Source organism: Hordeum vulgare, chromosome 5H, assembly GCF_904849725.1.
Source record: "Hordeum vulgare subsp. vulgare chromosome 5H, MorexV3_pseudomolecules_assembly, whole genome shotgun sequence".
NCBI lineage: Eukaryota > Viridiplantae > Streptophyta > Magnoliopsida > Poales > Poaceae > Hordeum > Hordeum vulgare.
The window spans coordinates 548317750-548389838 of NC_058522.1; the positions used below are offsets into that span (position 1 = coordinate 548317750).

At 43.7% G+C, this 72089-nt stretch overlaps 4 protein-coding genes across 5 annotated transcripts; 1 reads left to right on the forward strand and 3 right to left on the reverse strand.

Annotated features, from left to right (window-relative positions):
• Nucleotides 1-25964: 25964 nt before the first annotated feature.
• Nucleotides 25965-27821, forward strand: LOC123452722 (BTB/POZ and MATH domain-containing protein 2-like). The gene is made up of 3 exons (XM_045129434.1): nt 25965-26182; nt 26260-26936; nt 27005-27821. The coding sequence occupies exons 2-3, from the start codon at nt 26285-26287 to the stop codon at nt 27553-27555; spliced, it is 1203 nt and encodes a 400-aa protein (XP_044985369.1). The 5' UTR covers nt 25965-26182; nt 26260-26284; the 3' UTR covers nt 27556-27821.
• Nucleotides 27822-28834: 1013 nt separating this feature from the next.
• On the reverse strand, nt 28835-34010 carry LOC123452719 (putative disease resistance protein RGA4). 2 transcript variants are annotated; one of them, XM_045129431.1, is made up of 4 exons: nt 33196-34010; nt 29595-33094; nt 29299-29367; nt 28835-29117 (listed from the first exon to the last, which is right to left on the reverse strand). In XM_045129431.1, the coding sequence occupies exons 2-3, from the start codon at nt 33072-33074 to the stop codon at nt 29320-29322; spliced, it is 3528 nt and encodes a 1175-aa protein (XP_044985366.1). In that variant the 5' UTR covers nt 33075-33094; nt 33196-34010; the 3' UTR covers nt 28835-29117; nt 29299-29319. The 2 variants fall into 2 exon arrangements, with proteins under 2 accessions (XP_044985366.1, XP_044985365.1); XM_045129430.1 differs by having other exon boundaries at nt 28835-29202.
• Nucleotides 34011-34096: 86 nt separating this feature from the next.
• LOC123452721 (tryptophan synthase alpha chain-like) lies at nt 34097-37139 on the reverse strand. Its single transcript, XM_045129433.1, has 8 exons — nt 37000-37139; nt 36379-36525; nt 36110-36284; nt 35906-35982; nt 35177-35254; nt 34770-34847; nt 34581-34640; nt 34097-34493 (listed from the first exon to the last, which is right to left on the reverse strand). Exons 1-8 carry the CDS (start codon nt 37057-37059, stop codon nt 34359-34361), a joined length of 810 nt encoding a protein of 269 aa, XP_044985368.1. The 5' UTR covers nt 37060-37139; the 3' UTR covers nt 34097-34358.
• Nucleotides 37140-37768: 629 nt separating this feature from the next.
• LOC123452720 (tryptophan synthase alpha chain-like) lies at nt 37769-42106 on the reverse strand. The gene is made up of 7 exons (XM_045129432.1): nt 41595-42106; nt 41151-41472; nt 40516-40592; nt 39078-39155; nt 38889-38966; nt 38582-38641; nt 37769-38250 (listed from the first exon to the last, which is right to left on the reverse strand). Exons 1-7 carry the CDS (start codon nt 41856-41858, stop codon nt 38098-38100), a joined length of 1032 nt encoding a protein of 343 aa, XP_044985367.1. The 5' UTR covers nt 41859-42106; the 3' UTR covers nt 37769-38097.
• Between the last annotated feature and the right edge of the window lie 29983 nt (nt 42107-72089).

Genomic DNA, 72089 nt, shown 5'->3' on the forward strand with positions numbered 1-72089 from the left:
TGAGGCCACTCGGCAGGCTGTATGGCTAAAGAATTTTCTTCCCAGACTTAAGGTGGTTGACAACATTTCCAAACCACTCACATTGTACTGCGATAATGAACCCGCAGTTTTCTATGCCAATAACAACAAGTCAAGTGTTGCTGCCAGGCACATTGACCTAAAGTATCGTGTTGTTCAACATAGAATCCAGGATCAAACCATTAATGTTAAGCATATCAGTACGACACGTATGCTTGCGGATCCGCTCACTAAAGGCTTACCACCCAATATATTTCGTGAGCATGTAGCCGACATGGGATTATTGGAAGCCTCTTGATTCTGGAATAATGGGACCACTAATATAACCACTCCCCATTAAGTAATATGTATTCCGTTTCGAGATAGGATGAGTGCTATGAGTATGGCGGTTCAATGGCATGACATTTTGTCGTTGTAACACCTTACTCTGGTACATCATTCCTATGGAGAATGGACAAATGTTAATGAGCCTAACGATCAAGGGGGAGAATGTTGGTATTTGATCTAAGGCCCAACGGGCTGTAGAGAAAAGAAAGAAAGAAAAAAAAAGGCCAAAGGATAAACATGAAAGAAACGAGAAAGAGAGGGCCATGATCCAACGAACGTGCCCTCGTCACAACAGAAGCGCCCTGATCGGGGGCACCCTAACCAACGTGGTTTTGGTCCCCTGTCGCCAGCGCACATAAAAGGGTTGGGGGCAGCCGACACCTGTGTGTGAGATCCTATTCGCGTACGGACTACTGCTGCCCCCTACATCCCTAAAACCCTAACCGATCTGAGGGAGCGCTGCACGACGGAAAGACCATCACCAAGCTCTGCCCCTGTTCCAGGGCAGTGCCGGTGGCGCCCGGAGGGACGCCGCTTCCCGCCACGATCCTCTACCCCGAGCCTGCATCACGCGTGCATCGAGCAGGCATGGGACAACGCATCGGCTACACCAATGGCCTCAACCATTGGTGGTAAGAACCAATCTCTCTCTCTCTTATATTGTTTAGGTGGTCTAATTACTAGGCATAAGATCCAGTCATATGAATCCTACGGGATTACATCTAACAATATTTACCACTTCTTCGTTATGAGGACAAGGATAAAAAAACAAAAATCATAATTAGACATTGTAAAAGATATCCAACTTTAATAATTGCTCCCATTAGTTCGACTATATCTTTTCTACTACCTCCTTCTCAGATTATAAGGCTTGAACGTATCCCTAGATTTATAATTTAATCAAGTTAAAATGAGTTGTATAGTCTAAAAATTATACCATTAGAAAGTAGACGGTTTGAAGCTTTTAATGACATATTTTTTGTGGTATATAACTTGTATTACGATGGCCTATTTGTCAACCTAGGGATACGCGCAAGCCTTATAAACCGGAAAGGAGGTAGTACGTCTTCGTTGTTGATCCGTGGAGAGTTGAGCTTGACACTTTCTTCTTTGATTCTAAAAAACTAGACGTCGCTTTACCTCTATGTCTTCTTTTAATCTCATCTCTAGCTTTCATTCTAGCGAGGAGTGCACGAACATCTAGAAAATTCCGTGCAGTCATAACATTGATGTATTCTTCTTCCATATACTAAAATTTGCATCCAGCCTACACACAAATTTGAGCAAATAAAGTTACCAAAATTGTCGAATCCCAGAGCAAAACCGAATCAAGAGAACAACATACCCCGTCATTTTTGCACATGATGAACATCCATTCGGCATGTTCGACGTCATAGAAACGCGGCGCACGATAGGACGCATGCAGTCATCACACTTTATGAGTGGCAATGGTGAGCCGACAACCCTCTGGGCCAACGACGAGCCAGGGCGACTGCTCGCTATGGCTTTGCTGGCGAACCGACGATGGAATAGATCCAAGCGGCTAGAGGCGCACTGAACACCTGCAGGCGGCACCGAGGCATTGTTGGGGCTGGGTGGACCGACACCCGACCAATCTGTGGCAATCGCTGACAGCCGGATTCAGCAAATTCGGCCAGCAAGATACGCCAAATCCCACCGTCGCAGATCTACCGCTTGGCCTCTTGCACCGGGCCGAGGGAGGCACCAAGACGGTGGCTGTGCTTGGAGGAGAGGAGGGGGTTGGAGACCGCTGTGGCCAGAAAAAAATGGGCGGCGGCGGACGGGGGAAGGGTATAGAGAAAGGGGGTTTTGTGTCCGTGACGTGCGGGCCAGGGGAAGGAGTAGGCAGGCGAGGCGTGTCTCCGCGTCGACGGATTTTAGGCCCAAATTTGCGCTACAAATGGAGAGCGCAACGAAGAAAAAGCGGACGTGTGCCCGTTTGTGTCGGCGCGTTGCTCTGAATTTTATGTCCACGTCGAGCCAAACAGACACATGCAAATGAAATGAGTTAGCCGGTTGGAGTTTCTCTAACAGTATGTAGAGTCGGGCTCCTCAAATGTTCCTTGTACATTCGGACTGAAGACCCAACTAATGACCGGTCACAAAATCGCAATCTAATCGGGGCTCCTCTAATCAGTGATATACGTCAAGGCTGGTCGGTGTCCCTCATATTCAGCCCATATCTAAAGCGGATATAGAGTGGTCCGGACGCTCCTGAGTGCGTCGACCATTACATTGGACAAGACCGACGAGACCCACCTCAAATTTCATAAAATTTACCAACTCCGCCAAATTCACCGTCCTCTTCACACGTTCTTCCTTCATTTTGCGAGACTGAGCCATCGCCGTCCTCCAGCCTTTTGCTCCCCATCCACGCGGCCGTCCTTCATCCTTTTGTCCCTTCCATCCGCACCGCCAGCCTAGATGTCATTGTCGGGTACCCCATCCCCCACCGCCGGCATGGATGATGCCTTGGTCTGTGGGGATCCCACGCGTCAAGGTGAGCTGCAAGGTGGAGAACGTCGCTCGGAGGGAGCAGCAAAGGAAACAACGCGAGTGGGAAGCGACAAGGAAGGAAGTTTCGGCCAAGGAGGCTGGGGACATCAAGTAGGATGTGTTCCCTTTGCTACGCCCGATCTCCACGATCCCGTTCCCCTACCGCCGATGAGGAAGCCGCTAGCCGCACAACCCATGCTCAAAGACAATCCGATGTCCGGACAAATTTATGAAGGCATATGTGGTCGGGACGGTGTGCGACTTGTCACAAATCCAACGGGCACGGACAAGAACGGGCAGCGCTGACGCCTGATCTGCACATGTCTTGTTCGATGGAATGTCGCAATAGGACATGATACATTTTTGCTCCATTTTATATCTCTTCGTTCGTTATTCGCTATGCTATTGGTTAAATTAGTTGCATATGTCACTGGATTGATTAGTTGCATATGTCTATGTCGTCAGTTCATTTGGAACCGTTATTTTAGGACAATATCATGTCATACATGATCATTGAGGGTTAGCAACCTATGAACCCTACGGAATATGACTTGTGGGATCCAAATTGTCCTACGTTAGATGTTGGGGGAACATCACGCACTAGCAAGAAGAGAGGGCCAAAGATACCCAAAGCGAGAGGTCCGACATTCACAACATCTAAGGATGTATTGGTGGTGCATTTTTGGTTTGACACAAGCATGGACCATATATGTGGCAGAGAGCAAAATAGCAACAATTATTGGAGAATATCTACAAGCACTATCATGAAAACGAGGAATATGTGGAGTCGCATGCTAACAATACCACCCGTAATGTTGCCTTTCTCCAACATAGATGGTACACCATGACCATCCAAGACAACATGAATAAGTTGTCGCCCACTATGCTTCCGTGCTAAGACGAAATCAAAGTGCGAATGGAGTCGCAAGTCAGGTAAGTTGAATTAATTCATTTTTTCGTAATTTGCATTGCTAGTTATTTCTATCGCATTCTCATGATTACTATATTGCTTGATAGATGGTGTTGGTGAACACTTTGTACCAACAAACCGAGAAGAAGCCATTCAATTTTAGACGTTGTTGGATGAAATTGAATGGCAACCCAAAGTGGATACTTCTTTTGGAAGAGCTCAAAACTGACAACAAGAGGTTGAAGGAATGATGGCTCAAGCTCCAACCAATCCATTACATTGGATGAGGAAGAGGAAGTATTTGTTGGGGAGAATGGCCAAGCCACCGTGCTAATGAATAAATGGCAACTAATAGAAAAAAGTGGGAGAAGAGGAGGGCCGCCCCTGACGTTTTGGCGACAAAAATTTCTGCCACATGGATGGGCGTTTTCTCCACATGGCAGGAGAAGAATGGGGAGAGATACAAGCTCATGTCGGATGCACACAAGGAGATGATGAATTGGGACCGCGAGAGGGCTAACCACAACTTACAAATTGGGAGGGGGGTATAGAGTTGGAGAAGAAATGGATGTGTATCGAATGGGAGCTCAAGAAGCCCTAGACTTTTGGATCAATAGTGATTGAGAAGGAGAGGTTGCAACTTGTTCGAGACACCGAGGATTCGAGGATCTTGTCGGATGAAAATTTCTTGGATGCAGAAGGCAAGAAGTGGTTTTAGGGGAAGAAGAAGGAGATTAACTTGCATAGGGACTATGAGGCGGCAAGAGCAGCGACCGAAGCAGCGGACGTGACACATATGGCAACCGAGGTAGAGCACGTGGCACATATAGTGTCTGATGAATGATTCATCATGTTGGCTAGCCGTGATCGAGTCGTCTAATTTCATTTTTTGGCATGTTTAGATTATTGAATTATGATTTATTTTGTTTTGTTGCATCATTGAATTGTGATGAATTTGAGATATATGGTCGATATGATCACGCGCATGGATTTGAGGGTTCAGATATGAGGAGCATGAATGCCCCGCAAAAAAATGAGGGGACGTCTGATGTTGTCCAGGGTCCTGCCCGGACGCATCTGCTGTTGTTTAGGGGGGCGGATTTGACAAGTCTGGTCGCAGATGCTCTAAGGAGGCAGTGATAGAGAAAACTTTATGGAATATTAAATGCGGACCCTCAAAATACTGCAACCGTCCGGACTGAGCAATCCAAATGCAATTTGTCATCCAATGGTACCCCGTTTGTTCGTGGAACAGTCTTGTTGTCTAAATTCCCGCGAACATGAGGCAAAGCGAGGGTGCTTCGTGGGAGTGTGGAACGCCGTCACGTAGGACCCCCGATACCTCCGGCCCACTCAAGTCACCCTCTCGGTCCACTTTTCTCCCACTCTATCTTTGCTTCCCCTTACTTTGCACCCGCACTCTCCTCGCCCTATGATGGCGCCGGACCTCTCCGGCCGTCGCCCAAGCATCCTCGGATGTCTGCAGCACCCACCCATGCGCATGGCTGCCTTGGACTACGCCCTTGCCCTTGTCCACCCTTGGACTACGCCCTTGTCCACCCAGGACTACGCCGAATCCGTCCATGAAGGGCACCGCGTCTGGCAGACGCTTCGTAGTGTGCAGGAATGTTTCCTCCCACCGAACAAACATCGCTGAAAAACCTCGAATAATTATAGAAAAATGTGTTATCAGTGTCAAGTCTAGGACTTGAACCCTAACGGGCTTGTTCCATCCAATGAACCTAACCATCTGAGCTAAGCTCAATTCACGCGAAAATATTGTTCACATGACAATTCCGAGCTTCTCTATATTTTACAATACACCCCTTTTATGTTTTCTGAGCTTCTTTTGCAAATTATTTTTGTGAGTATCTAGCAACTTGCGCCGTTCTTTTTCAAAATATAAATATTAGAAAAAAGGTAAGCATCCTGGACTATGTATGTAAACTTACTCATGTTTATCTTGTATCACAGAATACAAACTTATTCTCGCTCTTCGTATATTTTATTCAGGACACAGCTAGCTTGGCATCTTGCACCACTCTTCTCTACCAAAAGGAAAACTTGCACCACTCATTAAAAAAGAGGTGAACCAAAGAATGCACAAAGTTTATTAGAGGTCGGATCGGGCCACTGACGTAGACCCACTTGTCACACCTACACCACGAAAAATAGATGGGCATTTTCTAGCAGCCTGGAACAGGATGAAATCTCCGCCTCTCGTTTCGAACTTTCAATTCAGCCTACGCTCCTGTAGGTGAACAGCGACAACCTGTGGCCTGGATACATGACACGGTGGATTGCAACGTGATCCATGCTTATCCCTGTGTTGCACCATGGATGTGACAACTTTGCATGATGGCGAGCACAGATTCGCTCTTGAATGCCCCCTTCAGCGTTTCCTCTTTGTTTTGTTCTAGTCTCATCCCAAAAAGGCAAAGGTCGTCCATTTCTTTAGCCCCGTGACACTTCAAGGTAATATTTAAAGAGTATCAAAAAAATAATTTTGGTATCTTTCGAAAGGCATCCCCTCTTTCTTCTAACAGCCATCGGTAAGTTTATTTGAAGTTATATTTTTATTTATCACATATCATGAATTTTGCTTGGAACGTCTTGTATTATACGAGTCTTTGATTGCTTTGCTGGTTAGTTTCTCATAATAAACCTTGTTGTACACATCCATTTAAGAAAGCCAAATTATGATATGATTCGTTAGAATCGCTCTTTATGCTCCACTTTATTTTTTAGAGCCATGGAATTCTCTAGTGCTTCACTTATATATTTTTTAGCACGGCGGTGCTGTTATTTTGAAGAAATTTGCTTTCATGCTTCACTTAGATTATTTTGAGAGTTAGTAGAAATTTTAAAGAAATCCTCTCTTGCTTCACTTATATTATTTTGAATTTTTTTTAAAGAAACTTGTGCTCTCGTTCTTCACTTATATTTGTTTGAGAGCTTGTTATTTGCAATGGCAATTTTCTTTAAATGAAATTAGTCCCAAAGTGATAGATATCCAGGGGAGATATAATAAAAACTTTCATGAAGATCACTCGATGTTAAACTTGATTCTTTGCAATAGTTTTGCGATATGAAGATAATGATATGTGAGTTATGTTGATGAGTAATTATGCTTTAGTAAGAATATTGATGTTAAGGTTTGTGATTCCCTATGAATGCACATGAAGTCAATAATTATGCTATGAAATTACATCCTACTTGTCTTGCATTATTCGGTGTTAGTTATGTTTAATGTTTGCTTATGATGGTTTTTCTCCTTGGTTGGGTGCTACTCAATCTATTTGCTAGCCTTCACTTTTACTAAGCGGGAATACTGCTTGTGCATCCAAATGCTAAAACCAAAGTTGTGCCAAATTAGTCCATCATACCTACTTATATGCGGTATTTCAACGCCGTTCTAAGTAAATTTGCAAGAGCCAGCTCTAATGTTCAAAATAAATTTATGTTTTGTGTGTCTGTACCGCTCATGAAGCAGTGAGGGGTGGCCGGTATTTTCCATGTCAAGGAGGTTATTCTCAAGATGAGTGTTTATTCACTTGTCATTGCATGAGAGTATTGCGGTAATAGGGATGTCGAGTACCGAAATGCAAATAAAACTTATTTCATGTTGTCAAATAATAAATTCCTTGGAAAGTGTTGGTATGGACGGTACCTGTGGATGTGGCTAGCCGTGGAGTGTGAAAGAATGGTGGAAAAATGAATAAACTTTATTTTTAGTTTGGGAACCGCTTATGATTTGTTTAGCATGGAAGATATTGGGAACTCTTAGTCGTTTTCGTTGACAGAAAAAGCATACCACCCAAAATATTTTATCTCTAAATTTTTCACTTTGAGCTCTCGCGCCACTACAAATCTCTGCTTCCCTCTCCGAAGGGCCTATCTATTTACTTTATGCAATTTTTTTATTTTTGAATTTGAGTCTCCATCTTCTCTTATACAACACCAACCGAGGAACACTGTTATCTTACTTGAGCATTGGATGTAGCTAATATTTGGGTGTGTTGCATGAATGGATCAATGATGGGGCTTGATGGGCTAGGGATAGCGTTCTTTAGCATTGATATTTTGAAAGACTTGGTTGCTTGTTGATATGCTTGAGTATTGAAGTTTTCATTTTAAATTATAGACTATTACTTTGAATCATCTGCAAGTCCATATGCCCATGCTAAAAAGAAAAGAATATGATGAACATGTTAGGCTGCATTCCACATCAAAATTTTGTTTTTATCATTTACCTACTTGAGAACGAGCATGAATTAAGCTTGGGGGTGCTGATACATCTCCAACGTACCTATAATTTTTTATTGTTCCATTGCTGTTATATTATCATTCTTGGATGTTTTATAATCATTCTATAGCAACTTTATATCATTTTTTGGGACCAACCTATTGACATAGTGCCCAGTGTCGGTTGTTGTCTTTTGCTTGTTTTTTCCTTCGTAGAAAACCAATATCAGATGAAGTCGAAATGCCACGAAACTTGTTGGAGATTATTTTGGACCACAAGGAAACTTGAGGACCAAGGATGCTCACCAGGGGAGGCCCAGTCGGCCCACTAGGAACCAGGGTGCGCCTTGGTCCCCTGGCGTGCCCTGGTGGGTAGTGGGATCCTCGGGCACCTCCTCCAGTGCCTGTGAGCTCTACAAATACCACCATATTCCAGAAACCGTAGAAGAGAAGACGAAAAAACATTTCAGCCGCCGCAAGTTCCAGAAGCAACAAAATCCAATCTAGAGCCCGCTACGTAGAGGAACACGGTCGCGGAGAGATTGATCATCCTCATTGGTGCTCCTCTGATGATGCGTGAGTAGTTCATATCAGACATACAGGTCCGTAGGCAGTAGCTAGATGGCTTTCTCTCTCATTTTTCTTCTCAATACAATGGTCCCTTGGAGATCTTTTTGATGTAACTCCATCTTTTGCGGTGTGTTTGATGGAATCCGATGACTTGTGAGTTTATGACCAGGTCTATGAAACTATATCAATTCTTGATTATTATAGCCTCGTATTTCTTATGCAATATTTGGGTTTTGTCTAGCCAACTTGATCTTGTATCTTGCAATGGAAAGATGTGCTTTATGATGGGTTCGATCTTGTGGTGACCAATCTCAATGATAGAAAGAGACATGACATGCATGTATCGTTGCTATTTAGGATAATACGATGGGGTCTACTCCTACATGAACAGATCATGTCTACATCATGTCATCGTTCTTAAAGTATTACTCCGTTTCTCCATGAACTTAATACACTAGATGCATGCTAGATAGCGGTCTATGTGTGGAGTAATAGAAGTAGATGCAAACACAAGTCGGTTTACTTGTCTTGAACGTGAGGCCTATATACATGACCATTATCCCGGATATTCGTCATACTTATTCACTCTTCTATCAATTTCTCAACAGTAATTTGTCTACCAACCATTTGCTATTTTCTCAAGAGAAGCCATTAGTGAAACCTATGACCCTCGGGTCTATTTTACATCATCTATTTGCAATCTCTGTTTTGCTATTCGAGTTTCCATTTTGTTTGCTCTTTTATTTTCAGATCGATATTATCAAAAACCCAAAAATAGCTTGCTGCATTTTATTTACCACCACTTTATTTGCATCTATCAATTTATCCGTTTACCGTTTTATTTTACCCACGAGGGATTGACAACCCCTACACGTGTTGGGTTTGCGAGGATTTGCTATTTGTGTGCAGGTACCGCTTACATAGTCTTATGGATCTTTCTACTCGATTGATACCTTGGTTTCATAACTGGGGGACATACTTATCCTCGATGTGCTACATCACCCTTTAATCTTGGAGGGAAACCAACGCAATCAGCGAGGAGCCACGGACCCACCAGACAACAGGGCATGGCCACCCCCTCGGCTTGCCCTGATGTGTGGTGGCCCCGTCGTGTGGCCTCCGGCCTCTTTCCGAAGCTTCCATGTCTTCTTTTGGTCCAAAAATATTTATAAAAAAGTTTCGGTGCAATAGGACTTTGTTTGGTATTGTAAACCTGAAAAGACGAAAACATGCAGAAAAGAGCAACTGAAACTAGGCATTGCGTTAATAGGTTGGTGCTTAAAAATAATATTAGTTGGTATATAAACACCCAAAAAGTATCCTAAGATGTTAATATTATATCATGGAACAATAGAAAAAAATATAGATACGTCGGAGACGTATCATGAAGGCACAATGCTTCCCAAAAAGCCACTAGGACCACCGTAATCTTCTCACGACCTCTCACAATTCAAGATGTATTGATTCCACTAAGGGAGCCTTGTGCGCAGTCACCGAATCCGAATAAATGACAACCCTTGTGGGCGGTCACCGGAACCCATCCAAACTGCTTGGGGCAACCTCCACAAGTTAATTGGAGACCCCGACGCTTGCGCGGAGCTTTACACCATAATGATTGAGCTCCATGGCACCACCAACCGTCTAGGGCGCCCAAGCACCCAAGAGGCACAAGATCTAGGGTTCCTAAACACCTGAGAGTAATAAGCTTCTTAACTTTACACTTCCACATATCACCGTGGACAACTCAAATCGATGCAACTAATGCAATATAAAAAACACACAAAGTGGTCAAGTCCCTCACTCCTAGATCCCACCACCACAAGAAAAGCTATGAAGGAATGTGAGAGAAAGAACAAGGAGAACACAAAGAACTTCAATATCTAGATCTAAGGGGTTCCTCTCACATAGAGGACAAAATGATTGATGGAAATGTGGATCTATATCTCGTCTCTCTTTCCCTCAAAAGGAGCAAAAATCATTAAAGGAATTGAGATTTAGCAAGATCTAAGAAGATTAACAATGGATGGGATACATGCTCAAAGGAAAAAAACCATTGGGAAAGAAGAACCCTTTTATAGATGGGAAAAAATTCAACCGTTATGCCCCAACCCGTAGTAAAGCGGTAGTACCGCTCGGGCGAGCGGTACTACCTCTCTACAATTGTTACACTACCGCTTACAAACACAGACTTACAAAAGCTAGAAACCAAGCGGAAATAAGAGCAGCACTGGAATTTGGAAGTACCGCCTAAGCGCTGCTACTGCTAAAGAAAACACGCAACATAACTAGCACAAAAAAGATTTCCCAAGCGGTAGTAGTAGTGGAGTCCATCACGGAAATACCGCCTAAGCGGTACTACCATGGTACCGATCGGTCGCGTGGGCACAAAAAAACTGCTGTGCGATTCAAATGTCGTAACTTTTGCATACGGGATCCAAAATGAGCAAACTTAAGCTTCTTGGATAGATGATGGCAGGTAGTATCCAACAACGGCTCGGACATGCCTCAGTGGGCCGAGGCGCCACCTATGCTACGTCTTATCAAGTCGGTCAGGCATGCGGCTCCCATTAACAACATCTTTGTAATTTTCACGCGTCTTTAAGGGTGTTAGACTGTAATGAATAGTATCATGCAAATGTTAATAATGTATGATACTACATTCCTAATGCATAGTGTTATTTATGATTTTATTTATTTGTTATAAATGATACATAGAGTAGTAACATAATATTTATTGTTACGGTATCATGATATGATACCTAACCATCTTTGCATTCATTTAATTCTATATCATTCCATTAAAATTGTGTAGTTAGCATGCATAATACTCCATCTGTCCCAAAATAACCGTCTCAACTTTATACTAGCTCTAATATAAAGTTATACTAAGCTTAAGACACTTATTTTGGGACGGAGGGAGTATTAATTATGATACTCCCATTACGATCATCCTTGATGGAAAACTGAAGGGATCACTATCACGTCGCAGAGATTTAATGATGTCGTTCCACGCCTCATGCCAATTATGTGCCACGACGAGGATACATAAGGAGGAGATGCCGAGGGGAACGGCACTTCTTCTCCATGATTCTATGCCACATCCAGGATTCACTGCTACATGACTTTGTGATGGCCCAAATTATACAAATACGTGACCTACTACAATTTTTGAGTATTTTTACAATATCTTTTATGAATAATTTGTATTTTTAGAACCAACAGCCGTCATAATTTGCGCCGTCTTTCTGGGCCATGTGTGTAAACTTATGCTTGTCTGTCTCTTGCGGTATATCAGAATAAAAACAAGAAAATTTGCACCACTCTTTTTTTTACCCTATTTGCACCACTCTTTGAAAAGGCAAACGAGAAAACGTACTGCAAATTTTTGAAGAGACCGGGACAGGTACATTGATGTAGGCCCACCCGTCACATAAACGTTATTAAAAAAAGAGAAAAGTATTTTCAAGAAGGTATGGTTAGATCTCGGTCGATTGAAATTTAATTAAGTCTTAATCAAATAACATAACATGCAAGAGAATAAAAAAATTGTATAGGGATCTCATTATAAGATCGAAAGGATATAACATCGGCTGAGATTTAATCAAGACTGAGATTTAACAAAGCTTTTAAGGGACATGCTATGCGTCCGCCGGTTGATTTTTTGAAAAGATCAGCCGGATCGCAAGCCATCGGATCTGCCTACATCGAAAGGCTAAGCGTGCTTTCATCATTGCAACACATATCTTGTTGCAGATTTTTGTAACAGTTGGTCTGTTAAAAAAAATATTTGCCATTAGGGTTTTGTTGCATTTTTTTTTGCAACTAGGGTCTTGTTCCAGAATTTTTTTAAAACATAGATTTTGTTGTAAAACATAAACCGGTCGTAAATCAATGCAACACCGCATATGTTTCAGAAACACAACCCTGATTGCATTAGCGTGTTTGACGAAGATGTGGTTTTTATTTAAATACGTGTCACATAGAGAAGGTGGCGGACGCAGCCGCTCCTATCCGCTGGAGGATGGTAAGCTTTTTCTTTTAACAAAACTGTTTTCTAGTGCCCTGAAACAGGATGAAATCTGGGCCTCTATTTTAATTTTCAGCATATGCTCCTGTATGCGAATTGCGACAACCTGTGGCTCGGTGATATGACACGGTGGACTGCAACGTGATCCATGCTTATCCCCGTTCTGCATCACCATGGATGTGACAAGTTGCATGATGGTGAGCACAGATTCGCTCTTGAATGCCCCCTTTTGCTGTTCATTGGATATCCTTTGTTCCCGCTCTCATCCAAACCAAAAAGGCAAAGGCCATTCATTTCTTTCAGTTGATAAAGACGCTCCCAAAGAGGTGAATGGACCTCTCTGTTCTTTTTTCTTTTGAAAAGAAATTTAACCCTAGCCTCTACATCGATAAATGCATATAATAATATTTATTAATTATTTCATGAATGTCAAACAGGAATATACATCAAACCATTCAAAATCATCACTCACATCTATAAATTTGATAATGCAAAGTGCTTCCATTTTTCATATCTAAAATCGATGTCGTTGCCGTTCCATCCTTTTAACGTACTAGTACAAATGCCCGTACGTTGCACCGGGCAAGAAAAAAAGTACCAAACCTTCTTGTAGTGCCATTATGCAGCATTAATTGTAATAAATGTGTATAATAATGTAAATGTTTTCTTTTAAAATATTATGTACTGCTTACATAAAAATTGTATGATATTGTCAATAATATATATATATATTATTAAATTTTAAAATTTCTTGTAAAAGATAAATTTTTAAACATCATGTTGAAAATGATCTTTTTATTGTGTGGTAATAAAGTTTTGTTTTTGATGGGAAATGGCATTTGTGTGTAGTACATATTTTCCATAAATATTTTTTGACAATTTGTTTTTTTGTTTTTTGCACAACTTGCTTCATGTGTCATTGTGCATCATTTTTTATATGGATTTTAATAATTTTCGACGATAAGGTTAAATGTTAAATTATTTTACAAAATTTACATATGCATAATATTTTTAATACTTTTAAAAAGTATTGTTTTTATGAATTTTCTGCTTTTGTTTGACAAGGAACCTTTTTATAATAATTTTATTTATTTAACATTTTATGAATTTTGGGCTTGGCCCGGGATTAGCCTTGGAGATACCCTAAAGCTGGTGATGTACAGATGTAGGACCAGATGGCTTTACCCACTTTAATATTAAGAGTCCTTTTAGTAAAATATGAGGATTTTGTTGTAAAAAAAACTATAATGCAACTTGCGGGCCATTTCAATGTATGGGATCGATAGAAAGAGAAGGGGATCCCAAAGAGAAAACTGAACCAGAAAAATTGATGTGGTAGCGGTGCGTTGGCGTTGGACCCAGGTAGTGGACGTGTGTGCTCACCTCTCTTCCTAGATCAGGTAGATATTCCCCATCTCAGCCATGGCCTTGCCTGCAGGAGCTCCGGCCGCTGCTGGCGACCCCGCCGCCTCCAGGAGCTCTGGCCGGTGCTGGCGACCTCCAGCAGGCCGGTGCCCCGCTGGCCTCTCCCTCTCCTTCCGTTTCTCTCTCTCCCTCTCCTCCTCCTCACCGCCCCATCTCTCTTTCTCTTTTCCTCAGGATTTGCCCCATGGAGCCATGGCCGCGCCCCATGAGCTCCAGCTCGACGGACCTCAAGCTGCCGCCGGATTCGGCCATGAAACGGAGGGGTGTCGTTCTCATCCCGGCCTAGTTGCGATTTGAAATGAATCCGATCTAATTCATTCCGTGCTTGTCCGCATTAGGTCATCTGATTTGGAAATCTGCATCTTCCGCGTAGCTGTATGGAAGTCAGACGACGTCCAGTGCTCGCCGTGCTGTCCAACCTTCTATGGACTGTGGATCTGCTCCACTCGTCGCTCCAGCCGTTGGCTTCTTCACCAAAAGTCATATGCAGCATATGGCAAGGTGGCGACCAGGGCTCCAGTCGACGGCCGTACCCTGCAGTGCTGCCTTCTGTTCAAGTGACGTGCGCTATCCCCGGCGAGGGGAGTAGGAGTTGGGGGAAGGGGCAGGAAAACTAAAAAAGAAAAAGCAAAAACAGAGTGCAGAGGGAATCGAACCTGGGTTTTCAGCTAAGAAGAGCAAGGCTCTCTCCATCCTGTTAGTCCTTCACTATGGACGTAATATGACGGCATAGGTTTAGATAATACGTGCGGGCCGGTGAAAGAAAAACTGAATCGTTTTTTGACTTACGAGTGGCATTGGTGGGTAATTTTGACCAACTTCAGGGGCAATTTCGATGATGTACGGACAAAAGTTATCCGTGCTTTATTAGTAGGTAAAGATAGGAGCCAACAACTGGTGAAGCAGACCTAAAGCGTATATCACTTGCACATGTTTTAGAAACCGTCATCATCATTGAACCGCCGTTCTATCTTTAGAAGAGAGATCCGCACCATCCCTGCCAGTCCGGCCATCTGTCGACGCCACCACGGCATCCAATGGCGTCACCGTCCTGCGTGTTGAAATTTGGAGGTGGGCCTTAGGCCCATTAGAGAATTTCAGAAAATCTACAAGGGCCCATGTAGGTGGTGGCATGGCAAGGTGGTGGGAGTTTAGTCCCACCCCGCTAGTGGAGGAGAGTTTGGACCCCTTTATAAGGGTCTCTCTTCCACATGCTATTGGAGAGTGAGAAGAGAAGGTGCCCTCGCGCACTCCTCCTCCGCCGCCCGCCTCGCCACGCCACGCCTCGCCTCGTCACGACGCGCCGCGCCGCGGGTTGCGGGAACGAGCCGAGCTCATACCTACGCGCTTATTTTTGCCGGTCAGGAACGGAGAATACGTAACGGACAAGGAAACGATCCGAGACGTCGGATCGTGATCGTTACCGACTCGGACTCTCCACCCAGCCGCCTTTATAAGCACGCGATCGCCTACCCTAGCCGTCACGAAATCAGATCACATCTGGCTCACGCGTTCGTTCCTTGAACTGCTGCTGCCGCCGGCGACTCCGTCCCGTTTACCGCGTACACGGTCGACGGGAGAGCAGGCCTCCGAAACCTCGCCTCTCCGGTTCCTGTACGGGAGAGGGGCGATTAGGTTTTTGGGGAGCGATCACGCGACTGCTCGCCTCCGTCCGTCTGCTTCGTCTACGTCTGCGTCGCCCTCGTCATCGCCATGTCTTCACCAAGCGAAGCTGATCGTCTCCGCGAGGAAGCCGAGAAGAAGACGGCAGAGGATACTGCCTCTGCCGCCGCTGCTGCTGCTACGGCCAACTGGCCGATTGGAGGGTATGACTCGTTTATCCTCTTGTTCGTATTTATTCTAGCAGTACTACTTGTTTGCATAGATGTATCCACTATATGCGTAGTATGTGCTAGGTTAGCTCAAGATCAGTATGTCATTAGTCTAGTCAATGCCATGCTAGTTATTATTTTGTGGATTAATCTACTCGGAAAATTGTCTATTTACTCAACAATCCAAAAACCTAGTGTCTGTAGGAATTTTTCGAGTAATGGTTTTGCTGCTGCACTGAAACCGGATAAGTTTACCGGTACTTTTTTCAAGCGTTGGCAAACGAGAACCACCTTATGGCTCACGGCTATGAACGTGTTCTGGGTAGCCGGTGTCACTCCTACGGAAACTATCACTCCTGAACAGGAGAAGATGTTTAAGGAGGCCACCGTCCTATTCCTTGGAGCAGTCATTAGCGTGATCGGAGATAAGCTGGTTGATGCATATTTACATATGCATGTTGCCAAGGACTTGTGGGAGGCGCTCGAATCTAAATTCGGGGCCACCGATGCTGGGAGTGAGATGTATGTTATGGAGCAGTTCCACGATTACAAGATGGTTGACAACCGTTCTGTATTGGAACAAGCTCATGAGATAATATGCATAGCTAAGGAACTTGAGGTTCTTAAGTGCAATTTGCCGGGCAAGTTTGTCGCGGGCTGTATAATTGCTAAGCTCCCTAATTCCTGGAGGAACTTTGCTACTACTCTGAAACATCAGAGGCGTGAGTTCTCAGTAGAGGACATCATCGGCCATCTGAGTGTTGAGCAGAACTCGAGAGCAAAGGACTCCAATGGAAAAGCGGTGGAAAGCTCTTCTGCTGCCAATATGGTACATCAGAGGAACTTCAATTCTCACAAGCCCAAGGGAAAGAACTCTGTCCAACAGAATACCGACTTCAAGAAGAAGGGGAAGAAGCCCTTCAAGAAGAATAAGAAGGGAGATGGCTGCTATACTTGTGGTTCAGAGGAACATTGGGCGAACAAATGTCCAAACAAGTACAAGAAGCCGGCGCAGGACTCCAAGTCTGCAAACATGATTGTGGGCAACAATGAAAGTGGTGCATCTGGGTACGGTAATTTACTTACTGTATTTGCAGTTTGTCAGTCCACCGATTGGTGGGTGGACACGGGTGCAAATATTCATGTGTGTGCTGACTTGTCATTGTTCTCTTCTTATCAGGCCACCGGTCGCGGGTCCGTATTGATGGGGAATGGCGCGAGTGCTTCTGTTCTTGGTGTTGGCACGGTCGATCTGAAGTTTACTTCGGGAAGGATCGTGCAGCTGAAGAACGTGCAGCATGTCCCCGCCATCAAGAAGAATCTCGTTAGTGGCTCCCTTCTGTGTAGAGAAGGGTTTAAGTTGGTGTTCGAGTCTAATAAAGTAGTAATTACGAAATATGGACTTTTCGTTGGAAAAGGTTATGAATGCGGAGGTCTGTTCCGCCTTTCTCTAGCAGATTTTTGTAATAAAGTCGTGAACAATATTCATTCGAGTGTTAATGAATCTGAAGTTTGGCATTCACGTCTTTGTCACATAAGTTTCGGTGTTATGTCGCGGCTAGCAAAACTGAATTTAATCCCAACTTTCACTTTAGCCAAAGGTTCTAAGTGCCACTCGTGTGTGCAAGCTAAGCAACCTCGCAAGCCTCACAAGGCTGCAGAAGAGAGACACTTGGCACCATTAGAACTCATACATTCTGATCTTTGTGAGATGAATGGTGTGTTGACTAAAGGTGGAAAGAAATACTTCATGACATTGATAGATGATTCCACTAGATTTTGCTATGTGTATCTGTTAAATACTAAAGATGAGGCTCTACACTACTTTAAAATCTATAAGGCAGAAGTTGAGAAACAACTTGAAAAGAAAATTAAACGAGTCCGGTCTGATCGTGGTGGAGAGTACTTCTCAAACGAATTTGATTCATTTTGTGCGGAACACGGCATTATTCATGAGAGGACGCCTCCCTATTCACCCCAGTCAAACGGGGTTGCCGAGCGGAAAAACCGTACTCTAACTGATTTGGTTAACGCCATGTTAGATACATCGGGTTTATCCAAGGCATGGTGGGGGGAGGCTATATTGACCGCGTGTCATGTCCTGAATAAAGTTCCTACAAAAGATAATGAGGTCACTCCCTACGAGGAGTGGTCGAAGAGAAGGACGACACTCTCGTACTTACGTACTTGGGGCTGCTTGGCGAAAGTCAATGTACCGATCCCCAAGAAGCGCAAGCTTGGACCAAAGACTGTGGATTGCGTTAATTTGGGATACGCTAAGAATAGCGTAGGCTATAGATTTCTAGTAGTGAAATCTGAGGTACCTGACGTGAAGGTCGGTACAATAATGGAGTCGAGGGATGCTACATTCTTTGAGGATATATTTCCCATGAGAGATATGCAAAGCACTTCTAGACAGGAATCTGAGATAACTCCTGAGCCTGCCATTCCTATGGAATATTATGAACAAACACATGATGAAAATCCTGAGGAGGATGACGAGGAAGCCCGTGGTAGGGGCAAGAGACAAAGGACTGCAAAGACCTTTGGTGATGATTTCTTCGTATACCTCGTGGATGATAATCCCACTTCTATTTCAGAAGCGTATGCTTCTCCAGATGCTGATTACTGGAAAGCTGCTGTCCGTAGCGAGATGGACTCCATCATGGCTAACGGGACATGGGAAATCACTGATCGTCCCTATGGTTGCAAACCATTGGGATGCAAGTGGGTGTTCAAAAAGAAGCTTAGGCCCGACGGTACAATTGAAAAGTACAAGGCTAGGCTTGTGGCCAAGGGCTATGCCCAGAAAGAAGAGGAAGATTTCTTCGATACTTATTCACCTGTGGCTAGACTGACCACCATTAGAGTACTTCTCTCATTGGCGGCCTCTCATGGTCTTCTCGTTCATCAAATGGACGTTAAGACGGCTTTCCTGAATGGAGAGCTAAATGAGGAAATCTATATGCAACAGCCAGATGGCTTTGTGATAGAAGGTCAGGAAGGAAAGGTGTGTAAGTTGCTGAAATCTTTATATGGTCTGAGACAAGCACCTAAGCAATGGCATGAGAAGTTTAATACAACTCTGACATCTGTTGGCTTCGTTGTTAATGAAGCTGACAAATGTGTATACTATCGCCATGGTGGGGGCGAAGGAGTTATATTGTGCTTGTATGTTGATGACATACTGATATTTGGAACCAACCTCAAAGTAATTAAGGAGGTTAAGTCTTTTCTGTCTCAAAACTTTGAGATGAAGGACCTTGGGGTGGCTGATGTTATCTTGAACATCAAGCTGTTGAGAGATGATGAGGGTGGGATTACACTTCTGCAATCCCACTATGTTGACAAGATTTTGAGTCGCTTTGGATATTCAGACTGCAAGATTTGTCAAACACCATATGATCCTAGTGTGCTTATTCGAAAGTTTAAAGGCACAGCTATAGATCAATTGAGATTCTCTCAAATTATCGGTTCACTTATGTACCTAGCTAGCGCAACGAGGCCTGACATCGCGTTTGCTGTGAGCAAACTTAGCCGGTTTGTTGCAAACCCGGGCGATGTTCATTGGCGTGCTGTTGAAAGAATTATGCGCTACTTGAAAGGTACTGTCAACCACGGGCTTCACTATACGGGATTCCCATCGGTACTTGAAGGGTATAGTGACGCGAATTGGATCTCTGATGCTGAAGAGATGAAGGCCACTACTGGGTATATGTTTACTCTTGGGGGTGGTGCTGTTTCCTGGAAGTCTTGCAAGCAAACGATCTTAACAAGATCGACAATGGAAGCAGAATTAACAGCATTAGACACATCTGGTGTCGAAGCAGAATTTCTTCGAGATCTTTTGATGGACTTACCTGTGGTTGAGAAGCCGGTTCCGGCTATCCTTATGAACTGCGATAATCAGACGGTTATTGTTAAAGTGAAGAGTTCAAAGGACAATATGAAGTCCAACAAACATATAAGAATGAGATTGAAGTCTGTCAGACGTTTGAGAAACTCCGGAGTGATAGCGTTGGATTATATCCAAACGGCTAAGAATCTGGCAGATCCCTTTACTAAAGGGCTATCACGTGTTGTGATAGATAGTGCATCGAGGGAGATGGGTATGAGACCCACATGAGTTGCCATGGTAGTAACCTAACCTATATGATCGGAGATCCCGTGAAGTAGGACCTGGGAAAACAAGCCAGTGGTGAACTGAGGAGAGTAACTTTACTAACTCACTCCGTTGGAGATGCAATACTCTCGGATACTGTATGGTAGGATGACTACTGTCTTAATGTGTTCTAAAGCTTATATGTAAGCAAGATGCTGTCCTACAGAGCGATCTTTGGAGGAACACACCTATATGAGCTTGACTGCTGGTCACAGTCTATGAGATTTGGGTGATCTCTAGTAAACTCATGAATAGGCCAGGAGTGTGACTAATATGCTCCACCCGAGGGGTCACCTTCGGCAGCCTAGTACTAGTAAGACTTGTGGTGAAGCTCCTTTACGCCAAACTGACAATTCAAGGCATAGTCCATTGTTCAGTTGTGAAGGGGTGTAGCTACTTGTTCTAGGTGAAGCTCAACCTTAACAGGTCTTCACTGAAATGCTGGTATATTAAAACAGTGATTGGAACGAGGGAACATGATGTGCCCTTGAGATCTGGTGGGGGATTGTTGAAATTTGGAGGTGGGCCTTAGGCCCATTAGAGAATTTCAGAAAATCTACAAGGGCCCATGTAGGTGGTGGCATGGCAAGGTGGTGGGAGTTTAGTCCCACCCCGCTAGTGGAGGAGAGTTTGGACCCCTTTATAAGGGTCTCTCTTCCACATGCTATTGGAGAGTGAGAAGAGAAGGTGCCCTCGCGCACTCCTCCTCCGCCGCCCGCCTCGCCACGCCACGCCACGCCACGCCTCGTCACGACGCGACGCGACGCGCCGCGCCGCGCCGCGGGAATGAGCCGAGCCGAGCTCATACCTACGCGCTTATTTTTGCCGGTCAGGAACGGAGAATACGTAACGGACAAGGAAACGATCCGAGACGTCGGATCGTGATCGTTACCGACTCGGACTCTCCACCCAGCCGCCTTTATAAGCACGCGATCGCCTACCCTAGCCGTCACGAAATCAGATCACATCTGGCTCACGCGTTCGTTCCTTGAACTGCTGCTGCCGCCGGCGACTCCGTCCCGTTTACCGCGTACACGGTCGACGGGAGAGCAGGCCTCCGAAACCTCGCCTCTCCGGTTCCTGTACGGGAGAGGGGCGATTAGGTTTTTGGGGAGCGATCACGCGACTGCTCGCCTCCGTCCGTCTGCTTCGTCTACGTCTGCGTCGCCCTCGTCATCGCCATGTCTTCACCAAGCGAAGCTGATCGTCTCCGCGAGGAAGCCGAGAAGAAGACGGCAGAGGATACTGCCTCTGCCGCCGCTGCTGCTGCTACGGCCAACTGGCCGATTGGAGGGTATGACTCGTTTATCCTCTTGTTCGTATTTATTCTAGCAGTACTACTTGTTTGCATAGATGTATCCACTATATGCGTAGTATGTGCTAGGTTAGCTCAAGATCAGTATGTCATTAGTCTAGTCAATGTCATGCTAGTTATTATTTTGTGGATTAATCTACTCGGAAAATTGTCTATTTACTCAACACTGCGCTCGTCCATTCCGATGCGAAGACTCGTGAAGATCTGTTGTACGTAGCACCTGTTGAACAGGCATGACATCACGTAGCATGTGTGGTCCAGACATGACTTGATGTCTCCATCGAATCTCCGTTCAAGACGAAGCCGCTCCGCCTTCTCCCTGTGTCTTCCAGAGCAACGCCTCTCTGTTAATGGCATTATTAGTTGCTTGTTAATTAAATTACTTAAGGATTCACTTGCTTGTTAACTAAGAAATGTGTGGCTCATTGTTTAAGCCATCGTGCACTTTCATTCACGTGTATATATATATACTCAAATTCACCGGCAAAGAAGATAAAGGATTCGTTCATTGTCTCTCTTGCCCTTCACCTTTTGCCTGTGGTGCTTTTACCCGTATCTCGTCCCGGGATTGAATTATACACGCCCGTGAAAGTTTTTTCACCACGTGTGTTAATTTCACACGAAATGCTATGTTTATGTTTGTAGCGATCCAGTTGAAAATAGTCAAACTGATCAGGTGCGTGCTAAAACCATTCTTCTCTTCCTCTTTCATTCTGCTATCTCAGTTGAACGCGGCGAGGGCAAGGAGATGAAGACGGCAGAGCTCGTGGACGATGCGTGTTTGCGCAGGCAATTGACTTTTGCCGTGGCTATCTACTTCGGTTATTTATTTAATCACAGCACATCCAAATCTACCCGTAGCTGTTCAATGCTTTGCCAGCATCCCTTCCTCAAGAGGGCAAGAGCAGTGATCCGTGGTAAGCGTCATTTTCGTCCACAGAAAATGAGATGGATGATGGATTCAGATGGCAAAATTAAAGCCAGCCATATAAATGCACCGCGGACTTATCCCGTAGCTCCTCGAAAGAGGGATAAGTCCTTCTGAATTGTAATATGACATGTTTCAGTCTGCACAAGAGCACGACGCATTTCAGAGACCTTTTTCCTCGAAAGAGAAAGCAAAAAACAACGACTACTAATGATGGAACCAACTCCTCGTCTCATGGAACAACGGCCTTGATGCTCTTGGCGTACTCCTGTATTCTTCTCAGGCTCTCAGCCCTTCTTCAGGGGAAGCGGCTTCACACTGCCGTTTTTTTTTTAGAAAAAGGAGACATCGCCCCAACCTCTGCATCGAGTGATGCATGCAGCCTTTAAATTGATAAATGAATCCTCAACAAATACATCAATCTGAGAAAACAAATAAAAGATACAAAGCGCCTTCCACACCCAACCGGTAAAGATAATAGACCTAGATGACTATCCACCTATCCTATTATTGTGTCGTCATCCAAACCGGTTAAGGATACCTGAGCTACCATCTCCCAACGGGCACACCCAGTAACCAAAGGCTCCCTGACTTCCGCAGGAGTGAGTAATAACCACGTGCGGATCAAGACAGTAGCCCTAAAGATAACCTGCAAAAAATTAATCGAGTTGCATCTGTTAAATATTAAATCATTCCTGCAGTTCCATAAAGCCCACAACAATGCACAGGTTCCCACACGAATAAGCTTTGCCATATGAAAATCAGCACCCTCTACCCACGTCCCAAATAACGTGTTAATACTGTTAGGAGGGCTGATTTTGAATGTAATGTGAATCGAACGCCATAGAAGTTGAGCCATAGGACAATCGAGAAAGAGGTGCTTAATAGTTTCTTTGTCCTCACAGAAGTTGCATCTTTGGTTGCCTTTCCAGTTACATTTAGCTAAATTGTCTGTAGTAAGAATAACTTCTTTATGGACAAACCACATGAAGATCTTTATTCTCAACGGCACTTTAATCTTTCAAATGTTCTTGGATATTGGAATCGGCACCAAATTTATGAGATGAAGATACATAAATTTTATTGTGAAAGCTCCGTTTTTAACCAATTTCCATCGGATAGAAGCTCCCCAGCCGCGATCAGTATTACAAACAGTAAAGCTGGCAAGGCTTTGCAACAAAAAGATAGACCAAACACTTGACAAGAAAGTTGCGCTAGTTACCAAATCAAGTGTCTACAAAATAGTCAGGATTACATCCGTTTGAGCGTCTTTATGTACTCCCTCCATCCAAGTGCATAGAGCGACTTTGAGAATTAAAAAATTAAAAAAATGTTAGGCGTAATCCAATTGAATACCCTCATTTATCTCAACAGCCTCGTACAGCCCACCTCCTTTCCTTTCTTCCGTTTCCACCAGGATGCATGATGCTCCTTCTGTCTTCTAGTCCCCCGTCGGTCCACCTCCTTCTGTGTGAAACTGTAGGTGTGAAAGCAAACTGCATGCATGTCATTCATTCTCTCTCTTCAGTGTGAAAGCAATCATGCATGCATCCATGTTTCCTTGGCGTTCCTTGTCCTATAAAATGACCACAACTGTAGGAGTAGTTAATTGACGCTTTGAGCGTCAATTAATATGGGATGAAGGGAGTACTTCATAAATATTTCATGTTACTCAAAATGAATTGTTACTAAGTACCCCATTCGTCCCAAAATAAGTATCGCAAAATTAGTACTAAACTAATATAAATTTTATAATAGGTCAACAACACTTTTTTTGAAACGGATGGGATAGTAACTAAGGGATGAAAGCAAGAAATTAATGTTGTTCAAATCTTGGGACAAGTGTCTTCTTGACGCTCGCATCGTAAACAAATCCTTCTGAAGCTTTTGGGATTTCCTCTATCCTCTATGTTGGAGTGGTTAGTGTTGCAGTAGTAAAATCGCATCTTTTTTTTTTTGCAAGGGTGAAGAGAGTTTTATTCTAGAATTATAGAATTACAACCAAGAGGCAAGAATTCCTTAATACCAGTGGGTCCTATGAAGCCACATTACAGTTGTGCGTTCAGTACGACTATATCTTGCCAAAAAATCTGCGACTGCAATGAAGTTTTTGTGGAATAAACGACACTACATGACCATACTGAGACCAACCAATTGAATCATCTTTGAATATATAGGACCAAGGATGAAGCCGACTGTATGATAACTGAAAGCTCAGTGTGTTGCAAGGTCAACGGCATGCCTTGCATTAGTGCATGTATTTCTGCATCTAGCGTGTCATTGCAGTGAAACACAAATCTATACAGCAAGAATAAGTCCCATCGTTGATGCCTCAAAATCATATCGGACAAGTGCACAGAGACCTCCTCCCACATGAGTGGCTCTTAACGTGTCGAAAAAAAAAACATAAAGAACAACCCTGAATTTTATTTATTAGTTTACTAGCAAAATGGCCCGTGCGTTGCCACGGAAGAAAAAAACATAATCTCCAATGATGGTGACCACATTATGTTCACATATCATCGCTTGATTTAGAAATTTTATGCACAAATACAAAAAAATGTTTATTCTTTTAAATTTATTCACAAGTTGAAGCAATCTTTACATTTTTTATGTTGGAGGATGTTATTTTAAATGCACAAACATTTTTTGAAACGCATGAAGTTTTTCTAAATAAACAAACATTTTTATAAATTAATATATTTATTAAATTCATGGACATTGTTTTGGAATTTGCAAAAAAAAAAACCGGCGTTTTTTTGAATCCTATTTTTAATTCAAAATAAAAATTTGTCAGCATTTTAATTCAAAATTCCTATTTTTTAATATGCAAAAGTTTTTGTAATTCTAAAATATTTAAATTATAAATAAACAAAAACGGAACGGAAAAATTTAAATAAAAAAAAAGAAACTATCAAAACAGGCATTAGCTACTTTTAAAATTTTAGGACATTTTTTAAATGCATTAACATATTTTGAATTAGAAAGCATTTTGTTAAATGCCTTTAATAATTTTTAATACATGAAATTGTATTTGAGATCATGGACTTTTCTTATTGTACAAACATTTTTCTAAAATTGCAAACATTTTATTGTATATGCGAGCATTTTTTACAAAACTCCGAGCAGTTTTTGAAGTCACAAACATTTTAATTTTTTAAATATGTTGGTTTATAATTTTCAGTTTATTAAAATTTTAAAGATTGTTTAAAGTTTTAAATTATTTAAAATAAAAAAATAAGTCCCATCGTTGATGCCTCAAAATCATACCGGACAAGTGCACAGAGACCTCCTCCCACATGAGTGGCTCTTAACGTGTTGAAAAAAAAATAACATAAAGAACAACCCTGAATTTTATTTATTAGTTTATTTGATGGGAAGAACAACCTTGAATTATGTAAATACAGATGTAGAAAGTTTCAATCTCAATAAAAAAGCACTTTTTGTGAGAAGAGAAAATCAGTCAAGTACTGCTTGGCATTCCATAAATACAAACTCTAATGTGCACATCTTTTGACTGGATTATATTCCTGCATCCCACAAAATTCAGACCCATTTACACTGAATAAAATAATATGCCTTGAGCCTTGGGCTTTGCAGTTCGTAGACTGGGGGCCTTCAAGCCCAATAACGCGGTGAGTTGTTGTTAACCCTAGCTTAGCTCTAGGCAGGCCCAGTCGCACGCAGACGAGCCATCGCCGCCGCCGCAAACACTGTTTCCGTTAAGTGAAGCGGCGGCGCGGCGGGCGGGGGGCTCGTTTCTTGCGGCGGCGACTTCGTGCTGTGCGTGCGGCCGCCGGCCGTGACCAGGTTTGCCTCTCAGCTCGCCGCAAACCCTCTTTCCGGGGAGAAACGGCGTCGGCGACACCGGCGCAGCGAGTGGAGCGGCCGCCGGTCCAATCCCAGGTTCGCCCCTGAGCCCATTGATCCCAACTCTCAGCTCTGAAACTTATTAGGAATGTGACTGGTGACTGAGTAGATAGATTTCGGTGAGGTCGCAGGTTCGTCATGTCGTCGTTCGCCGGCGTAACTGTCCTCGACGGAAACAACCGGTGCCATTGCGAAATGTCGGGCGTCCACGCCAGCACCGATGTGGACACCGGGTACCACCTGCTCATCATCAAGGCCTGCTCGCGTATCAATGGGTTGGTGCCCACCGGCCAGAACATCACCTGTGGTCCTTTTGTAATAGGAGGCCATGAGTGGGTGCTCGACTATTACCCTAATGGCGAGAACCCGAGCTGCGCTGACTACATTTCTGTCTATCTAACCCTTCTCTATGATGCCGATGTCGACCGAGAGGAGCCCGTGGAGGCCAAGTTCAGTTTCAGTCTCATCAACCAGGTTGAGAAGCAGATGCCAGTGTACATTCGTGGAACTAAGACTTACAGCTTCTCCAGCAGTGCTCCAATGTGGGGCATCAGCAAGTTTGTGAGAAGAGATGTCCTTGAGCAGTCCATGGATATGGCATGTGATTGTTTTACCATCCGGTGCGACATCATGGTTTGCGAGGACCCCAAAACTAAGGATGATGCCGGTGGCACCCTGCCTGACATACACCAGCATTTTAGCAATCTTCTTGATAATAAGTTGGGTGCTGATGTCACATTTGAGGTCGGCGGTGAGACGTTCGCCGCACACCGGTGCGTGCTTGCAGCCCGTTCCACCTATGGCTGCATGCATCTATTGATGCAGAGGCCGGGGCTAAGCCTCCTTTTAAAAAAAAAGCCCGTTCCACCGTGTTCAGGGCACAACTCTTTGGCCCCATGAAGGAGGGCACTGCCACGTCCAGCATCATACAGATCAAAGACATGGAAGCAGAAGTGTTCAGGGCTTTGCTTAGCTTCGTTTACACAGACTCATTCCCTGAGATGTACAAGGACATCATGGAGGAGAATCGCATGATAGTTTCTGAGGAACAAGAACAAGCAGATGAAGCTGTAGATGATGAAATGTCAGAAACGCGTGAAATGGAGCTGCAGTGGCTGCACGACTTGTTGGTAGCGGCAGACCGATATGATCTCCAGCGGCTCAAGTTCATCTGTGAAAAGCGGATATCTGAGCGCATAGGTGTGAGCTCGGTGGCGTCCTCTCTTGCTCTAGCAGAGAAGCACCGTTGTCGTGGATTGAAAGAGGCGTGCTTGGAGTTTATTCAAGTCCAGTCTCCCTCGCGTTTGAAGAGAGTAATGGCGACTAGTGGCTGGGAGCATATAATGATGACCTATCCCTCTGTTCTGAACGAGTTCATTGCCAAGCTTATTTCTTCAAAGCGGAAGTAACACTCACTATGCATATATATGGTACGCATGTTCCTTTGACCTCAAGTGACACAAAGCTGCATATACGGGATCCTCTGGAGTGATGGTAGTCTGTGTGTGTGTGTGTCTTGCTTTTATCTCTTCATTCATTGTAAAACTTCCCTATATGCTGAACGTGAAGAATCCAACACATGGACAAACTGTCTCTTCATGGAATGGATAGATTATAAATTCAGGTGTAAGCATCAACATTGATCTTTATCACAGCAATGTGGCTAGTCTTTTAATCCTTGTATATTTCTCTGTGCATTAATCGTGCCATACATTGTTGCATTTCTAGTAGCTTGGAAGTGTCCTTTGAAGTTTTGATTTCTAGACATCCTCCTTAGTCTGAGTTAGCCATGACTCTGAATTATCTATGATTTACACCATATTCTGATGTTCGTTCCCATTAATCCTGCCATGCACTGTTTTGATGGTCGGTTTGGAAATCTGCTTCTGTTTTCAGGGGAAGCAAATCAATGGAGAGAGATGCACGCACTATTACCCGCTGACGATGCTGTGATCAGAATGAGATATGCTCACTCCTGGTTATTCGTAGTCAGCTCCGAGAAATTAGTTCTAGCTTGAGTTTCACAGGTTTGTTTAACTTATTCTAGCCTGTCACTTTAGTGGAGGGCCTTGGCGGGAGCGGGACGCTGCTCTACCTCCTTATCCTGGATGCAAAAGCTATCAGGAATCGGGTTATCTACTTTGGTTATCCTGGATACTTAGTTGAATCGCTAGGAGGTGAAGATGGCGATTGACTTTTGCTGTGGTTATCTAGTTTGGTTATTTAATTACAGGCCATCCAAATCTACTATTAGTTGCTGCCTCGCTGCCTTGTACAATTGTAACACTGTCTCCCTCTAAACCAGATGGGTTCCTCTCTTCCATGTTGACCACACAACCAAGCCAGAAACAAACTCAACTTTATTTCTTCAGCCGCATGATATATATTTGGCCCCAGTATGCGGCTAAAACACCAAGATTTATTTGATAAAAGAACGTTTTCTCCCCGAAAAATCTGATGGTGCGTAAGTTTGATCGTACGTTCTCTAAAACGTCACATATTTCAAAAGAAGGCTACAAAGTAAACATGAGATTGAAACAAGGGAAGTTATCGGCATATGCTACAGTGGGGACCACACTATAGCTCAGCCTGACAGACCACGCATCCCTTCCTGAAGAAATATCTGACGGCGATGTCATTTTCAGTGCCGTAGAAAACAAGGCGAAATGATAAAATTCAAGCCAGCCATATAAATGCACCACCGCCTTATCCTGTACCTCCTCTCAGGATAATTCCCTCTGAATTGCAATATTCCATGTTTCAGTCAGCACAAGAAACATGGCATTTCAATATTTTTCCTCAAAAGAGAAAGCAAAAAACAACTACCCATGATGGAACAGCTCGTATCGAGGAACCGCTGCCTTGATGCTCTTGACGTACTCTTTTAATTCTTCTCAGCCCTTCTTCAGTCGCCCAACTGTCCAACAATTGGGCTGACGGTGATCACACCATCGGCTCCCCACACTGCGATCTGTATTACAAACAGCATGCAACAAAAGATAGACTTAACACTTGACAAAAAGTCCTGCGAGCCTATATTCGCCTGCGAAGCAATCCTGCAACAGAGCAAAAAGTTTACATGTGTTGAACACTAGAAGGGATACCTGGTTTGACAAAACCCAAAGGCATCATGGTGGCTTAGGGAGACATACCTGTTAGTCATAGTAACATCTTCAGGAAGAATTGGCCGGAAATATAGTCAATAAGTCGACCAGCTCTATCTGACGAGATGACATAATATAAGTAAAAGGACATATCATTATACTAATAATTGAACTTTGTTGCAAACTAGCAATACGAGAGAAGTGGTTAAACTTTGTCAATTATTGGAACACGCTCCACCAAAGTACAAGTAGAGTGTGCAAATAAAAGAGGGCGCGGAAATTGTAATAAGATGAACGAGACACTGCATCAGAATCCTACATAACTGAACGCGAGCAGTATATACCTCTAATTTCTTCTCGGGGATATGAATAATCTTGTTCCATTCAGCTCCTTCCTTCCTTTGAAGCCGGGTATCGAGCTCTGGATGGCACTTCGATAACAAAATAATCTGCATAGAAGCTGGCAGGCCATCTTCAGGGAGAAACCTCATCATTGGGCACCCACATATGACTAATTTCTCAAGCGATCCCACAATATTCAAGTCAGCTGGCAAGGAGCAGAAGTTGTAACAATCTGCAACAACTAACTTCCGTAGAGCACTAAGATTTCTAAATCCATCCAATGAAGCCAGCTCATTGCAATCTTTGATCGTTATACTTTCCAGAGCAACGAGGTGAGGGGATTCAGAAGCAAATGACAATGATGTCATCAAATGGCAGCTATTGAGCACCAACGTCGAGAGGCAAGTCAGGCCTTGCAAATACCTTGGTAATAAGCTGCAATGAACATTGCTTTGAGCTATTTCAATATGGCAAAGAGATGGAGGAAGTAAATATGTGTCAACTGCTTCTGTACTAACTGATGACAGTAACGTTGAACAGTTGCTGATCCTGAACACCTGAAGGGAGCTAAGTCTGTGAAATCCACCACCTGGCATTGGATCTGTACAGTTCTGCAGGTTCAACTCAGAAACATGGTTTAGTTGCTCAGTGGTTAGGTCACTCAAGAAGCTGTAGGAGCTAACTAGAAAGATCAACCGTGATGCGGTTGCAATCAGTGACTCGATTAAACAAGAAGCTGCCGGGGAATCAGGTGATATTTCGACTTCGACTCTTGGTGTTGCACTAAAGGTTGGTATTTCTTGAAGCTTTGGACACCGTGATACGAGTAGTCTTTCAAGACAAGGAAACAAAGAACCATCTTGGATTGCAGACCAGCCTTCCCAGTTGAGCATGCCATCAAATATCATGTCTTCCAAAATTGGGAAGCCCTTTATGTCACCATTCCCATAGAATTCTTGACCTATCTGCTTGACAGCATGCATGCCTCTTAGTTCAAGATACTTGAGCAGAGGAAGCTGACCAAAAGGGGGCAACTCTACCCAGCCCATGCAGTTCTCAAGAGCTAAAGAACTCAATGCAATCAGCCAATTTGTCTCAAACCAACTGGGCGACCTCGTTCCTCCATATCCAGTGATCTTCAACCGATCAAGATCAGGGTGAGGTCTAAGGGCATTGAGCACATCATTATCAATATCAGAAGTTAAAGCCCTTGCATGGATGCTCCACTCGAGTTCCAAATATTTGATATGCTCTTTGCAATCTAGGCAGGCATTAACCGCCTCTTGCTGATGTTCAACATTATCGAGAGATCTAATTTTTAACTGTCCACTAATATTTTTCATCTCCTTCAACTCACCTAGTCTGTAGCCACTCTCCTTCCTGACATGGAACTCCCCGTGGCCACGGAGAAGAGTTTGTCCTCCGAAACCAGATATTGTGGCGCCGCCAACATTGAGAAGGAAAGCTTTTCTTAATTTGAGCAGGTTCCTCTTCATGTTTGCAGGAAGGTTAGCACATTCACTTTCCCGGCAGGAGTGCCCTCTTGTGACCAAGACCTCCAGGTGGAAAAGCCGAATCAATGATGTTTGCCATGGCCTCTCAGGAACCCGAAAAGCGAAATAACGCAGATGTTTAAGACCTTCCACTGATGTCGGCAGCCTATCCATGCAACAACCGCTCAAGTCCAGCACACGGATGCTTTTGGACTTCTTGAATACATCATCTGGAAGGGACAATTTTAAGCAAGACCATGTTTTCTTCCAAACAATCAAGGTGCGCAAATTTCTCAACTCTGTTTTCTTCATGCTGCCTAACAAATTTGCTGATATTGATAGATGACGAATGTTTGATGGGATCTCCTTTTGTTTATCATTTTCAACCCTGAAATACTCATCCTTCGAGACATTCCGAGCCAAGTCATTGATCAAATCATGCATGACATACTCTGTTGGGAGGTCCAACAATGACCGCTCAAAGAATGATCTTTGCACAAGTTCATTGAAGTAGCCCTTTGCCACATCCTCAATATTTGAATCGGTGTCATATGAATCCTCCTTCTGCACAAAACCCTGTGAAATCCACATTTCAGTGAGCCTTTGAGGTTCAAAACGCCAGTCCTTCGGGAAAAGGCTGCAGAAGCTAAAGCATAGCTTCAATTGGACAGGTAGGTGCTGGTAACTCAACCTGAGAACCTTCATAACATCATCAGATATATCACTCTCCAAAACTTTCGTCCAGTGGCTGACATCCAAATCAGCATTCAATAGGCGACCAATTATCTTTGCTGCTAGAGGCAAACCATTCAATCTGCGACAAATTTGTATTCCTACTTCCTTGAGTTCTGGAAATTGTCCTGGATATTTCTCACCAAAAGCATGGTTTCTGAATAGCAACCAGTAATCATCTTTGTCCAGTCCTCCCAAACGTAAAGGGGGTGTCCTAGCATGTAGGATACTGCAAGCTTTGTCAGCTCGAGCTGTCACCAAAATCTTCGACCCTTCCAGTCCAGTATTTAAAGAAGAGAAGACTCTGCTCCATACTAATTCATTCTCCCATTCTGTTTTGTCCTCGTCATACCAAACATCGTCTAGTATGAGGAGAAATTTCTTTCCAGCTATCTTTCCACGAAGAGCATTCTGCAATTCATCAAATTTAGCAACAGTGTGATAATTTGCATCAGTTAAGGACTCCAAAATGTCCCTTGTTAATCTAATCTCATCATAAGTATCAGATACAGAAACCCACATCCTGAGACAGAAGTTCATGCGTATTTGTTCATCTCCGAACGCCAACCGTGCAAGGCTAGTCTTCCCAACCCCACCAACACCTATAATGAATATAACATCAATGCTTGAGTCACTGGGTACAGGTGCATTACTGGGTCCGGGTGCATTACTGTCGCTTATCTCAAACAACATATCTCTCAGCTTATGAAGCTCATCTCTTCGACCATATATATGGTGATTTTCCTTCAAAGGGGAAGTTACACGCAGCCGTGTTACTGGCAATAACTTTGCAGTAGCATTGTCAAAATTAACTACCTTCAATAGGGTATCTGCTGTCGTCTTGACAACGCCTAATTTCTCCAAAATATCTGCCAGCTTCCCCCGGAATTCGTCGGCGCCGATCAAACGTTTACCCAAGTAAATACAGGTTGAGGTGACACGACTCACCGCAGACTGGCTGTCAACCTTGGACTTCAGGACCATGTACTGGAAGCCGTCCAGCACGTCAACAGCGTCGTAAATTGCGTCTTTAAGTATGCTTAGCAGCCTCCTCTGGTTCCCATCCTTAATCTCCCTCTTCTCGATGACATCCACAATGGTCAGTATCTCTGTCAGGGTGATGTCAAGGCGTTCAAGGTCCTTCTCCTGATCTTTCTTCCAACTGAATTGCCCCTTTATGTAGGCCAAAGCGGTGTCCTGCATCTCCCGTATGATTGGCGACAAGAACCATCCTGTAACAGTTAGTTCAGCACCCATTCTGAGAGTAGATATTATTCCTGCAAATCGCAAGATATTCAATTTCAGAGAAGAAAAGAAATTAACGAGAAAGAAATTATGTAGAAATGGAAAAAAATGTGAAGAAAGAGAAGTTAAGAACCTGAGGCAAGATAAATGGTGAATGAGCAGATGGCTGCAGATGGATGTGATCTTGTCTTCCAGCCAGAGTTGAGAGAAGAAAGATGATTGCGCTCAGTTGGTGTGGGGAGACGGGAGAAGAAAAGTCAACTTTCAACACTACTACTATAGCCCAAGAGTACACTGGACCACACTATTCTTTTGGAAGCTTGGATGCATGTAGATATTCCTTGGTTGGAGAACCTACACCAACAGATGATCATCCAACAGCTGGATATTTTCTAATGTCATGGTTCATAGAAAAAAAAATGTATCTGTACAGTTCAGGAAAGGGAAAGGTCTGAAAAGTCAATGATGTTTCTGTCGTTGCTACATTCATCCTCCAAATAATCTTATATGAAATGCTGACAAGTGGGTACAGTTAGACATTATAATAATCAATGACATCATACATATAAACCAGGGACTGGTTCTTCCATGCTGACCATGTCCAGGGATCCAAGCCAGATAGAAACTCAACCTTTTATTTCTACAACTGCATGATAAGTATACATCACCAATATGCAGCTCGGATACAGTAAAAACACCGTAAATATGTTGTATCAAAGCATTTATCCTGAAAAATCTAATGGTGCATAAAATGTTTGACTGTGTCGTTTACTAAAACAACACATGTTTCAAAAGGAAGAGTACCCAATAAATATGATCTTGAAACAAGAAGTTATCGGCACACCGTGCAGCGGGGCTCAGACTGTAGCCTTGCCTGATAGACCCTGCATCCCTCCTGAAGAGGCAAGAAGAAGAATCTGAGGGCAGTGTCATTTTCAGTGCATAGAAAATGAGAAGAATGATGCACTCAGATGGCAAAATTCAAGCGAGCCATATAAATGCACCATGGACTTATCGTGTTGCTCCTCTCAGGATAAGTCCTTCCAAATTCTAACATTCCATATTTCCACATAAGAACACACATCTCACAATTTTTTTCCTCAAAAGGGAAATGAGAAACAATTACCTTGTTAATTCATATTGTGATTCTAACACACAAAGATATAATTGTTTTGAGCACTGGAATCAAATATGCTGGACGAATTACAGATTCCAGGTCCACCGAGCAGACTACCAGATGATAAACAACATGCTTACGATCTACTAATTGGCTTGTTCATGATGGAACTGCCCATCTCATGGAATAGCAGCCTTGATGCTCTTGGCGTACTCTTCTATTCTTCTCAGTCCCTCTTCAGGAGAAGCGGCTTCGCCCAACTGTCTAACGATTGCACTGCCAATAATCACACCATCCGCTCCCCAGCTTGCGATCTGTATTACAAACAGCAAAGCTGTCGAAACATGCAACAAAAGATAGACCAAACACTTGACAAGGAAGTTGTGCGAGCCTATATTCACCTGCTTCGCATGCTCTGGAGTTGATATGCCAAAGCCAACAGCCACAGGTTTGTCTGTAACCTGAAAACTCAGGGCAAGAAGCTGTTATATAAATTTTAAGCATTCTTTAGAGCAAATTTCTATACACAAAACTATATGCTTGCTCCAGTTTACTATTACCAATGAGAAGAGGGTTATAGTTTCACAAACCTGCTTGATCTCCTGAAGAAGATGCTCAACGCGTAGGTTTACATTTGAGCGTGCACCTGTAACTCCGACAGCACTCACCTGCATAACGTATACCAAATCGAGTGTTTGAAAAACATCAGGGTTCATGTACAACATGAGGTGAACATAACAGATAAAGTGACCCTTCATGTTGCTTGCAGTTTACAAATTTACAGTTGCCTTCCTTTAATACTTTTCCGCTCAAATCCCAGGGAAGTTATATACCCAAGATGAGAAATTATATGGTGTGTTATTAATATGCAAACACATAGACTAGTTAATAAATATTCCACACTACTTGAACTATTACTAAGGGATAAAAGCAAGAAATATTGTTTGAATCTAGTGACAAACTTTGAGCAAATAGTAGGTGTCTTCTTGACACTCACAAGATAAACGAATCCTTCTGAAGCTTTTGTGATTTCCTTCATCCTCTCTGTTGGTGTGGTTGGTGTTGTAAGTAGCACCTGCAGCCAAGTGAAAATATAAATCGATAAATGAATAAACTCAAGGAAACTCTTTCAGCTATAAATCCATGATATATAGACAAAACTTTTCTGCTGCGACACCATTCTAACTAGGTAGTGTAGGTAACAGGTCAGTCATGTTTAACATTTCAATGCACGGATATTTCATGACCATACAGTTCAACATAAAAGATAAAAGTGCATCCAGGTGATATCAAGTAACCTGAGCACCTATTGGCCACCTAGCACAGCCTGATCAACCTGCCCAGGGCTGAACTGGTCACTTGACCTGGTTTACCCCAAATTTTAGGCTGCAGCAGGCCAAATCCACATCAATCAGGGATACCATATTCTAATTAGAAGGATCTGAAACCAGGTTTCGCTGAATTTCTGAATGTGGCCTGGTCAAAATCGCCTCACCAGGAGGGTCTTTTGATCTGGTCTTACTTCTCACTCCATGGACCAGCCTTGCTCAGGTTCTAGATAATTCTACGTAACCATCGACATAGCACTGGCTGAAAATGCATATGTCTAATCTCTAGTGAGAATCTATTTTAAGACCTAAAGATGATCAGTGTAGGGCGTCAATGACACAAATACAAGAAGATTTTCACACGAACATTACATGACAAGATGAGAGCCAGGACTCACCAGCTCTATGTTATGCATAGTTGCCTCACTCCTCAACAATGTTGTCTCCTCCAAAGGAAGATCAGGCACGACAAGACCTGCAGCATAACAAGCAAATCAAATTCCTCAGAAAGAAAAAGCAGATCAACAACAGCAACCACTAACAAGAGCATAAATGCAAAATAGACACATCACAATCAGCACATTAGTAGTAAGAAAAGATACCATGTACACCAGCTTGCTTAATCTTAGCCATGAAGTTCCGCACCCCACTCCTTAGAATCGGGTTGTAGTATGTGAAGAGAACTATTGGACAAGACAGCTCCGGTATAACCTCCGTGAGCATCCCCAAGACAGAACCGAGCGTGGTGCCTTTCTTAAGCGCGCGGGATGCTGCAGCCTGAAAATGAAATGGTTATGAAGCCAAAAACACTTGCAGCCCATCACAAGTACTACTAAAGCTGATAAGCCTGAAGAAAAATCAGAACATGTACCTGAATGACTGGACCATCAGCTAACGGATCCGAGTAGGGCACGCCAAGCTCGATCACGTCCGAGCCGCAGGAGTCGAGGATCCTAAGCGCCTTCGACGTGGTCGCCAAATCAGGGTCACCGGCGGTGATGAATGGGATGAATGCCGTCTGAAATTTTTCAATGTTAGCCAAAGAGCCTAAAATGACCACCCCCCTCCACCCCGTCCCCAAGTCCCCAACAGACACAAAATATGTGCAAAGCTGACATCCTGTTGTGTGCTACTGCTAGTACTGTTTGCCATGAGGAAAATTCATCGAGTAGATGTAACGTAATCCCACACATTTGCATTGGCCTCTTGTAAGAAACATGGAGAAAGGGCTACCACTGTGAAGGTACATCGATAAGAGGGATATAGATTCAGGCTGTCGCAGGGTTGTACACCTGAATTAGCAGGCCAACACAGCAAATTTCATGTTGGTATCGCTGAGTAGCTCCCCACCCCCAAGGCCCCAACTCCCAACCCAAAACAAAAATCAGCAGCCAGAACCAGTTGGCACAATCAGGAATGTAACGCGGGGGTCGAAAGTTGTGGGTGGGTGGGGGGTGTGTGTGTGCGGGGGGGGGGGGGGGGGGGGGGGCACCTTGCCGCGCTCCCGGAGGCTGGAGAAGGTCTCCGCGACGCTGCGCTTGCCGTGGGCCATGGTCGCGGCCGGCGGCCGGCGGCGACGGGCGACCGCGCGTCCCCCGTGGTGAGGTGGCGTCGACTTTTTCTTGGACTGGACTGCGGGGCGGGCCGCGTCGTAAACGAAGCCGAAGGAAGTGGAGTAGAAAAGAAAATAGAGATATGGCGGGCCTCGTTTGCATTAGCAGGCCGGTCCAAGCGCCGCCCCACAGGCCCGTTCCACAGAGCACCTCACCCCCCTAAAAAAACAAAAAACAAACAGCTCTCCAAATTCTAAAAAAAAAAACCCTGAAAACACAAGCAGCTCTCCATTCCAAACCTCAAAAAACAAAATGAACTCGTTCAAAGAAAGAAAAGGAAAAAAAATGCAGCTCTCTCGTGTTTCGTCTGAAGAACTTGCACGTGATTTTCCATCGCCGTTGCATCTTCGAGGGACCAACGCGTGAACATGTGCTACAAGCTACATGTCAATGGTTTTATTTTTAGCTCCACTGCCAATAAAGTCGATACTCGGTCATACGTGCAAGCTTACACAAAAAGCATCTGTGATTATAGGGAATTAGAGAGAAACGAACAAGGAACAGATACAATATTTTTTCTAACTTAATTAATTGACTAGAAATAAAGGACTACATAAAAATTCAAATCATGATGATAAGTTTCATGATTATCCTTATTCTTTATAGCATAAATGTCATCATAATAATCATCACGGATAGGAGACATGATTTCATCATAATAAATTTGCTCATCAAAATTTGGTGGACAAAAATAGCATCGGGTACTCTAACTACCATCACTTACATGCCATACAAGAAAAAACTAAGGCCCCATTAGGAGTCCCTAAGCTCCACGGCTTTACTCCCGGAGCTGTAGTTAAAATTCCTGAAGTGGCTGCACAGATGCTCTGTAGATTCTTACGTTTTAAGGAGCTGATGAATTACCGAACGAGTCATAAGAAATAGCTTATTGCTTCTACCACCACACTGGTCTTACTAGGAACACCAAGCCAACTTGCCATCGCAATTCCGGTTCATTGATATTTTGTAAACATATCCTATATTGTACATATCACGGCGTGCAGTGCATCCTTAAGACTCCTGGCGTATACTTCTAGCCTCTTTAACCCTTTTCTCGGAGAATCTGCTTCACCCAGCTGCTTCACCATCGCACTACCGATTATCACACCGTCTGCACCCCATTGTGCAACCTGCATGCATCCAGTAACAGATTGTTAACCAATATTACATTCGTTTAAAAATTCTTGTCTTAAATTTATTTAGATATGAATGTATCTACTCACGTTAAGACAAAAAAAATTGGGACGAAGGAAGTAAAAATTATCTTTCCCCGCAAAATAATATTACCCCCATTCCATAAGGCTTTTCGTGGTTTTAGTTCAAACTAGTTTTAGTTCAAATTTGAACTGAAACCACGACAAGAATTATGTAGCGAAGGGAGTAATCATTATCATATATACATGCATATTAAGATTTAGAAGACCATACGGCTCTTCTCATATCAAAACTTGTGTTTATTACCTGTCTAACATGGTCAGGGGTCGATATGCCAAATCCAACAGCAACTGCTTTGTCAGTGACCTGCATACAGAAACATAGCTCCATAAGCTCTCTGAAGGCCAATCATAATGTAGCTCCTGTTGGTTACTCGGAAATGAATAGATAGAGCTTCTGATGGTTACTACAAAAACACTACATGCGTAACTAGACCAGAGAGAAAAATATGCTACCATTCCTTGGCAAATACGAACAACTACTTCCTCATAGTGTCAAAAATGATCTAACATTTTGGGACGGAAAGAGTAATTTATAGTTTTTCTTTACAGACCTGCTTAATCTCTCTGAGTAGATCCTTAACACGTGGATTCACATCTGGGCGGGCCCCTGTTAATCCGTTGATACTTACCTGTGCGATGTGATTAAAGTGTTAATTACCACATGCATGATCACTACATATAAACGCTAAACTTGCAACAAAGCAGTTTGGATTTTAATTATGCATCTAACCGACACTTACAAGGTACAGAAACCCTTCGGAAGCCGCTGTGATCTCATTCATCCTTTCTGGCTTTGTAGATGGTGTTGTAAGCAGCACCTGCATCCATCCCTTCATCAGCCTAGCTCGAGTACAACTAGACTATTTCTTTTCTTTCTTTCTTTTTGTACGAGGGAAGTACTTAATGACTTAAGATGTACTTCTATCTAGTTGTTCAGGACAGTTTATATGTCGTTGGAGCGGATGGCAAAGAAGGTTTTTATTCAATATTGATGGCAACATAATCTTTGGATTGATCCATCATCTTCTTCGATATAGGTATTGTGTTGTCCTTATATGACTTTGAGAAAAAGTTTATTTTTCGTCTTTCAATTTTTTCGCTCAACTCTAAAACCGGACAGATTGCACCACGAACTCTTGAAACTGGTCATTTTTCGTCCCTGTGGGGTTTCACTATAGAGTCAACCCGATTTTGACTACGACATAAACGGTACACCAATGACTAAAAATTCAAAAAAAAAAAAGTGAAAAAATAAAAAAAATTCTGAAATTTTATGACATCGAAGATAGTCAGGTCCGCAAAGTCCGTGCAAATTTTAGTCATGTTTGGGCGTTCGATGAGCTCATAGGGGGAAAAATATGCTCTGCGATGAACAATAAATTCAAAAAAAGAAAAGAAAAAACAAGCAAAAGAATCTGAAATGTTTTGCTATCGAAGACGCTCGGGTACGTAAGGTGCATGCAAATTTTCGTGGTCAAATGACATCCGAGGAGCTTGTGGCAAAAAAACAAAATAGCGTACGTGTGTGTGCGGCTAAGGGTGGTTTTCAAATCCTCGGCTATCATTTGACCACGAAAATTTGCATGCACCTTGCACACCGGAGCATCTTTGATGCCAAAAAAGAATTTATTTTTTAACAATTTTTTGAATTTATTGTTCATCACAGATCAGATTTATTTTTGCTTTTTTGCTGCGAGCTCATCGAACGTCCAAACATGACAAAATTTTACACAAACCTTGCATACCTGACTATCTTTGATGTCAGAAAATTTCAGATTTTTTAATCTTGTATTTCTATTTTTTAAATTTACTGTTCATCAGAGTAATGTTCGTGCCGTGGTCAAAACGGGTTAACTCTGCAGCAAAACCTCATAGGGACGAAAGATGACCAGTTTCAAAAGTTTGTTATGCAATCTGTCTGTTTTTTTTTTTTTTTTGCGGGCAATCTGTCTGGTTTTAAAGGTGAGGAACCAAAAGCGGCCAGACCAAAGAATTGAGGGATGGAAAATGGACTTTTCTAACTTTCTTCTGACCGATATGTCAGTTTTTATCCTTTCTTTTATAAAACTGTTGATGATTGTTGTGTGCATTTTAACTATATAAAGATTGAATATTCCTCATCGTGCGTATCTGACTGATGCTCTATTTTGAGTTAATGAAAACGCATGAAGACCCTACCAGCTCGATGTCGTTCTTCTTGGCTTCAGTGCTGAGAACACCTGCCTCAGTATAAGGAAGATCAGGTACTATAAGACCTGTAACACATGTGACAAGGGCGAATTAATTAACACATGTGATCACGTACTATAAGACCTGCAATACATGTTAGTACAATTATAAATACATTTCTACTCACATCAAAAGTTAAGCAGCTTTTTTTGCGGGTAAAAAACTTTATTAATAATACTAATCAAGAATTAATCAGTGTGATTAGGTAGCTACTGAAAGGCATGTGCAGTTATCAATGTTTTAAATAATGAGTTATGACAAATAACGACTGACCTCTAAATCAGCTACAACGGACTATAACGGTTTATTTGTGCATGATATCATTTAACGACACCTGCTAAAGAGGCTATAGCAAGCCGGCTATAACTATGATAGTTACTACTTCCTCCGTTTCTAAATATAAGTCTTTCTAGAGATTTCACTAGTGAACTACATATGGATGTATATAGATATATTTTAAAATATAGATTCATTCATTTTAATAGGTATGTAGACCATTAGTGAAATCTTTTAAAAGACTTATATTTAGAAACGGAGGGATAATTATTAGCAACAATGAGAGGAAGAAGGCAGCTGGTGGTTACCTCGTACGCCGGCCTCTCTGGCTGCGGCGATGAAGCTCCCCGTTCCCCGCCGCTCGATGGGGTTGAAGTAGGACAAGATGACCACCGGGCAGGATAGCTCCGGCGTCACCTCCTTCAGCATCGCCATCACGGTGTCGGACGTGGCGCCGGCCGAGAGCGCCCGCGCCGTGGACGCCTGGATCACCGGTCCGTCGGCGGAGGGGTTAGAGAAGGGCAAGCCGAGCTCGATGACGTCGGCGCCGAGTCTGTCAAGGAGCCTGAGAGCCTCCGCCGTGGTCGCCAGGTCGGGGTCGCCGGCGGTGATGTACGGGATGAACGCCGTCTGTGTGCAGTCGTAAAAAAACTTAAGCATCTTCCCGCAAAGAAAGAAAAACTTAAGCATCGATCGGTCGGTCCATGCGTTACATATCGTGGCGCAAAATGAACTTGCTGGGCTACATGTACCATGCCGTTGTCTCTGGCCCGGGACATGGCCTTCGCCACAGACAGGCCGCCGTTACCGGCGGGCACGGGCGCCGGTGTCGGGGCCAGCGTGGTCGCCGCCGCTCGCGCCCTGACCGCATGCCTCCCCGGCGCGGCGGGCGTGGCCATCGCCGGGTCGACGGCGAGCGCTCCGACGAATACAGGCTTCATGGGCAGTGTGGCCGCGGCGAGGCTCGACGGAGGCGAGGAAGACGGCGAGAGGCATGGCTTGAGCGCGAAAGCCATGTGTACTACGTACGTAGCTACGGACGATGCTGCAAGAAAGAACACCTAGAGAACACCTGGGCACGCTTGGACTTGATGAGATCCAAGTGTAAGGTCGATATGATGCTGCTAGCTGGGAGCTAGTGGGATCGATCGATGACGAGAATGAGTAGCTGGTCTGCATGTGATTATATAGCGGATGGAGGCGATGACGAGAATGAGTAGCTGGTCTGCATGTGATTATATGGCGGACGTTTGGTCCGTGGCACTATATGTGTCTGGTATCTCGCTCGTCAATCAGTGCGTTGTGATTCGTAGCTAAAGTAGCCAAGTTTGCTATACGGAAGACAAGTCTGCTGAAAAATTGGAGTATACACTGTGTGAACAGTCGACTACAAGACCAGGTACAGGAAACTACAGCATGAAGCAAACATGATACATGCTGTAGCTAGTTGGGCTTAGCGCATGTGACCCAACTAGCTAGCTGGCCTCAATCCTTTCTCTCACACCGTCCAGTCTCACACGGCATGATACAAACGACGCGAGCGGTGGGTGAAAGTAATACGAGCGAAACCTTTCTAACCAAGCAGAGACTCAAACCTCACAGGTTCCTCAATAGGATGCCGCCACCGTGAACACACACTACTTATGCTAAATATATCTTATGTAAGATATGAAATGTAAAGTCAATTAACCTATACTTGTACAAGAAATTTCTTAATTTAGATTAGTGTCTAAGTTTTCAGCCCACCCTTTATTTTCATCCTAGATTCGCCATTGCACAATTACACTTACCTCTATGGGTTCTTACACATTTTATCCCCATGAACACTTCCGAGAAATGAACCAGCACATCATTGTGGATTGATAAATTCATTACAGACGTCTTTGTAATCAACGAATCATCCCCTCTCACTCAGCACACATCATCCCAAGGCTTAAAACAATGACAGGAAAATGCGACCATGAATACCAAGTCTAGTAGTTAAACCCTATGATAGGCTGGTTTCACCAAAACAAACTTAATCATCCGAGCTATGCTTAATTCGCTCATTGCGGGTTCTTTGATATTTGCTTGAACTCGCTTTTCTTCTTTCCCGACTCTTCATCTTAAACTTTGTAACAGTATTTCCATGATGATAAGGGGTTTAGTCCGGTTTAAAAAAGCAGAATGGTTTAGTTTAGTTACATGGATGCATGGGTTATTTAACATGGTGAGATCGTCGACCAAAATCTTGATCTATATGCAGAGGACGTGAACGGTGCACGACATCATGCGGTATGTCCTAGTAGAATTTAACCAAGGACATCGATCATTTTCAAAGAGGAATCTGCATGCAGCTGGTTGGTCCAAGTGAGGACGGAGAAGACTTGGTACTCCCTTAGTCTTGGTGCATTAGGCATCTTAGGAAGTGCAAACCTAAACACACAAAGATTGGGATAGGAGAAAAAAATTAAGTTGCAGAGGAAATCAATCACATTATTCCTTTCTCAACTCAAAAGGTGTTATTAATTAGGAGACCTCTTTAAATTCAAAAAATGCGTCGTATAAATTATATGCATTGGTCCTTCAATTAACAAATGAAGTCTAATAAATATACATGTAACTAGTACTACTGTAATACTCCCTCCGTTCCTAAATATAAGTCTTTTAAACGATTTCACTAGATGTCTACATACGGAGCAAAATGATTGAATGTACACTGTAAAGTATGTCTATATACATCCGTATATAGTCCACTATAGTGAAATCTCTACAAAGACTTATATTTAGGAACGGAGGGAGTACGTTTTATTATTTTGGGTTTATTTAATTTTCGTAAGATATCTAATGCACCGAGACGGAGGGGGTACTGAAGTGATAAAAAATTAAAGTCCCTCAGTTTTAAAATAAATATCGCTGTTTTAATATTAAATTTATACTGATTTAATATTAAATTTGCAATATTTATTTTGAGGCAGAAGGAGTATCAGTTTACTCCAAGTCTTCAGGTTAAATGTGCTGAATAATAAGATGTGTACACGAAGAAAGTGAACCAAGACAGTAACACTTGTGGAAGAAAATAGTGAATCACCTTTTCCGTAGCAGAGACTGATTGATTATACAGAGCCAAAGTGCTCACGCTGGCATTTGTCGCGAAAATAGTGCTAGATCTACGGAATCTGAGTGCAGCTGGTTGGTCCAAGTGAGGGTGAGAGAAAGCATGGGTGGGGACGGAGAAGACTTGGTACCTTCTTCGTTAGACGCATTAGGAGGTGCAGACCTAGGTAAAAAAATTAAATCGCAGCCTTTTTCAACTCAAAAGGTTTGTCGTATAAATTACTTCCTCCGTCATGGTTTAGAAGATGTGTTTGGATATTCTCTATAATCCAGGTGATTATTGATTGACTGTGAAATGTGTTGAAAAATATCATTCACAGTACGCATGCATATAGAAGTAATTGAATACTAATTAGCTGCTAGGAGTAAATTCGAAGCACCTTAAACCTTGTCTATTATGGAAATGCACGTAAATTTAACCGTGACTTCTAAACTGTGACGGATGGAGTACATGCATTGGCCCACCAATTAATAGATGGAATCTAATTGATATGCATGTAACTAATACTACTGTAATACGTTTTACTAGTATTTTGAGATTATTTGATTTTTATAAGATGTGTAATGCACCGAGACGGAGAGAGTACTGGAGTGATAGAAAATTAAAGTCCCTCGTTTTAAAATAAATGTCGCTATTTTAATATTATTTTGTACTAATTTAATATTAAATTTGCAATATTTATTTTGAGACAAAAGGAGTACCAGTTTACTCCAAGTCTTCAGGTTAAATGTGCTGAATAATAAGTAAAAAAGTTTACACGAAGAAAGCGAACCAAGACAGTAACTGTTGAGGAAGAAAGTAGTCGATCACCTTTTCCGTAGCACAGACTGATTGATCATACAGAACCAAAGTGCCCGCGCTGGCTTTTATCGTGGAAATAGTGCTATCTACGGGCAAAACTGTATGATTGATCTTACGAAACATTTTGGCGCGCAGACATGCAACAGTTTTATCGGGAGATCATGCAGACGTCAGTACATCCATTAAAACAAATTTTACGTTTGAATTATTAGTCCCAATTTATTAGTAACCTCTAGTCCCGGTTGGTGTTACCAACCGGGACTAAAAGGGTGGTGGCAAGGTTATGTCACACGCTGCGGTTTATGCGAGGGTCATTAATTCCGGTTAGTAATACAAATTGGGACTAAAGATTCTTACATGATCTGTTATTTTTCATGTATTTAATTATTTTTTAGCTAAATGGCTTTGAAATTGAAAAAAGGGCTACAAATAAACTCTGAAAAGGCTGAAACTTGGCATGATATCATCATTTCATCCATGCATTTTTTTTAGCTAAATGGCTTTGAAATTGAAAAAAGGGGTACAAATGAACTCTGAAAAGGCTCAAACTTGGCATGATATCATCATTTCAACCACATGGCATGTGCTAAAAAATTGAGAGGGTTACGACAAAAACAGGATGCACTTCGTGTACAAACTGAACAATCCTTTTCGAAGTATTTTTATAGTCACCCAATTACGTTGTGATGTTTCATACACACAAGACATTCCTCATGTATTATTGAGTTGCATGATCTCATGATCATAGGAACAGATACATTGACATGTAGAAAGCAATAGGAGTAAACTCGATACGATCAAACACTATGCGTAAGGTTTGGGTCTTGTCCATCAACATTCTTCTAATGATGTGATCCCATTATCAAATGACAACTCGTGTCTATGGCTAGGAAACCTTAGTCATCTTCGAAAAACGAGCTAGTCCGGTAGAGGCTCACTAGGGATACAATGTTGTCTATGTATCCACACATGTACTTGAGTTTCCAATCAATACAATTATAGCATGGATAATAAACAATTATCATGAACAAGGAAATATGATAATAACTAATTTATTATTGTCTGTAGGGCATATTTACAACAGTGGGCGCGCCCGGGCTCCCTCATACCCGCCTCTTATTTGGGCTGTACATGAGGGGTGCCTGTCAGCCCGGCGTTTGAGGCCGGTTTGAGAGACCCTTCTGGGTTGAACTTTTGTGACTGGGCAATGGCGGACGGCCTGCCCGGGCGTTTGAGGCCGGTTTGAGAGACCCTTCTGGGTTGAATTTTTGTGATTGGGCAGTGGCGGACGGCCTGCCCGGGCGTTTGAGAGGGTTTGAGGGGTCCGGTTGTAGATGCTCTCATTGAGAGGAAGGCCTTTGACGGCATGGGCAACCTGGTGTTAGCGCATCTACAACCGGACCCCTCAAATGACCCCTCATACACCCGCGGACGCTCCCGGTAAGTGACCGGACAGGAGAAAGAAGAAAAAAGTGATCCAACCAAGCCCCTCATATAGTCCCTATATGTTCGGGCTGTCCGCGAACCCTCATATCCATCTCAAATATGGGGAGGATATGAGGGTTTGCGGACGAGCTCGACGCGTCCGGACAATTCACCACATTGGACACGACCCCACTCCGGACCACCTTTTTGTTTTCTTTATTCATTCTTTTCTTCCTCTCTCTTCCTCTCCACCGATCACGTTCAAGTAATCGGACATATGAGGAAAAAAATAAGAGTGTGGCTGCGCGAACGGTTAAATAGGGGACACGCCCGGTCAATGACCGGACATATCCGTGGATGTTTAGGGGGTCATATTTGCAATATCTGGTTGTAGATGCTCTTAAAGCATCTGCAACCGCACCCCTCAAACCCTCCTCAAACGCCCGGGCAGGCCGTCCGGTCACTAAATGCATGGTCACCAAAAATCGACCCAGACAAGCCTCCCAAACCGGCCTCAAACGCCCGGGCTGACCGACACCCCCCATTTCTAGCCTAAATATGAGGCGGATATGGGGGAGCCCGAGCGCGCCCGCCACGTCGAACTGACGGCTTGCCCCCATGCGGACTCGTGGAAAACCCGACGGTCCGACAGGCGGCTCGACCGTCGGCGCGGTGTGAACACCGCGTGGCACCGCTCCGGCTCCCCGCCCGAGGTCGGGGCTGGCTATTAAATTGTCCCGCACCCCCAACCCTAGCACATCCGACTCCTTCTTCTCTCCGCCGCCACCCGAGCCCGTTCGCCTCATCTCATAGTTGCCTCTCCGCCAGGATGGTCGGCGGTTCATCACCACCTACGCGCAACTCACTCCGAAGTGGTGCCTTCAAATCATGGCGGAGATATAGGCTCACCGCGTCGCCTGCATCACTGCGGTCCTCCTCCTCCTCCTCCGTCTCCGACGAGTCCGGAGGGTAGACCCGTAACAATGCGGGCGACGCGGCAAGCTAGGATCTCCGCCTTGATTTGAAGGCGCCGCTCCGGAGTGAGCTGCGCGTAGGTGGTGATGAGCCGCCGGACCATCCTGAAGGAGAGGGAACTGCGAGACGAGGTGGACGGGCTCGGGTGGCAGCGGAGAGAAGGAGGAGGCGGATGTGCTAGGGTTGGGGGGCGCCGATCGGCTTAAATAGTCGCCCCGACCTCGGGCGGGGAGCCGGAGCGTTGCCACACAACGTTCACACCGCACCGATTGTCAAGGCACATCGGACCGTCAGGTTTCCTGGTGAGTCCGCGTGGGGCCAAGACGTCAGTCCGACATGGCGAGCGTGCCCGGGCACACCCGGGCTCTCCCGTGTCCGCCCCATATTTGCACTGGAAATGGGGGTGCTGATTAGCCCGAGCGCTTGAGGCCCGTTTAGGTCGATTTTTTGTGACCGCCAGTGACCGGATGGCCTTCCCATACGTTTAGGAGGGTTTGAGGAGTACGGTTGTAGATGTTGTAAGTTCATATTCTTCATATGACGTGTGTAAACATTTTGAGAGTTATTCAGAATGTTTGGTACTTCCTTCATTACAAAATAAGTGTCGTAAATTTAATACTAAATTAGTATAAACTAGCAAATGTGTCCGTGCGTTGCAACGGATAAAAAAAAGTAATCCTTATACACACTTGATCACACCGCTAAATAGGACATGATAAGTGGTGTTACGCAAACACATAAACATAGAATCATTTTTTAAGTGTATTAAAGTGTGTTCGAATAGTTTATTAGTCAAAAACATATACCTAGGTTCCTATATCAGCTCAATTGTTTGTTGGCGTTCCTCCTCAATGATGCGCAATAAATAGGGTAGTAGGCCACAAGTAGCAAAATAAAATTTAGTAATCAATGATATCATGCGCATAAGATCACATATTAGGTTTCTTCATCGAAAATAATCAACTCAGAAGGACATGCATAACGAATATTCAAGGTGCATATAGCATTGATACTCTTAAATAAATCGTTATCAGCACAATTTCGAATGATATAAGAATCATCATTGAGCCATTGATTTACATAAAGTTCATATCAGTAGTTTAGTGTACATCATTGTATATGAATTGGTTATTTTGCATTGAGTGAAATAAAGAGGATTATTATGTGTTTGTTACAACCTTTAGCATATACATTCCTTATCATGTCAATAATAGATTTTATGAGAGTGTCAAACTATTCTATCTAGTCAATTTAAATGGATGGATATAATAGGTATTTTTAAAATACATCATATAAAAATATATTATTCAAAGATGCATCATAAATGTAATTTAGAAATCATTAAAAATGCGGGATTATAGCATATTTTAAATCTATACATTTCTTGAATGTTTTCACATATAATATGTCTAAATTAGCGTTATGATTTATACGATGTGATTTTTTAAGCATTTGAATCTGTCAAAAGCAAAAGAAAGATCAAAAATAATTCGAAGACGAGTCAATTTAAAGTAACTGGGCTGACACTGCAATATTGTATAGCATATCAAATCAATGACGCCTGGGCGAGTCATTCTTATTTCACGCAAATGAAAATTTAAAGAAAGAAAGCTGAAAAAGAGGAGAAGCAGAAAAAAGCGACAACATGACTCGAACTCGGGTCTGTGGTGCGGCGAGGATAGGCCTTGACCACCGTGCTAGTTCGGTTCATGATACAAAAGTACTTGGGCCAGCTTTTAATAACCTACAGTAGACCACAACTTAAGAAAATAAAGTGAATCGTTTTTTTAACTTACCGGTGGCATGGTGGGTAATTTAAACCAACTTTAAGGGCAATTTTATGACGGACGACGGAAACACTATTTACTTTATTAATAGGTAAAGATTTTATATTAGATTAACTATATTTATCTTGAGACAAAGAAAGTATTTCAGAAGAAAAACGGATCTCATTGAGAGATTCTATGCTAATTTGCCTTCATGAAAGGACGAGCATCCGTCGGCGTTCATATATTAAGTAGGGTGAAGATGATAAAAGCGTTCATGATCAAGTGATCATGGTGGCTTACAAGAGATGGTGAAGATGTTGGGATCTACCGTAGGTGCATTGCATGCTAATTAAAATTCCTACACGCAGAATATCCAAGAACATGCTATGGAGATGGATCATAGATCGTCACCACTAAACGCGCAGTGCCGTGCAACGGAAGTAGAGTTGGGAAGCGCGTCCGCGTGGTTCGTCTCCTCCTTGTACGTTCTCACTCGAGCAGCCGGGCCGATCTCCCTCAAACAACCGGTCGCTGGATCCTGCATACAGGCTTGACTTCTAGGAGGAACATACCGTGCGGCAGACTGCTAGGTCCGATCACACAGTCGGCCGCGGGTGGAGGTGTCTATTCGCAACTCATGCAGAACCCTAATGACGACCCCGAAGCAATCACTTAATAGGTGTACCGCACCTCCACTATATATAGGCGTACCGCGTAGGATCAACTCTTGGGCCTCGCACGGACCCTAAAGCCCACGTGTTCCTTCCCTTAAGCACGCGACCCTTTAGGTTCTCGTTCAGTTGGTCGCGAGCCAGACCACGTGCGACTCGGCTAGTGGGTAGCGGTCTCTAGCAAGACGTGCCGACTTCAAGTGTCCGATGAAGCTGGTTAGGCGAACCTGTACTTCATACTTCTGTTCCCTTTGCCACACGATATACGTTGTCGTGCTCAAGGCGATATGGCCATCCTTGTTGCCACACGACCTTCTTCTCGTTCTGGTGAATCCGGCCAGCATTCGGATTATCTCATAATCCTCATCGCATGACCATGCTTATCCAGGTCGGATCACCCGAGGGGCCCAGAGTATATCTCTCCTGATCGGAGGGGCAAATCCCATCTTACTCGACCATGTCTTGCAGCATGGGTCTGGACAAGCCCGAAACCTACCTTTGTAACTACCTAGTCACGGAGTAGTGTTTGGTCGGCTCAGAGCAAGTCTGTCACCATCCCGAGTACATGCGACAACTCAGGTCTTAGAACATAGAACGTACGTTGTACTAGAGACTCATAGATGACCTATCGTTGCATCTCATAGTTGGGTCTGTCCAACTCAGACCTTATCTTGGCTTGGATTCGACTACGTCGAATCGAGCCAGATCTTTATGAGTCATATCATGCGGCTAGCATCCAATTCTACATGGCCAGTGAGACCGTACCATCCATCGTGTCATATGCTAGTCTAACTCGTTGCGCGTCCACACAACCCTTTCGACTAGGGACTCTTTAGGACAGTCATCATACAATGCATAGTCTCACAAACAAGTCACGTACTTGTTAATTACACATCATTGATAATGTCCAAGGACTATCTGTATTCATAAATACATAGAAAATATCATCATACATGATTGCCTCTAGGGCATATCTCCAACGGAAGTCAGATTCACCCTAATACCAAAACCCTATCTAAAAACTAGCCTGGATCTCCCAACGGCGCCGCAAGGCATTTCGCTCCAGCTAGTTTCCAAGAGTCCATGTCACAGCTGATTGCAGAAACGATGTTGCATAACCGGTTGCTTGTGTGTTTGAAAACACGATTGTTTCTCTCCTTCTAGATGTGCCATGTAATCAGGAAGATCATTGTTTTCAGCTTGGCTCTGAGATTTGGTCTTGCTTGTTGGAGCAGATTGCGAACTTGTTGCTCCGAGGTGGAGCTGCCACTAGTGGAAAACGGGCCTTTGGCCGGGACCCTTTAGTCCCGGCCTGCCTCTGGGCCGGGACTAAAGGCCCGGCCACGTCGCCCCAATTCTCAATGCCTCCCTCAAGGCTTTAGTCCCGACCCGTAAGGAGCCTTTAGTCCCGGTTCGTGTCCCAAACCGGGACTAAAGGGCTACGCGGTGGGCAGTGGTGGTGGCAACCGTTCGTATCCCCCTTTAGTCCCGGTTGGTGGCTCAACCCGGGACTAAAGGCCTAACACGTGGCCTGCCGTAGTGGTGGCAACCGTTGGTATACCTCATCTGCAGTGACGGTCTTAGGATACCCAGGGAGAATTGGAAAAGGATAGTGAAAGAAATTAAGGAGGGAAAAAGAAAGTTCACTGCAGATAGAGAGAAATATTTGCTCACACTGGTCCTCGGCAATGACGAACATGGAGGACGAACGCAAGGCTTCGGTCCTTCTTACCCATGGTGGCTTGGGTTTGCCAGAGACCAAGACACTTACAGAAGCCGAGAGAGAGTAAAGAAGTGGCAGCAGGATGAGGAGAATGACAAGTTTAACCAGTTGCTTGCCAGGATTAGCGAGCAACAGAAGCAGATTGATGAGCTTAGAGGAGTAGCGCGCCAGGAAGATCCTGCACTTGATATTACCGGTGCCCCATCTAAGCGGAAAAGCAGCGTGGCAGAATCTGAGGCCCCGCCCGACGATGCACGAAGAATGATAGAGGGCGGTCCCGGCTACCCCGTGGATGGAATCAAGGAGTCAACATCATGTGAAATCCATCAGAAATTCAAGAACATATCCATGAAGGTGGCCGTCGGACAAGCTTTACCTTCTGGCCCTGATGCACGCTGGCATGGCCGTGAGATTCCAGCTGGCTTTGCTAAAGTCGGGGTGGATGAAATCATGGCGGGGTTTCATGATATGGAGCTCGACATAGCTGGACCCGAAGATGAGAGGACACTCGGAGAAGTACTGGGTGGAGTCATCCTATGGGACAAGAACTACATCAAGCTTCCAGGCTCGGCCCCAAGGACAACACCGCCTCCGAGTCGTCGCAGGTCACCTACACCTCCATTACCTCCAAGCCCTCCACATGACGTCGGCCAGCACAACACGAGTCCATCTCGATCACCGCCGCCGGACTTGGGTCGTCCGTCTCCGTCGCCGCCCGCACATGATACTAAGCGGAAGCGTGCCACCAAGAACGCTCCGCCGACGATTTCTAAGCGCCGGAGCCCCCTAAAGCGCAAACGGTCACCCCTCCCAAAGGTACCTCATGCTAATCTTCCTATCAGACCTTATGATCGTACCCCCGAGGAAAACGCCAGGATAGCAAAGGAACATCATGATGCGCAGATGAAAAATAAGGAACCCGAGCCCCGCCCGGAATACACCGAGAAGCAAATAGCATTTGCAAAATACTTCACGACCCTTCCATCACAGTATGACTTACACCATAAGCCTGATGACTATACATGCACATTGCAGAAGGAAGTGAAAAAGAGCAGATCACGCGCAAGTGCAAGTGGGAGCAAATCAAGTTCAACTACATGCAAGAAAAAATCAGACGTTCCTCAGCTTGGACAACAGGCCAAACAGTCGATCCCACCCCTCAAGGTGTTAACCGAGAATGTTCCCCCTCCGGTGCAGGGGCAAGATTTTGAATTAGCAAAGAAGTGGGCGGCTGAATGGGGTGTCTCGGTTGAAGATGTTCTGGCTTCCCAAGACGATAGGTTACCCAAGGCTGTGGTAGCCCCTAAGCCACAGTTTGTCATGAGAGAGCCTTTGGTCAGCAAAGATGATCTTCCAACAAATATGCGTTACTTGCATACATGGTACTTAAGTGAATCAAAGAATGGGAGAACGATGATCGTGGTGAGTGTCCCACGGGAGTACTACGGCCGCCCCAAAGAAATCCATATCGACTTTGATGAACTCTTCCAGATGTACAATGGCGACGCACTCGACAAATCGCTTATGAGTTGCTATCGTCTGTAAGTTTTTCAATTCGTTGTCTACATATAACTTGTTTAGTTATTTCAATTCATTGTCTATATATAACTTGTACTCTATTATGCAGAATGAAGATTCTGGATTGTAAAAGTAAGAACATCCTAAATATTGGGTTTATTGACCCAGATAAAATACATATAGCGACGCTAACTGATAAATTCAAGGAGACGGAGGAAAACCTTCTAAGGTTTCTAATAGATCAAAATTTCTGTGACCACATACTGTTTCCATACAACTTCAGGTGAGGGTCTTTACTCTGTTGTGTCCATTCACTTATAAGTGTAATTGATAAGTTACTGACACACACACACACACACACACACACACACACACACATATATATATATATATATATTGGATTCTGTTGGACATTCAAATTGATAAGGGAAGAGTTGATGCCTTCGACCCATTATCGAGACCCTTGAAACAGTTCCAAAGCCTGCAGGACATGCTCCAAGGGTAATTTCAATCATCCTTGCGCTCTATCGGTCTCTTTCGATGATTTTCTGATATATCAATTAATGAAAAACTTAGCAAATCATTATCCTTGTCGGGCAGGGTTTGGAAGCGGTTCAAGTGTGTGACTCCCGGTATCGAGCCTGAGAAGCTGACCTTTAGAGCGGCTCAGGTAAGTAGTAGTATGATATACTTCTATTTTCAATACATTTATGATGCTAGATTATTATTTTAATTATATATATTCAATTCTCGTAAAGTGCGACCAGCAGCCACGGGAGACGCATCTATGCGGATACTATGTTTGCGAGACCATTCGTACGTTTACCTCTGAGCACAAGGATCACAGATTCGACGTAAGCAATGAACATTCACACCTCTATTTTTACCCGTCATTCTTTGTTATCATGATTGATATTCATATTCATCTCCTCTTCTTATATAGTACACGGCCATGAGGACGAATGTCTTACCAGAGCAACACGCGATTGCTGTTGCAGAGGAGCTTGCGACCTTTCTGAGGACGGAAGCTATAGATGACAAAGGACGATTTAGTGTAGCTAGGGGCCATTACTGATGTTCGTCCATGTAATCGAATAGACGGGCTCTAGTCCCGATAATTCAGATATCCATATAATTGTATATATATGCTCGCTTGTAAGATAAGTTAATCTTATATATATATGTATAATTATTTTTATTTAAATTGTACGAAAACTAATTCCCGAACACCAAACGAGGCATCACGTTAATCTCCCGAACACCTAAACCCTAAAACCCTAAAATCCAAAAATAATTTCATTCAAAAAAACCCCAAAAATAAGCAAAATCTGAAACTCTTTAGTCCCGGTCCGTGTAACGAACCGGGACTAAAGGGCCTGCCCCTGAGGCGCTACGAGACCCCCACGTGGAGCACCTTTAGTCCCGGCTTGTAACAGGACGGGACTAAAGGTTAGGCCTTTAGTCCCGCCCCTTTAGTCCCGGTTGGTGAACCGGAACTAAAGCCCCTTACGGCCGGGGCTAAAGGCCCCGTCCCTGCTAGTGTGCTGTCGTCAGTTAGGAGAGCGAGCTTGTCAGAGTGGACAGAAATATCCATTTTCCCAGCCGCGACGTTGTAGCCTATCATTGCACCAGAGCCGGTTCTGTAGCAGGAGCCAGATGAAAATTTTTATCTTACCGGGGGCCCAATTTTACCATGTCAATAGCTTGTAATCAGTCCATGCCACATCGTCGAATTGGGCATTATAAGCATAGCTTGCACTGTATTCTCGTGAGTTGTGTAAACGCCATGTGATCTTGTGTGCAGATTGGGGTTGTAGAGTCACATTTGCTGCCCTGAGCGTCTGATCTTGTGTGCAGATTGGGGTTGTGTGCAGATTGGGGTCATAGAATCAGGAAGTTCTGAGTCAGCTCGGTATTTGCTTGTTGTCTTAGGTCCTTTATCCATGTATCATTTGGTAGAGCATCAGCCACACATTTGTTTTTTCCTTAGATCGCATGTACAGGGTCTTTCTGAAAACGTGCATACAAGATATTTAATGGGAAAGATATATGTCTTGAGTTTCCCATAGAAAAAGAAGATGCGTGTCCTTAGTTGGAACGGTCCGTTTTTGTCATGTCACGAGGCAGATCGTTTTTGGGACCGTGACAGTTAGCAAGCTAGTGCACGGCTGACTAGTCTAGACAGGGAAACTGATAGGTCCAAACACAAAAAGGTAACACATGAAAGCCCAACGTTCTCGCGCTTCCACCCGCTCCTTGCTTGGTCTCCAGCCGGGCATATCCCTTATCGTTGTGTTGAGCGCGAAAGGCATGTATAGCTCTACTAGTTTTGCTACAGTAACAAGGCAAAATGGTACGTAGACTTTTCCTTAGCAGTGCGTGGAGAACGTGCGTCGCGTGAATAAACACGCATCCTTCTTGGAAAAAACTTTTTTTTAACATAGTACAAACACAAACATTCATATAAACACGCATACATTCATCCATATAAACGTGTGTATTCATACTCTATCCTTACGAGCACCTTCGAAACACTGAGCCGGTATACCATGTCTTCCACTAAATGCGTATTGTCAAAAATTTTAAAATAAATTTAAAAACAATATGAGCATCAGGATTTAAAACCCGATGGGCTGAAAATACCAGTGTCCTTCTAACCATCCAACCACAGGTTGGCTCGTATATCGAGAAGGAATTTGCATGCATATGCTATTCTGAGAACAAATCGTCGCATGAAACCGAATTTGAATGTTTTCTTGGCGATTCCTTGGGGTCGTTACAATGCTATTAACAACGAAGATATTTTAAGAGATATATCTTGAAAAGATGTTCTCTTGAAATATGCTTTCACCTCACATTATATATAAAGTAATAACCTTAAGTTATACAGTAAAACGATACAATATGATGAGATAGTCCTCTAATATAACAGATCCCGAAATGACTGGCCAACATAACTACACATGACTATGTGGCCAAACACCTAAGCACAAGACGACCGGATTGCAATGCGACGACACGACCTAAGACACCTAGCCTCCACGACAACGCCCTCAAGAGGGGAACGCAAGCACCGCTGCTGCCGGGCCCAAAGTCCAAGGGTTTTCACCCGGAGACTCTCCACGAAGAGGAGAACCACAACGACGTTTTCAAAAAGATAATGAGACCCAGGGATGTCGTCCCCAGAGCACGGAGCTTTCGCTCGGCAACTCAATCGTGTCAGCATGAGGCCCCAGATCAGTCACCACGAGACCCGGCCTCCAGATCCGAATTTGGGCAACGCCAGTGCCAGGAACATAAAGGATGCCCGAGCTACCCACCATTACACCCCTCGCCGTCTAGACGACCAAGATGTGTAACTACCACTAGCGCCATGGAGCCTGCCGAAAAGTCACCATGTGGACCGCTGCCCCGGCATCCTTGCCCCGAGACCCCTTCACCCCTGCCTCGTGTCCCCTTCACCCATGCATCTCACGACACACCAACCCCAAACATGAAGAGTATAGGTCACTCCTTCCACTCCTAGCCCGGCATTAGTCCCCGGATCTGGGTCAACACCTTCACAGTAGGAGGCGCAAATGTATGTATCCCCATCTAGTCCTTGTGGACCGAGGGGACACGACCCGAAGACTGTCGATGGCCGCCCAACCCCCACCTGCTGGGCCTAGGGGCTTGCACGACACCAAATCCGTGGTCATCGGCATTGAGATAAAATATAAGGAGCAAAGTTAGGAACACCACCACCGTGCACCGCACCCGGGACGACACCATACACGGGCGCATTCCAGGCCAAGACCAACCTCGCCGACCCGGGGAACGAATCCCAATCTGCCTCGGGCCGAGATCCGGCCTGCCGAGGCACAAACTCTAGGACCGAGCCGCCGCCACGACACGCCTCGCTGGCATTCAGCCTCGCGCGTCGCCTGACCAGTCCCAACAGAAGAGAGGCTGCCGCACCACTGCCCCGCGCTGCCAGTCGGGCCGCGGCCACCACATCGCTACAACCAACACCACACCGCACCACCGTCCCCTCCCGCTGCAACACCAGAGAGATGCCTCCAGGCCAAGGATCTCCACCACCATTAGTCGTCGCCGCCATAAGGAGGAAGACGGCCACCGACCCGCATCATCGCAGTCCACGCCTCCTACCGACCAGATCTGACCATCGTAGCGCAGGAGCGCCCCACCACCTTTCTGTCTGAAATGCCGTCGTACCAGCGCACCACCGCAACTCAAGCACGCCGCCGTGTTGCAACGCCCGACATCAACACCGCACTCCGGCTCGGGGAGCAGTCCCGCACCACCTCACCTCGTGGGAGACCACCAGCGCACCGCCGTGTTGCAACGCCCGACATCTAGGTTATTTTTATAAACCAGATTATATAATCTATCTTCATAATCTAAATTATTATAATCTATTATGGTTCCAAACAGGGCCTAAATTGGTAATTGGTAATACTGCTTTTATAATGTATAGTATGATGAGGTATTATATTTTTTATCATATTCATTTTAATTATTGTCATGTATGACATATGCTAGCACATCATTTAATATAATCTGACATCATATTATGGTATTTATTTATTTTCTTTCTTTAATTAATTGTACATCATCTTAGGTTGGTCGTAATGAGAGTATCATAGGTACTATCATGCATGACAACTATGTAATTTTGATGAGGTGGCACTGAATTAAATGAAGAAAGAAAAGGTTGAATATCATATTATGATACCGTATCATACTAAATGTTGTGCTACTACGTGTCATGCATGATAATAAATAATTTATTTTATAATACTAACATATGATACTATGCATTATGGATGTATTATCTATGATAATACGTATTACAATCAACCTTAATAAAAATGTCTAGTTGATATACGTGATACTATCTATGATATTTTTATTGTGATCAGCCTTAGGGCATCTGTGTTAAGAAAGAGCCTTAGGGCATGAGCAACTGGGAAGCACCTCGTTCTTGCCCGTCCCTCCATGTGGGCCAAAATCGCTTTGATTTTTGATCCCCGACACAGTGACGTGAGACCACCATCTCATTAGGGCCTGTACACACTCTCTCCTTAATTAAACTATTCCATCGATTACTTTCGATCTTCCTTCCATCCACAATTAATTGTTTAAACTTTTTTAGACAGACTAGCATTGTGTGGAGAACGTGTGCCCCGTGATTAAGTATCGTTTCGAGAAGGAATCTGCTTGTGCTAAATAGAATTCCAGCAAGGACAAAAAGGCATCCATATATTCGCAAACCTCAAGAGATGCCACAGAATCTATTTTTGGTTTTAGAAGAGAGAAAGTGAAAAGGGCTATAGACGTTGGACACAGTGGCGAATCTAGCAGGTGAAGCCCCCCTCCAAAAATTAGAAAAGAAAAATTAGTACTATTCTATAGAAAATTTTACCTTATTTAAACCACAGAATTTAAAGTTTTTAACTTTTTATACACATATTTAACTTTGAGCCCTCCCTTTACTTTCTTCCAAGATTCGCCACTGGTTGGATATGATGTTTTGTTGCAGTGGTGGAGCTATGTGTTGTGCTTCAGCAGATGGATATTTTGCGACGAAATACTGTTTTGGATGGCACAAATTAAGATAAATGAAGTACTTTGCCCTTTCAGAAAATTATATTTCTCCATTTGCCTCCTCAGTTATTCCTAGCTAGCTCCGTCACTGTTTTGTTGACGGTTCTTCCCAGTATTAATATTTAATGGTGAAGATATTTGGAGATATTTCTTGAAGACGATGTCAAGATGACGGTGTGACTATTTGTCGTGTTGTTGCCATTCTGTCGAGCCATGCTAAACATGCGTGGAACTATATGTTTCATTCACTGTCCTTTGACATGGGTAAGTAATGGCTCAAATATTTCCAAAAAAAAAAGTAATGGCTGGTCTAGTTGGTGTGAAGATATTTCTACGGATGACAGAGATGGTACATCAAGTAGGGTAGGGACGTAGAGTTTGTCATTTCCGCAGTTACTTTCAGGCCATGCAATAAAGGGGGTGAGCAAAAATCTAGCGCTACGACCCTTCTAGATGGTAACGTCGTACTGGTGATAGCAACACTACAAAGTTTTAATAAAATTTTGAGGCAATTGTCTATGAAGAGACAAATGTATCAATCATCCCACAAGATTTTAACTGTATATTCAATACACTATTCAGGTAGTTCAAATTTGAATTTTTAAAAGACAACAGGCACGCCAATAAAACATTGCAGTAAACAACAAATATATCTAGCCGGTAAGAGTTAGATACACGTTGTGCTGTAGTGACTATTTAACATTTGTGATTAAGGATACAAAATGAGATATTACTGAAGGCGACCCTTTTTAGGGTTTCACTTTCGCTCCTCCATTTTTTGGCGGCTAAGGCAAACTCTTCCCAACAGACTTCGCCGGCAAGTCCGTGGATTCGCCTCCCATCTGTCCGCCGCTCCGGCGGCCGGTGGCAGGGAGGGGGATCATGTGCCTCCGCTTTAGTTAGTAGTTTAGGTTAGGGTTTTTTAGTCCACGCAAGTGCGGCGTTTGGTTGGATAGCGGTGCTTTTTCTACGAGTTTATGTTCTGGGCTTCGATCCTCCTGGAGTTCGTCCATCTGGACATAGTCGACGGAGCTCCAACATATATTCCTGTCGTCTTCTTGGGGCGATAAAGTTAGAATTTCTCGTCGTGTGACGAGATTTGGTGTCAGATGTTTCAGATCTATTCAAGGGTTCAACGACGAAGACTGCGGCTATAGGGCGCTGGTCTTTAGGGACACATGCACGAAGACATGTTTTACACAAAACACGACTAAAATTTAAGATAACCTCCTTAAGCTTAGGACTTTTACTGGCCTGAGTCTAGAGAAATGAAAAAAAAAGAAACCAAAATTATTAAAAGAGAGTGCGGGAGTGTCTCCCCAAGCTTGAATTAAGAAAGAGTGGAAACCACTTGTTAACATTATTGTTAAAATAAACTCCTTTCCTATAGGTGATGACCTTTTCTTCAATGTTTTTTTGTTTTCCGGTTTTGATCTTTCAAGACAAACTATAACAAAAATAAATATTTTTGTATCTTTTTTTTTCACAAGTGTCTCACGAAAGATCATTTGTCAACCTAAGCATCACACGTAAGTCAGACAAATATGTCTAAAAGGGTATCATTCTCTAGTTTCAATTGGAGTGCTTGTACCTAAGGTGCTCAAGAGTTGTTTGAAGTCAAAATAAAGATTTCCCGCTCAATGCAGGAGTATCCAACTACATTGAAATTATTGAAGCAAGCAACACATTAGAAAATTTTGATAGATCATGTGGATCATCAAGGCTAGATGTGTTCGGTGATAGTAGTAGATTAATACCTTGTAGCGTGCTCGATGAGCTCCCTCCGGCTATCGTCGTGAGGTGGTGACGACGGTGGGGAAGGAGAGAGAGATGCGGTAGCGGCGGTGATGGACTTCCCATCGCTTCCGTGCTACCCTCTGGATCGGATTAGGGTTGAGAGTGGGGAACCAGCGGCGGCGGCGAACCTTGTATCTTGTGCCATGGTCCCCACCTCTTATTTATAGCACTGCACGACAGGGGCCCACCAGCCTTGCTTGGGCCGGACGCCCCCGATCAGGGCGTGGGTCAAGGTTTCAATGGGCCGTTGGGCCCATTGAACGAGAGATCAACCTAACATTCTCCCCCTTGATCTCATCATATGCTTTTAACTTTACTCGTTTCGCAACAGATCAATACATAGGACATGTTTCATCGTCACAACTCAATTGCCGATGGAATCAGACAGCCACAATGTACCTCTCTATTTTGAGACAGATTCTTTAACCTTGGGCCCTTTATTGTCCGGAAATTTTAGACTATACCATAAAACCCATGTCGACTGTGTGTTCTTCGAACACACTGGGCGGTAAGCCTTTGATAAGCAGATCTGCAAACACTTGTCTGTTGCTTTTACGCTTCAAGCATTTTTCCATAATTCCGGACTTTCTCCTTCACAACACGTAACTCTTTGTCAGTGTGTTTGGCATCAATACTTGACTCGTTGTGACAGGAGCGAAAGAACTTAAAATGGTTATCATTGTTGTCAACCATTATCAACTCCGGGTACAGGTAGCCTTAACCATTTTGCCTGTCCCTCAGCCTCATATCAAGCTATAACATATCATTGCATCACATTGATGCATGACAATTGTTTCACTCATTTGGAGATTTTCCACACAAAACTCCGTGTATGAAAGTTAGCGACAATTGTGGATTTCGCTATACATTTCACAAGTGCTGCCTTTGTACTCACAATCTTTTGAGAGCACTTATTTCTTTCAGCATGAGGCCGATATCTTTGACTCCATTCTATGGACTGAACATTGCCAAAACAACCCGGATATATACGTGCACTGTGTCAGGGGAACATCTTGAGCTTCCAACAACTAAAGCATATGGTACCATATTCGTTTACAATCTTTACTTATCAACTATTGGAACACCATAGTTTCCAGTTCCATTACCCTAGACTATAAGAACAGGCGTAGGTTTTTCTCGTATGCATACTTTAGCGATCTTTCTTAGCATGTCCATTCAACATTCCTAATACCCCCTTTTATTCTTTTGAACTCTGAGGACAAGAACTTCTTCTCTCCTCCTGCACTAGAATTTACATAACCACTTGCAAGTAGGACGTCATCCACATGCACAGGAATTGGGAAACGAATTTCCCATTCTATAACTTTGCATGAATGCAATTGTCCTCTTATTTTCTTTGCACAAAATCTTTCGATTTAAATCATGTTTTACACCTTTACATATTTCCTTTGGAGTCACATTTGCCCTGTAGACCCTTCATAAAGTTTATGTTAGTGAAATTCAAATGATGGAATTTGACTAATATAGACTTTATAGTAGTCACAAGTATCTGATTTTGACATTCCTAGAGACCATCAAAATCTCAGGTACTGGCACTTCTTTCATATGGGGTTGTCGTTGCTCTGTCATTGCCAAGAGGTAAATTAATTCTATAATCACCCATTTCCAAAATGCAATAGGTTTTACAGGGACCTGTATCACAAGGTCCCTTGTAGAGCTAACAACATGTGTTGTATAGGTCATACAACATGCTCCCCTAGATTACTCCATCTTCACTGAAGAAATGGCGTATCTTTAAACTTTCTTCTTTATGGCACTTTAAGCACCACTGTTGTATTCCTTAGTCTGCTTTCGGAACTATAAAAGATCCGGAAATACAACTGTTTCTTTTCTTTAGGGGTATCATAATGACGGTATTCAGATGACTGTCGTACTCCCCTTGACAATCACATTCTTCATTAACGGATCACTTTAGATGCATAATGTGCATCACATCATCTAAAGTACAGAGGAGTAATGTGCATCACATCATCTAAAGTACAGAGGAGTCATGAAATACACTACAATGTATTTCATGTCTCTATCTCCCCCTCGAAATGTGGCAAGAACTTTTCTCCCACAATTTCGAAACCCATTCATAGTTCTTGTGAAATGAGGAAACTTTGATTATCTAGCATATTCATCTTATCACTTCATGTAAAATGAAGTTATAAGTTAACTAGTATGGGAACACTTTTTCCTCATTTCATTTCAGAAACTCAACAGAGTTCTTTATAGTTGTCACTTTTGCACGTCACACTTGCATATCATTCTTGTCTTTAGGTTCGTCTGTTACCTTTATCCTTTCTGGATTTAGTGATTGCATAATGACCGTTACACATAAGGTGTACGGTCGATACTAGGAAAGCTTAATAGCTACTCCATACTTTTCTCCCATAGTGGGACATTAACCGCACATGAGTCATCATAACGTTCTCCTTTCATACAGGATAAGGCCTTTGCCAAAATTTCTCCCGCCATACACGGATTTTTGACATAATACAATGTCAACTTTACCCAGTTACGCAGGCATTCTTCCCAGACTTTTCCCGCCATGCTGGTAATTCCCTGTAAGGGGCATAAATGCCATAATTGGCTCTTTTGACTGCATCAAATTCAGAAATAAATCTGAATTATCTTTGACACACATGTTTGATCCGACGTTGGTCAAATTAAACGTGCATGTTGCTTGTTTCATTTCAATCATGTTGACTGAAAAAAGGAGACTTCATCATAGAGAGTACATGAAAGACATTCGTCAACCAAGTCTCTCAATGATCTATCTCTTTTCTTTTCTTGAATTAATATCCAAGAGTTCTTTTCTTGTGAAGCCATTCTTTAGAGAGAATTTATTCCCTCAAGTTATGACCTTTCTTTTCCATCTTTCGGGTCACTAGTACCCAAAACATTCGCTTTCATGAGTGAAAGCTTGAATAACTTTTAGTCTAAGAAAACTTAGCCAATAAACAACGGTAATGAGCATAAAATAACCCTACGTTGGTCTGATTAAAATCATGCACATTAAACCTTTTAAAACTTTCTGGAATATTTTAAATCACCGTGGTGGCAGAATTAGAATAAAACATCATCCTTCTACATTAATTCCATATCACCGTTGGGTACAAATGGAAATAATGCATATGACTCATAAACAATGTGATGATAGTATTCTTATTGAACAACTTTGCTAAGAAATAATCATCATCATTAACCATATTGCAACAGAAATAGAAATATGCATTTCTCTATGTGTGCTCCGAAAATTGATCACTTTGATAGAAAATTTATCAGAGATTTAAGCTTTAAACATAAGATGACTCATACTTCTCTAGTATTGTTATCATCAACGTTGGTCAGAAAATAACAATACCATATCTAACTTTAAAACAAACATCATTCTATTGTCATAGCGGAAACTTCTTGAATCTTATTTCACCCACAAAGGAAAAACTTTGCTAATAACAGTTCTTCCAATTAAATTTTCCCGTTGGTTCCAATTTAATTGCAGGATTAAACCTTTTTACTTTGTAGCGGAAAAACGTGAATATGAAAATTCATGCACCTTTACAGAAAAATATTCTGTTAAAAATAAAAATTCATGAACTTTAATTTCCTTTTATAAAATCCATGAACTTTTCTCTTTCTGAAAATCTTTCTTTTATTTTCAGAACCTTTTATTTTTCTTTGCAGAAAAATCATGTTAATATTACAGAAAAATATTCTGTCTTAATTAAAAAATTCATGAACTTTATAATCCCTTTTATAAAATTCATGAACTTTTCTTTTTCTAAAAATCTTTCTTTTATTTTCAGAACCTTTTATTTTTCTTTGCAGAAAAATTATGTTACTATTACAAAAAAATATTCTGTCATAATTAAAAAATTCATGAACATTATTAATGCTTTTATAAAGATCATGAACTTTTCCTTTTGTGAGAAAACTATTTTGTTCTCAGAAATCTATTTACTTTTCTTTTCAGAAAAATAAAACAACAATTCTGTCTAAATTGAGAGAAACTTTGAACATTTTTGTTTGCTATTTTCTAAACATATTTTCATAAAAAAAATGTCTAGAAAAAAAACTTTTGAATCTGCCAAAAAAAGGACAGAGAACAAAAGGCTTGTATAATAATAAAAGGAGTCGGCTTGGGCCGGCCTGGGGTTCCTCCCGCCGGCCTGAGACCTTGCCTCGGCCCGACAGGGAAAGTCCCTCGGCCTGGGTAGCCATCCTGGCGCCGGCGCCTCCTTTCGGCATGGTCGGCCTCATTTCTCGGCCCAGGAGGCCTGCCCCACTTTAGGTCATTGTCGTGGACCGTCGGATCTAATCCGACGGCCAGGCGCATCTATAGGTCGTGTAAAAAACGAGCCGATGAGAGGAGAGGGAACCCTAGCGTCATTCCCTCCCTCACAGCGCCGCTCTCCTCTCCTGTCTCTCGAGGGTACTAGGGTGGCCTATCGCGACGAGCACATGCCCCTCCCTTAGCAGTCGCCCATGCCCCTCCTTTCCCTCGCGACGAGCACCTCTGTGCTCTCTGTGCGGTGGCTCGCTGCCCCGTTGGAGGGTGCTGGGGTGGCCTAACGCGCCTTCTCCCCTTCTGGCGCCTTCCCTTAGCTGCGCGTGATGGTCGAGTCCTCCCTCGAGGAAGCTTCCATGCCCCGCCGACGCACTTCATGCGCACAAGACCAGGGCCTTCGGTGGCCGGGCCTCTCTCCATTGCTTGTTGCGCGAGAGAGGGGCCTTGTTTCCGTGGTTGCCGAGGCCTCTGGCGGTTGCCTTCGCGCACTGGCCTTCGGCCCCTTGCCGAGGTCGTGACCTTCCCCTCGCCGACTGCGGACACACCTTGCGGTGGGTGCGCCGCCGTCGAGCGATCGGTTGCGGCCTCTTCGTTTTTCTTTTCTTGTCTCAAGAGAGAGAGAGAGAGAGAGTGACGGCATGATCGGGGCGAAAAGCATCTTTGTTTCCATCCCCCTCGCCGGTGGCGCGTACGCCTTGCGGTGGGCGCGCCGCCGTCGAGGGATTTGGTGATGAAGTCCTATGCCCCCGTGGGAAACTTTGTTTTTCTTTGCATGTTCCTCTCCCCTTTTCTTTCTTTTTTTCGGATTCGATCCGATTTTCTTATTTTCGTTTTCTTGTTGGATCTTGATCCGTACTTTGCCTCCGAGGAGGTAGGTTCTTCTTACCCACACCTCGGCTTGCTGATGCGTGTAGGGATCGAGAGGAACAAGCGCGGCCTTGCGGCGGCGCTTCTTTGCCGACGAGGCCCGTGGCCATCTTCGGTGTCTTTGCCCATCTAGGGTGCTTTTGGGGAGGGGGGGTTCCTTTGCTTTGTGTCTTTCCACCGGAAACACATCTAAAGCCTCGTGGCTCTGACACCATTGATAGATCCTGTGGATCGTCAAGGCTAGATGTGTTCGGTGATAGTAGAAGGCTACCGTCGTGAGGTGGTGATGACGGTGGGGAAGGAGAGAGAGATGCGGTAGCGGCGGTGATGGACTTCCCATCGCTTCAGTGCTACCCTCTGGATCGGATTAGGGTTGAGAGTGGGGAACCAGTGGCGGCGGCGAACCTCGTATCTTGTGCCATGGTCCCCACTTCTTCTTTATAGCACTGCGCGATAGGGGCCCACCAGCCTTTCTTGGGCTGGACTCCCCCGATCAGGGCGTGGGTCAAGGTTCCAATGGGCCGTTGGGCCCATTGAACGAGAGATCAACCTAACAGATTTTACCCAAACTCGAAGTGGAGGTCCTGGGTTGAACAAAACAGGGGGCTGCACATTCTGTTGTACAATTTGGCACCACACCGTGAACATCATCGTACAAGGTTACATACCCCTGTAAGAAACACATAAAAACAAGTAATCTGGCATACAAACAAAATGTTTATCCCACCCCTCTCACCACTACACCATGGTGGGTTTTGGCTATTTGGGCCAATTCTTAGCTTGAGCTCCTTTTATTTCGTGTTGTTCCATATAATGGGATTTTGGCTATTTCCTACTCTCTCTCCCTGTCTCATAATATAAAGTGATATTATAACCGATATACTCACATATTAGCTGTAATAACATTTTATATTGTAAAACAGGACGATTATTTCCCCTTTACACATTGACCATTGTGATTTGGTTGGACTTTTGTTGACTTGTCCTCATGTTGATAAATTGGTCATGTAGGGCCCCATGGGACCAATGGCTAGACTTGGCTATTCCTATGACATCACAAATAGATGCTAGTATGACCTCATGTGGTCATACTACAACCCAGGTTGTGCTCTGGAAAAATGACTTCTACGATCAGGGCTGGTACGACCTCATTAACTATAGAATTTTGCAAAGTTGTTGGTACTTGCTTCTTATACCCTCCATGTGACACTTCTGCAACAAACAGGGAGGAAAGCAACAATATGCATAGTGTTATTAAATTAGTCAACTAATGATAAGTTTGGTCCCATGGAAATACATGCCATCAATTTTCTAAGCCCTAGCTAGCAGAAAATATACATCATCATCATGATGTATGCCATCACCTCCAGAGACCTTTGCACTAGTAGTAGTGCTTTCCCAACCAGGTCCTTGGCCACAAAGTCCTATGTTGCGCTTCCGTCCCAGCAAACCCAGGACCCTATGCCTTGTTTGTCCAAGAGGTGGCTAAGAGCCACCATCAGAATCTCCTAACCGAGGCCAATATGATCCATGAGAGCGTTGTAGAGGGAAGGGTGGACGTCGACATGCTCGCTCTTCCTGATGGTGGATGCCACCTCCTTGATGACATCGGTGATGCTACTAAATACGCTCGGCTCCTACTCCATGAAGACGCCCCTCTTCTTATTACCCTCATGAGAATGACTGTGATCAACAATTAGCCTTCTCGGGTGTTAGAGCATATTTCTCCGTATGTGGTTTTGGTAATTGATGACAATCCCTATGGACTAATGGTTGCCTTAATTAAGTTATATTCGAAGGATTTGTCCATAGGCACTTCTTGAAGTCCATCTGTTGGTTTCAAGGAGTTTATATGATGACCAAGGTGGTATTCAAGGTATTATCCAAAGAATGGTTATAAAGACACAAGGTTGATCAAGACTAAGACAAAGAGAAAAACAAGATGATCAACACACAAAGTGTACAAGATGTACCAAGAGGGATCAAGTGATCCCATGGTATGGTAAGCATTGTCCATAACGCTTTTGTGTACTAACCCATAGTCTTTGTGAGAGTTCTATGTGGGGTTAGGTGTGTTTCCATGGGTTTGCGTCAAGAGGGACATCTCATTCAACCTATGAAGGATGAAATCAAATGGTGATCGTCATCAAGGTTGCGGTGTGCAAGTTCAAGTGGAGCATCACGAAGATATCATGCTTGAAGCTTGTCGTCCATTGTGGTGGCAATGGACGTGTGAAGATGTGCTGAAGAGTGGATCTCCCATAGTGAGTATGGGGGAGCAATCAACTAGTCTTCATCAAACCAACGCAATCAAGAAAGGTGGTCCATCTTGAGGAAGCCAAGATCATCGTCATCTAGCTCAAGAGGACTAGGTGCAAGGTATGGGTCTGCCCTTGATATGTTTCTCTATTTTAGGATATATTGCCATACTGTCAAGGGGGCTCCCAGGTGAGTAGCTTGATCATGTCGTTTGTTGAGAGCTCAAACCATATGCATCCTTGCATCATATTTCTTGGTTCTTGTTTGGTGTTTCTCTTTGTGAGTTTTAGAGCTTATGCTCATCTTCATGACAAGCTCGAGTTCATCGAAAATGGAGTCCATATGCATCTTCTATGATGTTTTTGATGTTGGAAGTTTTTGCCGGTTCTTCATTCATAGAGGTATCACATCTCTATATCATTGGCATTTTCACAACTGCATGTTCTTAATATTTCCGGTAGGTGCCAGTGGTAGTACCGCAGGTGCCAGCGGTAGTAGTTTTTTACTACCGCTCTCTAGCGGTAGTACCGTCCGGTACTACCGTGTCGTCGGACTTTTGCACTGTTGGAAATATGCCATAGAGGCAATGATAAATAGTTATTATTATATTTCTTGTTTAAAGATAATCGTTTATTATCCATGCTATAATTGTATTGAATGAAAACATAGATACATGTGTGGATAAATAGACACAACAATGTCCCTAGCAAGCCTCTAGTTGGCTAGCCAGTTCATCAAGGATAGTCAAGGTTTTCTGACTATGTGCAAAGTGTTGTTGCTTGATAACTGGATCACATCATTAGGAGAATCATGTGATGGACTAGACCCAAACTATGAACGTAGCATATTAATCGTGTCATTTTATTGCTATTGTTTTCTGCTTGTCAAGTATTTGTTCCTATAACCATGAGATCATATAACCCACTAGAACCGGAGGGATACCTTGTGTGTATCAAACATCACAACGTAACTGGGTGACTATAAAGGTGCTCTACATGTATCTCCGAAGGTGTCCGTTGGGTTAGTATGGATCAAGACTGGGATTTATCACTCCGTGTGACGGAGAGGTATCTCGGGGCCCACTCGGTAATACAACATCACACCCAAGCCTTGCAAGCAATGTGACTAAGTGTAAGTCACGGGATCATGTATTATGAAACGAGAAAAGAGACTTGCGGTAACGAGATTGAAATAGGTATGCGGATACCGACGATCGAATCTCGGGCAAGTAACATACCGAAGGACAAAGGGAATGACATACGGGATTATATGAATCCTTCGCACTAAGGTGCAACCGATAAGATCTTCGGAGAATATGTAGGACCAAATATGGGCATCCAGGTCTCGCTATTGGATATTGACCGAGGAGTACCTCGGGGCATGTCTGCATAGTTCTCGAACCCGCAAGGTCTGCACACTTAAGGTTCGGCGATGTTTTAGTATAGTTGAGTTATATGTGTGGTTACCGAATGTTGTTCAGAGTCCCGGATGAGATCACGAACGTCACGAGGGTTTCCGGGATGGTCCGGAGACGAAGATTGATATATAGGATGACCTCATTTGATTGCCGGAAGGTTTTCGGACATTACCGGGAATGTACCAGGAGTGACGAATGGGTTCCGAATGTTCACCGGGAGGGGGCCAACCGACCCGGGGAAGCCCATAGGCCCTATGGGTGGCACACCAACCCTTGTTGGGCTGGTGGGACAGCCTAATAAGGCCTATGCTCAAGGGATAAGAAAATCAAAGAGAAAAGAGAAAAAGAGGTGGGAAGGAAGGGAAGGACTCCACCTTCCAATCCTAGTTGGACTAGGATTGGAGGTGGACTCCTCCACCTCCTTGGCCGGTGCACCCTTGGGGTCTTGGACCCCAAGGCAAGCCTCCCCTCCCCTCCTCCTATATATAGTGGAGTTTTAGGGCTGATTTGAGACAACTTTTGCCACGGCAACCCGACCACAAACACCACGGTTTTTCCTCTAGATCGTATTTCTGCGAAGCTCGGGCGGAGCCCTGCAGGAGTAGATCCTTCACCACCACTGGAGCGCCGTCATTCTGCCGGAGAACTCATCTACTTCTCCGTCTTGCTTGCTGGATCAAGAAGGTCGAGATCATCGTCGAGCTGTACGTGTGCTGAACGCGGAGGTGCCGTCCGTTCGGCACTAGATCGGAGCGGATCGTGGGACGGATCGCGGGACGGTTCATGGGATGGTTTGCGGGGTGGATCGAGGGACGTGAGGACGTTCCACTACATCAACCGCGTTTCTTAACGCTTCCTGCTGTGCGATCTACAAAGGTACGTAGATCCAAATCTCCTCTCGTAGATGGACATCACCATGATAGGTCTTCGTGCGCGTAGGAATTTTTTTTGTTTCCCATGCGACGTTCCCTAATAGTGGCATCATGAGCTAGGTTCATGCGTAGATGTAATCTCGAGTAGAACACAAAGGGTTTTTTGGACGGTGATATTCGATTTGATGCCCTCCTTAGTCTTTTCTCAATTCGACGGTATTGTTGGATTGAAGCGGCCCGGACCGACATTATTCGTACGCTTATGAAAGACTGGTTTCATCGCTTGACATGCAACCTCGTTGCATAAATATGACTGGCGGGTGTCGGTTTCTTCAACTTTAGTTGAATTGGTTTTGGCCGAGGCAGTCCTTGGAGAAGTTAAATAGCAATTTGCACATCTCCGTTGTGGTTTTCGCGTAAGTATGATGCGATCTACTAGATACTCATTGGAACCACGTAAAACATGCAACGACAAATAGAGGACGTCTAACTTGTTTTTGCAAGGTATGCTTGTGATATGATATGGCCAATGACGTGATATGATATATTGGATGTATGAGATGATCATGTTGTAATAGTTAAATATCGACTTGCACGTCGATGGTACGGAACCGGCAGGAGCCATAGGGTTGTCTTTAAACTAATGTTTATGCTTGCAGATGCGTTTACTATATTACTAGGACGTAGCTTTAGTAGTAATGGCATGAGTAGCATGACAACCCCGATGGCGACACGTTGATGGAGATCATGGTGTGGCGCCGGTGACAAGAAGGTCGTGCCGGTGCTTTGGTGATGGAGATCAAGAAGCACATGATGATGGCCATATCATGTCACTTATGAATTGCATGTGATGTTAATCCTTTTATGCACCTTATTTTGCTTAGAACGACGGTAGCATTATGAGGTGATCTCTCACTAAAATTTCAAGACGAAATTGTGTTCTCCCCGACTGTGCACCATTGCTACAGTTCGTCGTTTCGAGACACCACGTGATGATCGGGTGTGATTGACTCAATGTTCACATACAATGGGTGCAAAACAGTTGCACACGCGGAACACTCGGGTTAAGCTTGACGAGCCTAGCATGCGCAGACATGGCCTCGGAACACATGAGACCGAAAGGTCGATCATGAATCATATAGTTGATATGATTAGCATAGGGATGCTTACCACTGAAACTATCCTCAACTCACGTGATGATTGATACGTCTCCAATGTATCTATAATTTTTGATGGTTTCATGCTATTATCTTGTCAAACTTTGGATGTTTTGCATACGTTTTATATATTTTTTGGGACTAACTTATTGACTCAGTGCCAAGTGCCTGTTCCTGTTTTTTCCATGTTTTTGACCCCTTTCAGAGGAGATTTTGAAACGGAGTCCAAACGGAAGAAAATCCCCAAAAAGATTTTTTCCGTAACGGAAGAAGATCGGGAAGCTTGAGAGCCAAGGCAGGGGAGCCTCAGGGGCCCCACAAGCCCCCACCCCTCGACCAGGGGGGTAGGTCGCGGCCCATAGGCTTGTGGGCCCCCTGGGCGCCCTCTGCCCTAGGGGTTGCGCCTATATATTCCCTAAAAATCCGAAAAAAATCAGGAGATCATCGAAATCACTTTTCCGCCACCGCAAGCTTCTGTCTCCGCAAGATCCCATCTGGGGCACGTTCTGGTGCCCTGCCGGAGGGGGGATTCGGATACGGAGGGCTTCTTCATCAACACCATGACCTCTCCGATGATTGGTGAGTAGTTCACCATAGACCTACGGGTCCATAGTTAGTATCTAGATGGCTTCTTCTCTCTCTTGGATCTTCAATACAAACTTCTCCATGATCTTCATGGAGATCTATCCGATGTAATCTTCTTTTGCGGTGTGTTTGTCGAGATCTGATGAATTGTGGATTTATGATCAGATTATCTATGAATCTTATTTGAGTTTCTTCTGATCTCTTTTATGCATGATTTCATATCCTTGTAATTCTCTTCGAGTTGTGGGTTTTGTTTGGCCAACTAGATCTATGATTCTTGCAATGGTAGAAGTGCTTAGTTTTGGGTTCATACCGTGTGGTGACCTCACCCAGTGACAGAAGGGGTATCGAGGCACACATCGTGTTGTTTCCATCAAGGGTAAAAAGATGGGGTTTTCATCATTGGTTTGAGA

Excerpts from the sequence above, each read along its gene's own strand:
- LOC123452720 (XM_045129432.1), bottom strand. The coding sequence starts at position 41,858 with ATGGCTTTCGCGCTCAAGCCATGCCTCTCGCCGTCTTCCTCGCCTCCG. Across the intron at positions 41,473-41,594 it reads GGGCCAGAGACAACGGCATG|ACGGCGTTCATCCCGTACAT; the intron begins GTACATGTAGCC and ends GACTGCACACAG. Across the intron at positions 40,593-41,150 it reads CAGAGAGGCCGGCGTACGAG|GTCTTATAGTACCTGATCTT; the intron begins GTAACCACCAGC and ends CATGTGTTACAG.
- LOC123452719 (XM_045129431.1), bottom strand. The coding sequence starts at position 33,074 with ATGGGTGCTGAACTAACTGTTACAGGATGGTTCTTGTCGCCAATCATA. Across the intron at positions 29,368-29,594 it reads TCCCCGAGAAGAAATTAGAG|ATAGAGCTGGTCGACTTATT; the intron begins GTATATACTGCT and ends TCATCTCGTCAG.
- LOC123452721 (XM_045129433.1), bottom strand. The coding sequence starts at position 37,059 with ATGGCCCACGGCAAGCGCAGCGTCGCGGAGACCTTCTCCAGCCTCCGG. Across the intron at positions 36,285-36,378 it reads CTGATGGTCCAGTCATTCAG|GCTGCAGCATCCCGCGCGCT; the intron begins GTACATGTTCTG and ends TTTCATTTTCAG. Across the intron at positions 35,983-36,109 it reads TAAGCAAGCTGGTGTACATG|GTCTTGTCGTGCCTGATCTT; the intron begins GTATCTTTTCTT and ends GTTATGCTGCAG.
- LOC123452722 (XM_045129434.1), top strand. The coding sequence starts at position 26,285 with ATGTCGTCGTTCGCCGGCGTAACTGTCCTCGACGGAAACAACCGGTGC. Across the intron at positions 26,937-27,004 it reads CCGGTGCGTGCTTGCAGCCC|CCCGTTCCACCGTGTTCAGG; the intron begins GTTCCACCTATG and ends TTAAAAAAAAAG.